Source organism: Cyprinus carpio, unplaced genomic scaffold (assembly GCF_018340385.1).
Source record: "Cyprinus carpio isolate SPL01 unplaced genomic scaffold, ASM1834038v1 S000006548, whole genome shotgun sequence".
NCBI lineage: Eukaryota > Metazoa > Chordata > Actinopteri > Cypriniformes > Cyprinidae > Cyprinus > Cyprinus carpio.
In genome coordinates this window covers 9,348-81,436 of record NW_024879211.1, presented here as the reverse complement: position 1 = coordinate 81,436, position 72,089 = coordinate 9,348, and the positions used below count along the sequence as shown (strand labels likewise).

At 34.1% G+C, this 72,089-nt stretch overlaps 3 protein-coding genes across 3 annotated transcripts; all 3 read left to right on the top strand.

Moving 5' to 3' along the window:
• Positions 1 to 45,530: 45,530 nt before the first annotated feature.
• On the top strand, positions 45,531 to 52,033 carry LOC109071643 (the record flags this gene model as incomplete). The annotated part of the gene is given in 19 exon segments (XM_042754576.1): positions 45,531 to 46,439; positions 46,441 to 46,462; positions 46,557 to 46,696; positions 46,795 to 46,999; positions 47,081 to 47,185; positions 47,279 to 47,469; positions 47,545 to 47,686; positions 48,163 to 48,807; positions 48,892 to 48,963; positions 49,053 to 49,475; positions 49,579 to 49,661; positions 50,330 to 50,390; positions 50,496 to 50,546; positions 50,753 to 50,797; positions 50,877 to 50,938; positions 51,308 to 51,360; positions 51,499 to 51,538; positions 51,647 to 51,800; positions 51,943 to 52,033. Coding segments are annotated over 10 exon segments (2,625 nt in total), but the record flags the coding sequence as incomplete, so codon positions are not given.
• On the top strand, positions 50,771 to 55,305 carry LOC122143971. The gene is made up of 6 exons (XM_042754575.1): positions 50,771 to 50,797; positions 51,644 to 51,800; positions 51,927 to 51,988; positions 54,210 to 54,450; positions 54,528 to 54,848; positions 54,938 to 55,305. The coding sequence occupies exons 1-6, from the start codon at positions 50,771 to 50,773 to the stop codon at positions 55,099 to 55,101; spliced, it is 972 nt and encodes a 323-aa protein (XP_042610509.1). The 3' UTR covers positions 55,102 to 55,305.
• A 92-nt stretch (positions 55,306 to 55,397) lies between these two features.
• LOC109058697 lies at positions 55,398 to 56,531 on the top strand. The gene is made up of 4 exons (XM_042754572.1): positions 55,398 to 55,407; positions 55,517 to 55,822; positions 55,982 to 56,290; positions 56,380 to 56,531. Exons 1-4 carry the CDS (start codon positions 55,398 to 55,400, stop codon positions 56,529 to 56,531), a joined length of 777 nt encoding a protein of 258 aa, XP_042610506.1.
• The last annotated feature ends 15,558 nt before the right edge of the window (positions 56,532 to 72,089 follow it).

Genomic DNA, 72,089 nt, shown 5'->3' with positions numbered 1-72,089 from the left:
AGTTTTTTTTAAAAACCAAAGTAATAACACACCAATACAAATAGCACATCACCAGAGGAAAAACTACATTTTAATTCACTACTGAAAATATCCATTTCTTTTTCTTTAGAGGCGTCATGTATTTTGTTGCCTACACACCTATTTTTAAACTTAGCAATCACTTTCGCTAATCCTTAAAAGTTTGTATTTGACTATCTTCCTTTCATAATACAACCATTCAAAGTTTGAACCTTTTTCCAACGATTCAATGTATTAGACTTCTCTGCGATCAAAGTCAAATGCTTACAAAATGCTTAAAGTACCATTATAAACATAAATATGGTTACAAAAACTGTAATGATTATTGAAAAGTCACCTCTGACATCACATTCATAACTAACTTACATTAGATTACTTACATTTTTAATAAACAACCTATTACAAAAGCCAATTTACATTCTAATATTTTTTGTACAATTACAGCTTATATTTAGATCAACTACATACAACATTGATGAGCATTACTTCCAACAAAAAAAAAGCATTTTTTTTCAAATCTAACCAACCTCAAATACCCAGTCTGTTCTGTTCTCCAGCTCCATTTAGGCGGCTTCATTCTGACTGGTTCAGATGGCGACACCAAACATGCAGTGTGTACCAATCATGGCCACCACCAGATGGAGCTATAGGATTACTTTTTTAAATAATTGTTGTAGAGAGAAAAGCGTGTATAAGAGCATTTTAAATCATTTTATAAAAATCTTTCAAAGAAAAATATGTATTTTAAAAGCTAATGAATTTTACTTGTAATATAGTTTTATATAATAATTTCACAAATGTTTATAGATCATTAAAGGATTTTTTAAAAATGGTAAATAAAAAAATTATTAGTAAATAATGTTCAGTCATCAGCTAGACCAACAGGAAGTCGGCTATTTTTGGTTTTAAATGTGGATTTTTGGAAAAATGTGGCTGTGAATTAATGCAGACTCCTCTCACAAAAATGAAAAATTTCACACCAAGCTTTGTGTACATGATGCCAAGATACTGAAGATGCTAAATTGTGAACAGATTGGATATGTTTAAGCGTGTGCCATTGCAATTTGTTAAAATAACATTAAATATATAACAGTAATTTCCTTAAATCTTTAAAGTTATTTATCCTAACACTTCAAACTAATTCAAATTATTTGCAATTCTATTTTATAATTCAAAATGTTGCAAAATAAAATTGTTTATAGTAATTTGATACTGACTTATGACATTCTGTGATATGACATTTGTCTCTGTATTTGGGTAGTTATTAAATAGGCAGTATAACATGTTGATTTTTGTAAAGACAAAAAATTTGAATAACAAATATTACATATTTATGAATTGTGAAGGCTGATCTCTGAGAGAAATATAAAAGGGGTCACTAAGGTGCATAAGAATGGTGTTAACACAGTAACATTGAAATTTAATAAATATTGACCTTTACACACAATACATTAAGGTATCAGAAGGTAGAAATAGGATAATCTCTTTCAACATGTTTATTTTCAATAACATTAATAAATGAAATTAAATTTAAATGATGGGAGGCAAAATAGAATATAAGAAACAAATACTAATAAATCAATTAATCAAAAAATAATACTAAGATATATAATACAATAAACTATTTTTTTTTTCTCCAGGAAGTAAAACATTTGTCTAAGCGATAGATTATACATCTATATAAAACAATAACAATACTTAAAAAAAGTAAATAAGGTCAAATATAATACTTAATATAACTACCAGATGGTGGTATGTGCCCTATGAATAAATCAGGTGTTCTGTAGTATCACTTGTTGCTGAGAAAAGTGACACAGGCCATTTACTATTAATTACACTGGTAGTAGATGTGCGTAAGGATGTATATTCCAATATTAAAGAAATGTGATAGATAAATACGCATTATTCTTTTCCATTTCACTTTAGCATTGAGTTATTTTGGTGGTCTTGGCCTCAATTACTTTAGTGTAAAAGTTTATGCTGTAGACAGAAATTAAATTTTAGTAGGAAAATAAATTTGGATGGAAAGTTTATTCAGAATTATAGCATGTATAGGCACATGACATTTCCTTGTTGCTTTGTGTAGTGAACATTTGCCAACAGTAAGTATACAAAATTAATTTTGACAATATTGTGTCCACTCAGTTTATAAGTTGCAGAAATATGCTTTGTTAATAACAAAGTATAAAAAAAATAAATATAAACTATATATATTCTGTGCTTCCTTCTTTTCATATGTCTTTCTTACTATCTCCACTTAGTGTGTTGTTCTATGCCCAAATGTGCTCTGCCCTGGTTTCTTTCATTGACTGGGCTGTTAGATACCCGCGTGGCTGCTTCAGGCAATGTGCCCATTCTTTACTTTGTTGGCCGTGTAACAAAAAAGTTAGATGTTGTTGATGCAGTGTTTCTGCAGCCAGCACAAATGGCATTTAATCCCTTCCCACTGGTTTTATGGTGATTTGTCCATTGCATTGTTGCCATGCTTTATTTAATGGACCTGCTTCCCCATTTGTTTGTTTGATGTTTGTATATCGCGTTGTTGTGCGTGTATTGGAGATGCCGTGCTCCACTGCTGGGCTTTGTTTGTGAATTTGTTTCTGGCTTTTGTTTGGGTGGGATTCTTGTAGTAATGTTTTCTCATACAGTAATATGGACATTTTAAAAATACAGCGAACAGTTCGATGCTGGCTTGCTGGGATCAGAGGTAAGAGATAAAGCTCTTTCATCATGGTCCTTTTTTCTTTCACCAAGCAACCAGAACTTCATTTAATCAAAGGAGAGAGGAGGGACATAAGAATGAAATGAGAAAGCCAATAATAATGTCTTTTTTAATAGCAGTAATGTGGACATTTATATTTTAATAGACAAAAACAAACACTGAATTTTTTTTTTTTTTTGAGTGGGATTCTTATATAGTAAAGTTCTCATACAGTGGTTGGACACTTAAAATACAATGAACGAGTTCTGACACTGGCTTATAAGGATCAGAAGATAAGAGAGATAGAAGCTCTTTCATCATAGTCCTTTTCTCGCAAGCAACCAGAACTTCATTCCGTCGATAAAGGGAGATACATAAGGTGAAATAACAACCCAATAATGTTCTCATGCGGTAATGTGAACATTTATAATACAATGGACAACACAAAACACTGATTTTTTTTTTTTTTTTTTGGAGTGGGATTCTTATACCAGTAATGTTATGCTCATACGGTATATGGTACTTAAAATACAATGAGCAGTTCTGATACTGGCTAAGGATCAGAAGATAAAGATAAGCTCTTTCATCATGGTCCTTTTTCTTTCACCAAACATAGGAACTTCATTAAATCGATAAAGGCACATAAGAATGAAAATAACAGCTTAATGTTCTCAATAGCAGGTAATGTGGACATTTATAATACAATGTAGAACAAAACACTTTTTTGAGTGGGATTCTTATACCAGTAATTTTTTTTTTTTTTTGAGTGGGATTCTTATACCAGTAATTTTCTCATACAGTAATATGGACACTTAAAATACAACAAAAAGTTCTGATATTGACTTACCAAGGATCCCGAAGATAAGAGATAAGCTCTTTCATCATGTTCCTTTTTACTTTCACCAAGCAACTAGAACTTCTTTTAATCAATAGAGGAGGACATAAGAATGAAATATGACAATAATGTGTTTTCATCGCGGTAATGTGGTTATATGTGTCAGACAAAACAAAACACTGATATTTTTTTTTTTTTTTTTTTTTTTGGAGTGGGATTTTATACTGGTAAAGTTCTCATACAGTAATTTGGACACTTAAAATACAATGAGCAGTTCTGACACTGGCTTGCAAGGATCGAAGATAAGAGATAAGCTCTTTCATCATGGTCACTTTTTCTTTCATAAGCAACCAGAACTTCATTTAGAGTGATAAAGAGGGAGCACATAGAATGGAAATATGGCAATAATGTTCTCATGTCGCATTAATGTGGACATTTATAATACAATAGACAAAACAAAACACTGATTTATTTATTTTTTATTTATTTGTTTGTTTTATTTATTTTTTTTTTTTTGAGGTGGGATTCTTATACGTGTGTTCTCATACAGTCATATGGACATTTAAAATACATCAAACAGTTCTGATACTGGCTTACCAAGGATCCAGAAGATAAGAGATAAGCTCTTTCATCATGGTTTTTCACCAAGCAACCAGAACTTCATTTAATCAATAAAGAGGAGGGACATAAAGAGTGAAATAGCAGCAATAATGTCGCTAGGTAATGTGGACATTTATATAATACAATGGACAAAACAAAACGCAGATTCGTTTTTTTTTTTTTTTTTTTTTTTTTTTGGAGTGGGATTCTTATACCAGTAATGTTCTCATACAGTAATATAGACACTTAAAATACAATGGTAGTTCTGATACTGGCTTGCAAGGATCCAGAGATGAGGAATAAAAGCTCTTTCATCATGGTCCTTTTCTTTCTAAGCAACCAGAACTTCATTTAACCCATAAAGAGGAGTACACAAGAATGAAATAGCAACCCAATAATGTTCTAATGTGGTAATGTGGACATTTATAATACAATGGGACAAAACAAAAACACTGAACTTATTTATTTTTGTATTTATTATTTTATTTTTTTGGTAGTGGGATTCTTTGTACTAGGTAATGTTCATCATACAGTAAATTTATGGAAACACTAAAATAAACAAAACAGTTCTGATACTGGCTTACCAAGGATCCAGAAGATAAGAGATCAGCTCCTTTCATCATGGTCTTGTTCTTTACCAAGTAACCAGAATTCATTTTAACAATAAAGAAGGTACATAAACAGTGAAATGGACAATCTAGTACTGTTCTCATGCAAGATGTAATATGGATATTTGTAATACAATGAACAAAAACACTATTTTTTTTTCTTAGTATACACTAGATCATCTGGATGCTTTAAGCTGGATACTGGCTTCAAAAGTATCCAGATAATAAGAGAAAAACTCTTTCATCAGGGAATTTGTTTTTTCATCAATATAAGCAGAACTGTATTTAGGTCAAATCACGACTTAATCAAAGTAATTAGATTAATGTCCTTTGTGGCTCACAGTGGGTAGCGCATTGCTCGTAGCAGCGCAAGGTTGTGGTTTGATTCCAGAGAAACATGATGACGTAAAACAATCATTGTGAGTAGGCCGGAATGCATTGTAAGTTGCATTTGATAAACAGCGCTGCTAAATGCATACATTAATTTAAAACACCAGGCTTAAATGTCACTTTAACTTTTGAAAGCTATCACATAAGCTTAATGTGTTATTATGTGCATGTCTTCATAAGGAACAAAAAAACAATTTGTGTGCTAAAGTAACAGGCACAACATTTGTATTAGCAGAAAAGTTTTCAATGTTTTTTTGCATTACACACTTGGTCAATTGGGTTCCTTTCTGGTTGTTTGGTTCTTTAACATGTTGGAATATATCCTGTGTCTGCCATGAAAGTGCAGAGGGATTGGGATAAATCATTGGTAAAATCACCTACGCAACTGTGCAAATTGTTGATACCAAATTAATCAGCTTGTCTACATTTTGTTTAAAAACAGACAAAGGGGTATGTTGAAGGTCTGTAAGATTTAACACCAACCAGATATGTTCGCCTTTTCGTGAGTGTGTTCCATGCATTCCAAATAAGATTTGGAAATGTTACAGTCAAGTATTTTGCTACACAGTATGCTATATATAACCCAACTGCACCATGTTGCTGTGCTTTCATATCACTACGATAAGGGGGACAATTGCTTGTGTACGCTGCACAACGAGAAAGCCCACAAATGTGTAGTTTTCCTAATTGCACATCTTCAGAACGATAGGATTCATGCAGCAGTTCAGTTTAAAGCACTACATGTCGGTATTAACTGGTTGACCAAACATTAGATTCGTGTTTATGACAGCGCAAAAATCTGTATTCAAACAAAAAACAGGATGGAAACAAGAGCTGTGTTGTGATGTCAAATATAAACCCATCTGGACCAAAAAACATGGCATTTCTTGTACAGATTCAAAAATTTCCATACCAATAAAATACTTTTCTCTCATTAAAGTCTTAACTAGTCCAAGCCAGACAACACTTCTTACTGACTCAGTGCACCATAAGATCCCTGGCCAAACGGGGGGGGTGTGCAAAAAACTTTTTTTAAACTAACACCGAGCCACAATTCAACAGTTAAACCCTGTACTTTATGAGGAGACTGTGCAAGGCCCAAGCCAATTTCAAAGGAAACTGTCGGCGGAAAAAACACCGTTCCTGGGGGGCCATGCCTTGTTCCCTATTGGGGCTACATCGTTAGAGGCGTTTGAGTTTTTAAACAATTTTGCTGGCTCAAGACCACAAAAACTTGTTTACGGGGTCTTTTAAAAGAGCCACAATGCCTATCATCAAACTGCGATGGTACACAGTTTCGGGTAAACTTATTTTTTATCGAGGTACGGCACAAGGTGGTGTACTGGTGCCACTAGAGCTCCATTAACTAAGCCCAGAGGGGTTCTTTACATCAATATTTTTTAACAATCAACCAATGACACGTGCATGTACGACTAAAGCAAACTTTGCTGGGCAACGAACGTAGTGAAAACGTTTTATGCATGATGACCATGTGCAATTAGACTCTACTTTGCAAAGCCATTCTTCTTACTAAGCGGCAAAATCTTCTGAAGCTCTATGGGGTTTTTCAACCCTCTGAGCAAGAATTAAATTAACTGCTATAGCGTGTGATTCATTGTACTGTCATCGTTGTGTAGTCAAAACTGGTTGTAAAGGAGTAAAAGCAAGCCTCACTCTTTGCCCCACATTTCCTTGACCATCTCCAAATCTGCTTTGCCTCAGGAGGTTGAGACTTTTTTACTTTTCTATTCCTTCTTAAAACGGTTTAATAATTCAAGTGCAAATTTGCTGTCCTTTTTGGGTTTGTGGGTTTTGCCTTGGGTCAACTACCTGTGTTATCACTCTAGTTCTACACAAACAGTATAAACCATTAGTTGTGTGTGCCACAGTCCAAGTCCCTGGTTCTTCCGTATATAATGGTTTACCCCTAACGGTGGCAGTTGGAAAAAATCCCCAACTGCTATAAAGACACAAACATTACCACAAACGAGAGAAAATCGGTCAGTTTGGTTTAATTTGACGTAATATTCCATGAATGTATGACAACCAGTTTATGATCTAACCATTGAGATCCTCATCTATAATTAAAATCTGAAGGCCATGATGGGGGACAATTTTGCTCGCAAAGAATTTAATTTCTTCTCTTCTCCCAAAGGTGTGTATGGCAACTTTACATCTGTGCCAATCGGAAAATGTATGATTATAGTAGAAGCCTTTAATTGGAAGCCGGCATTTCCAGTTGGAATCCGTTTACACAACAACACGTCATCTGGATACAAAAGAAAATTTGAACAATCGGAAATTTGAGACAATAATGCTGGGGGGTGTAGCTTCATATTGTATTGCTTTTTATTAAATGGGCTTTTGCCCAGTTTCCTGCTCTCACCAAGTAATGAAACACAATGAAAAGGTTTGGGGGGGGGGGTTTAGGGTTTTCACCTCTAATTTTACTTAAACACCCATGTCTAATTTAAAGAAAACAGATATATGGGTTTTGTTTAAAGAGCGAATTAAGCTCAAACCCATCTGAGCGACTCCAGACAATAGTCCTTTTTTCTCAATTTGAGACACTGGCCCATCATCAGTTGCTAAATCTGGTATACAACTTTCATATTCTTCACCTTCCTGGCCAGGTCTCACGTCTAAGGCTGTTTACATTTCCATATACGTTTTCTAATTGCTGTTCAGGACAAAAGTGAACACCATGCATCTTCTAAAATGCCCTCATTATCAAACAGCAGCGTTGGTGTGCATATCTTAAGACATCTGCATTGGCCTTTTCAAAAAGTTACTCCTATTTGTGTCCACTATATTTTTTTAAACACAAGTGGACACATACCCATCACTAAAACAAACATTCCCGGGGTCTTTGTAAAAATGTTCATAATTACAATACTGGTCTGGTTTTAACTGACTATCTATACGATAAGGGAAGAAACAACTGTTATACACTGAGATAAACTTTTTGTCAGGATTCTTTTGTTACTGAAAACGCGAGCAAAAGCACAACAGCAGGCTGATACGAGTTCTTTTTACTAGTAAAAAAACACAAAATTCTTTTCCAAAACCTAATTTTATTAGCGAAAGATTGGACCCTTGTATACAAACGCGATATTCAGACGCAAATGTGGCCAAACACATATTTTCAAAAATGCTCTGATTTGGCCTATTCTTATAGCGATCAACAAAACTTGTCATCCACATCTCTTCACTTTTTAGATTCTGAGGATTGCAACTTGTTTTGTATTATAGTCAGAGGCAAAACTCAATCCGTACAGTATCTTCACCAGTAGGAACGAATTGAACATGTCTCGAACACTCTTTTAAATGCATGTTTGTTAACCTATAAACTGCTTCTTGTGCACTAACTTCACGATTATGTAAGTACACACTACCTAGTTTCCTTAAAGCTTGTCTGTGCATCTAAATTACCCCTGTAGTTGCTGATTCTTCGCTGAGCATTAGCTACAATAAACCCATTTTCACGTTCTGACTTTGAAATATATGAAAGTATATAAACAATGCCAGCATAAGCATCTGTTACACATACTGAATGTCCATATTAGCATTCCAACACATTAAGGCTAATTTGTTATATGTGATTTACCCCCATACTTCATGCAATTGGTCGCTTTACAAGACAATGTGTGTGCTATTATTAATGCATTTTCTATGCCATTTCCCAAATAATTCCTGATTTATTCCAACACATCTGACACCAACGTTTCTAAAGAACTGAACTGCTCTTATCTGAAACAGGCTTCTTAACCTGCAGTCATTATGTTTCGAGCATATTCTTACCTGTGTGTTTATCATTTACCTTTGTACTTTTACTTTCTCACTTTTGACTGATCACCTTTTGTTGGACAAGTTTTTCTCCTCATCTTCTAATTTTCTAAGCGACAAAAAATTTAAAAAATAAATGTTTGCATAGATGGTGGTTTGGGAAAATTAAAACGACAAACTGTGTTTTCTTTTTACAATGTTTTTTGAATGACGTTTATACTGTGAGCACTGCACAGATGTAAACAACACTCTGCAGTTCATCGTCTTCACAGGAACACCTCGCATCGTAACATATTTATAGCTATAAAAATCTGACAAACTTCTTCATCAGAAATTTCTTATCTATTTGGGAGCATTTTTTTTATCCAGAACAAACAATGGACAGGGGAGAAACCACGTTGTTGAAATTCCACCCTATAAAAGTAGTCCACAATTTCCCCTATGGGGTGAACAGGAGACATACAGCACCTCTTTTTAAAAAACAATGCCACCTAAAATCAAACATTGCGAGCTGCAGTTACAGGATTATGAGGCACAAAGTTTCGCATTTTTTCATCCCATATCCACCATTGAGTTCTAATGATTTTTTTTTCTGCCTTCGTGTTGTTTAAAATACTTGGACATTAGATTTGTCCATCTCATATCAGCAGATGAGCAATGAGCAAAACCAGGTGGTAATGCCCAATTGTCTTGACCATGTGCAAACAATCTTTTTGCACACACCTTGCCAAAATGCTGGAGTGCCACGGATGATGGCTTCAAAAATCTATAAGCCTTACATCAAAATTAAGCACTTGCCTCAAGGACCCTCAGTATCTTTAAAAAAAACATTTCACATTGGGTATGGACTTACTACATCCATGGCCTGTTTCTTAAAGCAATAGATACATTAGACAGTACCTGTTGTATTTTCTGAATAGATCTGTGCATAAAAAATGTAGTCATATTTTGTGCACATCTACCATCCTGCCATGCAAATTCGATTATTAAGATATCGAGACAATGTTAATCTCTGTGCCCTTTTATCACAAATAAGTTGAGTACCATTTATGAACGCAAATATCAGGAATAACATTTTTAGCTGTCATTTGTCTCATGCAACAAGCATTTTCACTGGATTATTCCCCCTTCGGCAGGAGTCCAGGCTCAAGATACCAGCAAACATACTGAATCAAGTACTTCTTGCCCAATATCTACAATGGTTGCAGTACAGACAAGTATCCAAACACACATTGCTGTTGCCTATCGTGTAACGTCCTCATCAACATTTTATGTTTTCCAATTCAGTCTCCTCCATGTTGTTTGTATTGTCATCCTCAATCTTGTCTTATGAACTCATTTAACCAATCATCATTAAAAACAATATCTGTATAGTATTTGTTGATTTTTTTTAAGCAACACAGTGCCTGTTTAATATTTGTTGTGTCCACCCTACTGATCTTATAATGACCTTTAAATGTCAACTTCCGCTTTACCTTTACACAAATTAAAGACCCTTCATTTTTCTGTTCTAGGCAAAACATTTTGTTTGTGTGTTTAATATAGCTTGCCACACAAAACTAATGGGACCGTGCACTCCATTTTGCCCCACCTTTTTTGGTAAAGCTAACATTTTCATGAATGGATATGCAAAGCTATCAAATGTTGCTCTAAATTATTGTAACAACGAAGTAGTTCTTCAGGTAACTATGTTTTCAATTCTAATTGTTAACAGCACTTTCCAGCTGGCATTTCTCCTTTTTTACTTTTAGGAATGACAAGTGAAAGCAAATCCAAAGCTTGCCTTTACATGAATCTGGCCAGTTCACAGGGAATAACACAATTTTCACTACACTTATGCCAAAAATGTTTTGTAATACATTTTTTTAGCCATCATTGACACTGGCCTGAATTTGTATTATAGGTTTTCTGTTTTTAACATAGCATAATTACTTTGCTGTTAAATAACAGGGCCGGTGGCAAACACAACAAACAAATTTCTGGCCCCCGACAACTAACTTTATTCTAAACTTGCTTTTTGACAAAATCACAAACCTGTTTGATTTTGTTTTCATTGTTCTCTTTTCATCTTGGTTACGTTCTTTTTACATTTTCTTTATGTACACACTATTATGATATTTTAAGTTACTTACTTTGCGCATGCTTGACAGTGTTTCTATGCTGGGTACATGTGCCATGGTATTTCAAAACTACTGATGTCTTCACTCTGTTTTTAAATTCTTCTCATTGGCATGGTATTTCAACCTACTGGATGTCCTCATCACTCTGTTTTTTAAATTCGTCATTGCATGGTATTTCACCTTACTGAATGTTTTCCATCCACTCTGTTTTTAAATTCGTCAATCTTGACATGGGTATTTCCACGCTTACTAGAATGTTTTCACTCTGTTTTTTTAATTGAACATTGTTCTGGTATTTTATATTCTAACTTGACATTTCTTCACTCTCATTTTAGTATTGCTCATCTCATCAAAGTACTTCACCCTGTTTGTACTCATATTAATTTTATTCCTATTTTGCCATTTTTTTAAAAAAAAAAGAAAGAAATCTGTTTTATCGGCACTTCACATCGATTGTACTCATTGACTTTAACACTTATGTTGTTTGGTTTTTCAGCATATTTGATCTTACTTGCTTGTTTTAATGACTGTTTATATTAAACAGCATTGCTATGAATAATCTTTTCCTATTGAGATTTTTTCACCAGATGAATTCTGAAACTCCTGCATTGCAATGATACTTCTCCAAACAAGATTGGTTTGTTTGGTCTTTAATTTTTGTTCTTTACTCTTTTAATAAATAATACCTTTTCAAATATTTCCTCTTATTAAGCAGATACAAACATTCTTTATATCTCCAGCAAACAGGATCTTGCTCCTCATGATTCACAGAAATTTCACTTTGTACCTTTACTCGCTGTCTTGTACAAATACGTTTTCCAACACTGCATTCTTCATTCTGGCACAGCATATAACACATCTGGCTATTAGGTTGTTTCACACAAATAACAACACTTCATAATGATTCTCATTAACAAGTGCTGTAGATAATTACCTTGATTGCACGTTCTTTCATGCATACAACTGTACTTTAACCATTCTCCCTCTTATGGTATGTAAAAACATAATACCTACGTCCTACCATATTAGCCATCGCTTGGAATCTCCAATTCTGTGGCCCATGATCCTACAAACCACCTCATTTTGGATTTAGATAAATAATCTTCCATAGATACGTACTGACATCTTAAAAGATTCTTGTATTGCACACTGTGCAATTCCATATGTTTCACAATTGCAAGTCTGACTGCCCGATGAGGTTTTTGCGTAACCGCACCATATTGCTTTGTGCCACACTGCCCTAAAAAACAATTACCATCACCTAATAATACTAAACTGCTTTACAAGGATGGCCCATTTTTCTGCTGTTGTTGGAAAAACTACATTTTCGCTATTAAACTCTATATTAAGTTTACTACTTAATGTAGTGTTTTAAACTTTTTTTTTTTCTCAGTACACAGTGGGCTGAAATTAAAAATCCTATTTGTCTCATTGCCCACAAACAAAACTACATCTGAATTTGCATCAATTTTGGAAATTGTTTCAAAGTATTTTAGTGCTCTCCTTTAAAGATTGTCTTCGGGTTTCTTCTTATAAACCACAATTTCTTTCTCTTCTTTCACACTCACAATCTATACCAATTATGCATCGTTTTTTACCCCTGCCAGGTTGTTTTTTCACTTTCATCATTTATGTTTTCTGTGTGACTATCAGATTTTTCTTGGCTTTTAAGGTAGGACACAAACACCAGTTATTTCAAAAATGTTCAGGTTTTCTTCTAGTAAAATACAGACAAATTTTCAATGTGCCTATCAAAACACAACTCAGTGACTTATAATATACAAGCCACAACACTACCAGCCAGTACCATCAACCATCCAGCCTGGCTACGTGCATGAGAATCAACCACAGAAATTCACCCTTTTCCTGAATAAGGCACAAGTACTTCCATTTAAGCTAAAAAAGCCAGTTCATATTTTGCACACATTGTTTGCACCACATTCAGCCAAGGTCACACATGCACCAGATTCTAATAAAAGCTCCATTTCAACCACATCTACATATCCAAGAAAACAAAATAAGCATATTCAAATTTGAATGCCTTTGTACCCAACACATATTCATTAGGTAAGAATCTTGAATACCCAGCAAGTTTTTTCCCTGTTAGGCTCCCTGATTAAACCACTTTGACGCAAGCAGAATACAAGCTTATCAGCCAGTTTTTTAACAACATTAGCTAAGATCTTGTACTTTCCCCTGAGAACACACCTATGTACAACTGTGCATTGCTATAGCAGCCAAACTAATCGGCAACACACTGGTTCCCTGGCCCCTTGCGACTTATGGTCACCCTGAAAAATGAGTCCCGCGGATGATAACTAACACTTTCTCTTTGACTAAATGTAGACGGCCCGAGATTTCTTCAGTATAATTGCTGTACCTTCACTCTTTTCTTCCCCTTCAACAGTATTATGGTAAACAAATCGATGGCGTATCCTGAATGACATTAAGTGACACATTGATGGCCACATGATACTAAAGTTTTCTGCATTCAGGACTTGTCTTTACATTATCACTGTGCAAAAATAAGGTCTTGACAATTTGTGTTGAAACAACAACTGCTGTTCCAATGTCTATACCCCGAACCACATGCTTTTCTTGACATTACAGTCAACAAAATAAAAAAAAAGAACAAATAAAAATAATAGTCTCACAATAGCACCGGCTCTCCTTTTATGTTGACCAAACAAGATTCATGGACTACACCAAATTTCCTGTAATTTCTTCATACAAGTCTTTTTTTTCTCCATTCAGTGTCTGTTCTATGGTTACTACTTTTGGCATGGTTTTTACTGAAAATGTTGTCATCTTGGCCACCAAACCAATGAGAAAATCGACAGTATCCATAACTTCTCAGGTGTCTCTTTATCACTTTAGTCAGTTGTCATTAAATCAACAGTTTTACTGCCCTCCTTACGTTAGGTCGCTGAATGGCAGATTTTTACCAAGTACACACATTATTATCTTGTTTGCTTGAACAACTGAAAACGACACTTAACAAGGCTTACTCCTCCCCAAACTCCGCAGTCACCTCTGTCTGCAGACTTACAGTTTCTAACCTAATTCGGCTGATACAATTCCCAACCACAGTCCTGTCTGACAAAACACAGAATGAAGCAGAATTAGAAAAATCTGCATTACTTTTTGTTGTTGAATGGCTTACCCGCATTCTCAAATCTAGTTCAGCTTAGGCATCTCACTACACAGTTATACAATCATGCGTTCTTGTTTTACCACTTCAAGGTTGATTTTTTCACTCTTCCATCATTTATGTTTTTTCTGTGGGACTAGCAGATTTTTCTTGGCTTTTACGTAGCGACAGCAAACACCACTTATGTCAAAAATATTCAGGTTTCTTCTAGTAAAGTACAGGACAAATTTTCAATGTGCATGCAAACACAACTAAGAAAGTGGAATATAGGATACAGCCACACTAAAGACATTACATTCAACCATCCAGCACCTGCTAACGTTCATGAGAATAACCCACAGCAAACTTACCCATTTCCTTAATAATGGCACAAGTCTTAATCCAAATATTAAGGTAAAAAAGCATGGTGTCATATTTGGCATATAATTGGGTTGCAAACCCTCAGCTAAGTAAACACCTGCACCAGATCTAATAAAATCTCAATCAACCACATCTACATCTCAAGAAACAAATCAGCATATGCAAACTTGCATGTACATTTGTGCCCAACACATCTTCCTTAGGAAGATCTTGAATACTCAGCACGTTTTTTTCCCTGTTGGATCCACTGATTAGAACACTTTTGAACGCACCCACCTAGAATACAAGCGAATCGCCCATATTAACAACATGATCTCGATCTTTACTTTTTCCCATGAGAACAACACATTTACACTGTGCATCGTCTATAGCAGCCAAAACTAATCGCAAAACACTGATCCCTTCCCTGCCACTTGAACCTTACGGTCAACCGTGATGAAATGATCCACGAATGCCTTACACTTTCTCTTTGCTTTACTGTAGAAGCCGAGATTTCTTCACAGTGGTCAGTTGCTGTACATACACTCTTTTTACAACAGTATCATTGAAAACCAATTGTGGCGTGATCTGATGACGTGAAAAGTTTGACATTGATTCCACCTTACTAAAGTTTTCTTGCATTCAGCACTCGTCATTAAAATTATCAATGTGCAAAAAATAGATCTTGCCATTTTGTATTGAAGAACAACAAACAACGGCTGTTCACAAGGTCTGATCCCAAAACCACATGCATTTTCGAACAGTACAGTCAACAACAACATAAGAAATCATTATTTCTCACCATAGCACACGGTCCTCCTTTTATGTGACCCCAAACAAGGATTCATGAGCAAACAAAATCTCCGGTAATTTCTTCATACAAGTCATTTTTTTCATCTCCTTCAGTGGAGGTTCTATTGTTACTGTGCATGTTTTTAACTGAAAAGTCATTATGTCCACCAAACCATTGAGAAAATCGACAGTATCCATAACTCTCAGTTTTTTCTTTTAGCGCTAGTCATGTCATTAACCAGTTTACGTCCCTCATTACGTAGTATACTGAAGTCCATATTTTTGCGAGTAACCATATGTATCATCTGTGACTTAACAACTGAACCCTACACTACAAGCTACTCCCCCAAACTCCTCAGTCAACCTCTGCAGGACTTTCAGCCTAACATCATGGGCCTGCTACAATGCACCCACCACGTCTGGACCAAAAACCACAAGCATCAAAAGAATTTAGAAACCTCTGACATTACATTTTACTTGTTGAATGGATTCACGAGCCGCATCTAATCTCCTATTCAGCTTAGGCAGCTAAAGGGACACAAAAATAAAAACACTTTACGATCATCAAAACATAAACAATTTACAATAATATTAAACATTACACCATACATTACAATTTTTATTTCCATTGTAAAGGCCCAAAGTCTAGAACTTCACTTTTAACGCATCAGCAAGTGACAGCGTACAGTGTGCATGATTTGATTGTGTAATCAGAAACAATGTAAGCTTACTGTACATGCACCATTTATTTTTGTTAGTTCACACGTACTTGTCAAGTCTGAGAGAAAAGCTATGAAATAGCTCAGCTTTGGTTTATTAAAACTTCAGGAAGATCTATTGATCAGCCATAATTAACTGGACATGGATGAAGCTCTTCTAGAGTGCATGTGTTGAATGCCCGGTCTCACGTACAACATCAACATGGCGTATACTTGAAAAGGTTCCGCGTTACACCTGTATGCATTCGCTTAGCGTACCACAAAAAACACAAAAACGAAGGTATACGTTGGGCCTCTATAAATATAAAAACTTTCATAGACAAATTAGAAATAGGCAAACGTACCACCACAAAAGATAATTTTCAGTTGAACCTCATATAAACTGATTACTCCAAATAAATTATAACAAAAAAAGTGTAATATCAGTTATAGATAAGTCTGACTTTTCAAGTAGACTGAAATAAAAACTTAAGTTTTACACTCCAGATATAACTCCATTACGTTGTGTAAATATATTTAATATAAAAATCACAATGGAATTACAATGTGATCATATTTACACCATTATTTTTACTGTATTTCAGGTCAACTTACAAGCCCAGCAATTACTGAGCTTAAGAGATACTTGTAGAAACCTTTAAATCATTAAACACCAACCTTTGCATAGTTTCTGTATATTGAACACACCTTTCAGTTATCTAGCATTACCCAACATACCAGCTATAACAGGTAAATCATATAACTCCTGACAAAATAACAACAACACTCTGCTCTACACTTCAATGTTAACACACAAAACATTTAAACTGTACTGGTCAGTTAAACTTCATACTAACCAACTTTAAACAATTTTTTTCCATTTCCAACACATAAGACAGCATGTACTTAACCCATTTGTGAACTAGGAATTCTATGCACCAGTACATACAGGTAAGGCTCCTGCAACAAAATAGTTCAAATACTGTAAAGGTATTTAAGTATATTGGCCACTTTATTTATTTATTTGCTTGTAAACTGTGACCCGGCTTACAAACCTCACACTCTTTTATCAAACCAATAGTGAACCTTCCACAACCACAACCCCTTACATTACACCTGTTCAATTCATTCCACTAAAAAACAAAACTCTTCACATACCAAGCTATACTTCTTACCCTTTTAACAAGTGTTATATTCAAAACACATTTTGGCATAAACATAAAATATACAAACATATGTACCAAATAGAAAATATGATTAAGAACAAAAATCTTGTTTTTTTTTTTTTTTTTACAAAGTCATTAAAACACCCCCTCAATACCCCTACAAAAAATACATTTTACATATACTAAAACCTAGTTATTATTTTTAGTGCGACACATATTTTTTTTAAAACTAGCAATCCCGTTTTTCTATCCTTAAAGGGGTTTATTTGACTATTCCTTTATATTTATATACAACCCCATTCTAAATAGTTTGAACCTTTTCCAAGCTATTTTCATACTGTATTAGTATTCTCTGATACAAAAGTCAAATTGCTTAAAAAAATGCTAAGTAGTACCCTAGTTAAAACATAAATCTGGTTACAACAAACTGTAAGGATTATTGAAATTGAACCTCGGACATCACATTCATAACGTACATGAGATTACTTACATTTTTAATAAACAACTATACCAAAAGCCAATTTACATTCTAATATATATTTTTTTTAAAGTGCAGCTTACTATTTAGGGATCAATTACATATAAACTTGACTGAGCATATTCCAACACAAGAAAAAAAGAAACCCATTTTTTTTTCAAATCTAACCTGCCCATTGCAATGTATTCTCCAAAAAGTTGGGTTTGTTTGGTTTTTAATTTTTGTTCTTTACCTTTTTTAAAATTACTTTTCAAATATTTCCTCTTATTAACAGAGACATCATTGCTTTATATTCCAGCAACAGGCTCTTGCTCCTCATGCTTCACTAGAAATTCACTTTGTAACCTTACTCGCTGTCTTGTACAAATACGTTTTCCAACACTGCATTCTTCATTCTGGCACAGCATATAACACATCTGGGCTATTAGGTTGTTTCCAACACACAATAACAACTTGCATAATATTCTCATTACAGTGCTGTAGATATATAGCCTTGATTGCACGTTCTTTCATGCATACAACTGTACTTTAAAACCATTTCTCATTATGGTATGTTCTAAAATCCCATCTCCTAAATAATTATAGCCATCGCTTGGATCTCCAATTCTGTGGCCCATGATCCTACAAACCTCATTTTTGGATTTAGATAAATAATCTTCCATAGATACATACTGACATCTTAAAAAGATTCTTGTATTGCACACTGTGCAATTCCTATGTTTCACAATTGCAAAGTCTAACTGCCCTCGATGAAGTTTTTGGTGCGTACCAGCATATTGCTTGTGCCACTGCCCTAAAAAACAATTACCATCACCTAATATAGCTAATCCTGCTTCTACAATGATGGCCCTCATTTTTCTGCTGTTTGTTGAAACAACTACATTTTCGGCTATTAAACTCTATATTAACGTTTACTACTTAATGTATTTTTACTTCAGTACAACAGTGGCTGAATTAAAAATGCCTATTTTTCTCATTGAAGCCCAAACAAACTACATCTGAATTTGCATCAATTTTGGAAATTGTTTCAAGTATTTTAGTGCTCTCCTTTAAAAGATTGTCCTCGGTTTTCTTAGTAACCCACAATTTTCTTTCTCTTTCTTTCACACCTCCTCACATTATGACAATTATGCATTCTTTGTTTTGACCCCTGCAGGTTTGTTTTTTCACTTTCATCATTTATGTTTTTTTCTGTGTGACTAGCAGATTTTTTCTTGGCTTTTAAGTAGGACACAACACCATTTATTTCAAAAATGTTCAGGTTTCTTCTACGTAAATACAGACAAGTTTTTCAATGTGCTTCAAAACACAACTACGGTGAATTCCATAATATACAGCCACACTAAACCCCCACCATTACCATCAACCATCCCAGCACTGCTACGTGCATGAGAATCAAACCACAAAGCAAACTTACCATTGTTCCTTAATAATGGCACAAGACTGATGTACTTCCATTTTAAGGGTAAAAAAGCATGTGTCCCCCCCCCCCCCCCCCCCCATATTTTGCAAACATTGCTTTGCAAACCATCCACCAATGTCACATACATGCACCAGATCTAATAAAATCTATCCATCAAACCACATCTACATATCCAGAAACAAAATCAGCATATTCAAATTTGAATGCATTGTACCCAACACACATATTCATTAGGGAAATCTGGAATACACAGCAAGTTTTTCCCTGTAGGATCACTGATGAACCACTTTGAACGCAAACTAGAATACAAGGCTATCGCAGCCAGTTTTTAACAACTTATCTAGATCTTTACTTTCCCATGAGAACACACTATGTACACTGTCATTGCTATAGCAGCCAAACTATCCGCAACACACTGTTTCCCCCTGGCCACGTTGAACTTATGTTCACCCTGAGGAAATGATCCCGAATGCTACTAACAACTTCTCTCTTTGCTTAAATGTAGAAGCCGAGATTCTTCAGTCTCATTTGCTGTACATTCACTCTTTTCCTCCAACAGATTATTGTAAACCAATCTCGTGCGTATCTGATGACATTAAGTTGACATTGATGCCACATATACTAAAGTTTTCTTTCCTGCATTCAGCACTTGTCATTAAATTATCAATGTGCAAAAATAGGTCTTGCCAATTTGTGGTTGAAAACAACAACTGCTGTTCCAATGTCCTGATCCCAAACCACATGCATTTCGGACATTAACAGTCAACAACACCATAAAAATCATTATGTCTCACAATAGCACACGTGTCCTCCTTTACTGTTGACCAAACAAGATTCATGATCTAACACAAAATTTCCTGTAATTTTCTCATACAAGTCATTTTTTTTCTCCTTTTCCAGATGATTGTTCTATTGTTACTATTGCATGTTTTTAACTGAAAATGTCATATTGGCCACCAAACAATTGAGAAAAATCGACAGTCTCCATAACTCTCAGTTTTTCTTTTATAGCTAGTCATGTCCATTAACCAGTTTACTTCCCTCATTACGTATGTCCCTGAATGTCCGATCTCTTTTGCCAAGTACACACATTAATGTACTTGTGCTTAACAACTGCGAAACTATACACTACAAGCTACTACCCACAAACTCCTCAGTCACCTCTGCAGACTTTCAGTCTAACCTCATTGTGCTGCTACAATGCCCCACCAACGTCTGGGCAAACACAAGCATCAGAATTAGAAACATATGCCCTTACTTTTGTTGTTGAATGGCTCACGCCGCATTCTAAATCTCTTCAGCTTAGGCATCTCACTCACATTTATACAATCATGCGTTCTTTTTTTACCCCTGCAGGTTGTTTTTTTCACTCTTTCATCCTTATATGTTTTCTGTGTGACTAGCAGATTTTTCTTGGCTTTTAAGTAGTACACAAACGCCACTTATTTTCAAATAAATCTTCAGGTTTCCTTCTAGTAAATACAGACAAATTTTCATGCTGCTTGTCAAAACACAACTTAAGTGAATTATAATATACAGCAACACTAAAGCCATTACCATCACCATCCCAGCACTGCTCTACGTGCATGAGAATCACCCACACCAAACTTACCATTTTCCTTAATAATGGCACAAGTACTTCCTTATAAGGTAAAAAAAGCAATGTGTCATATTTTGCAAACATTGTTTGCAAACCATCAGCTAATGTCAACACCTGCACCAGTCTAATAAAATCCTCCATCAACCACATCTCCATAATCCAGAAACAAAATCAGCATATTCAAACTTGAATGCATTTGTGCCCCAACACATATTCTTTAGGAAGATCTTGAAATACTCAGCAAGTTTTTTTTTCCCTGTTGGATCCTGATTAAAACCACAGTTGACGCAAACTAGAATACAAGCTATCGCCAGTATTTACAACATTATCTTAGATCTTTACTTTCCCATGAGAACACACTATGTACACCTGTGCATCGCGCTATAGCAGCCAAACTAATCGCAACACACTGATTCCCTGGCCACTTGACTTACGGTCACCCTGATGAAATGATCCACGAATGCTCCTAACACACTTTCTCTTTTGCTTTAATGTAGAGCCCGATTTCTATTCTTCAGTGTGGTCATTTTGCTGTACATACACTCGTCTTGTCTCCAACAGTATCATTGAAAACAAATTGTGGCGTATCTGATGACTGAAGTTGACATTGATGCCACATATACTAAAGTTTTTCTCTGCATTCAGACTCGTCATTAAATTATCAATGTGCCAAAAATAGATCTTGCCAATTTGTATTGAAAACAACTAACTGCTGTTTCCAATGTCTGATCCCCAAACCACATGCATTTCGAACATTACAGTCAACAACAACATAGAAATCATTTATGTCTCTCACATAGCACACACGTGGTCCTCCTTTTATGTTGACCAAACAAGATTCATGACAAAACAAAATCTCCTGTAATTTTCTCATACAAGTCATTTTTTGCTCCATTCAGTGATTGTTCTATTGTTACTTTTTTTTTTTTCTCATTCAGGTTATTGTTGCTGTTTTTGCATGTTTTTACTGAAAATGTCATATTGGCCACCAAACCATTGAGAAAACAGTCGACAGTCTCCATAACTCCTCAGTTTTTCTTTTATAGCTAGTCATGTCATTAACAGTTTTTTACTTCTTCCCCATTAACGTATGTACTGAATGTCAGATTTTTGCCAAGTACACACACATTAATGTATCTTGTGCTTAACAACTGAAAACTACACTACAAGCTACTCCCACAAACTCCTCATCACCTCTGCAGACTTCATCCTCTCTAAACCTCATTTGGCTGCTACAATGCCCACCACGTCGTCTGGACAAACACAAGCATCAGAATTAGAAACATCTGCCTTACTTTTGTTGTTGAATGGGCTCACGCCGCATTCTAAATCTCTTTCAGCTTAGGCAAATCTAAAGACAAAAAATAAAATTCCTACTCATTACTATCAACAAAACATCAACAACTTACAATAATATTAAACATTACACATGCATTAGAATTTTTATACATTGTAAAGGCCAAAGTATACTTCACCTTTTAACGCATAAGCAAGTGACAGCGTACAGTGTGCATGATGTGATTTGTGTAATCAGAACAATGTAAGCGTACTGTATACATGCACCATCTTATTTTTGTTACCACACGTATACTTGTCAGTCTGAGCGAAAAGCTATGAAATAGCTCAGCTTTGGTTTTATAAAACACTTCAGAATATTGATCAGCCATAACTAACTGGACATGGATGAAGCTCTCTAGAGTGCATGTGTGTTGAATGCCCATGGTTCACATTACAACATCAATGGAGTATACTTTGAAGGTTCCGCGTTCAACTGTATTCATTCGCTAGCGTACACAAAAAAAACAAAAACGAAGTATACTTTGGCCTTAAATATAAAAATTTTCATGCACATAGAGAATAGCAAACTTACAACAAAATATAATTTTTAGTTGAACTCAATAAACTTGCTTAATTCAATAAATTATAACAAAAAATGTTGTAACTTATCAGTATATATAAGTCTTAATTTTCAAGTAGAATGAAATAAAACTTATGTTTTACACTTGCAGATATAATTGCATTACATTGTAAAATATATTATAATATAAAAAGCAAAATGGAAAGTAACAATTGTGATCATATTACACAATTTTATTACTGTATCTAAGGTAAAATTAAAGCAGCATTACTGAGCTTAAGAGATTACTTGCAGAAACCTTTTATCATTTTACCAAACACAAACCTTTGCATAATTCTGTATATTGAAAAACCTTTCAGTATCTAGCATTATACATACAGTATAACATGTGTACTCATAAACTCACTGACAAAATAACAACAAACTCTGCTCTACACTTCAATGTTAACCACAAAACATTTAAACTGTACTGTCAGTTTAACTTTCATACTAACCAACTTTAAAACAATTTTTTTCCATTTAAAACACATAAGACAGCATGTACTAACCATTGTGAACTAGAAACTATGCACCAGTAACATACAGTTAAGGATATGCAACAAAAATAGTCCACATACTGTAAATGTATTTAAGTATATTGACCATTTATTTATTTATTTGCTGTAACTGTGACCTGCTTACAAACTCACCTCACCTCTTTTATCAAACAATAGTGATCATTCAACAACCACACCCCTTCATTAAACCTGTTTTCAATTCATCCACTAAACAACTACTTCCCAACCTACAAAGCTATAATTCTTCTACCCTTTTAACAAGTGTTATATTCAAAACACATTTTGGGCATAAACATAAATATACACTATGTACCAAATAGAAAATATATAGTAGAACAAAAATCTTTTTTTTTTTTTTTTTTTTAAAAAGAAATAAAAAATCAATACCATACAAAAAATACATTTTACATATACTAAAACCTATGTATATTTTTATCGTGCTACAAACATATTTTTTTAAAACTAGCAATCACTTTCCTATCCTTAAAAGGTTTTATTTTGAATATTCCTTTATATTATATACAACCATTCAAATGTTTGAAGAAAAGTTTGAAACCTTTGGCCAAACTATTTCTTTTCCAAGCTATTTTTCAAATGTATAGTACTTCTCTGCTACAAAGTCAAATGCTTAAAAATGCTTAAAGTACCATTATAAACATAAATATGGTTACAAAAACTGTAATGATTATTGAAAATTCACCTCCTGACATCACATTTATAACTTACAATAGATTACTTACATTTTTAATAAACAACCTATTACAAAAGCCAATTTACATTCTACTATAATTTTTTTTTTTTGTTTAAATTGCAGCTTATATTAGATCAATTACATATACCTTGATGAGCATTACTTCCACTATGTACAACACCAAAAAATACCAAAAAAAAAAAAAACAAAAGAAACATTTTTTTTTCAAATCTAACCAACCTCAACACTTTTAAATGGTAGCATACATAAGATAAACTTTCAGTTTGCTTGGATTGCACACATGTACAATAGCACAGGGTTAAACTATTTCTTAGAGCCTGGCAACAGTTACTCTGTTCTTCCTTACTCTGTTCTTCTTATAAACCACGCACGCACTGCACCACTGCACCACAAAAAAAAATGTATATAAAAACGCACTCCCTAATTAATCTCTCTTTTTAAATGGCACGTAACTTAAGATCTCAACACCCACAAGTTTTTCCTCCTCCTCCCGATTCAAAACACATAAAAATAACACTTAACTTAAAGATTACTGCCCACAGCATACTACCCACAAAAAATAACAATCTACATTAGGTTCAAAGATAATAATACAACAATAATTATTGTAATCCCTACAAACAAATTCAAGATTAATTAAATTGTATTGGGACTACATGACATCAAAAAACAATTAGATTTATTTATTTGTTACAATAGTATTTACCAAAGTATCACTACAAATCAACTATCAGCCAACAAATACATTTTAGCCAGGCTCAGATATTTTAATGTCCCATTTTAACCTATCATCGTATCCATTTAACATATCTGCTTTACCATCTCTTTTCCACATCACAACTTTAATCAATACAATATGTATTTTACAAAAATACAGATATCATTCATTAATTTCATTCAAAATCCTACTTCCATCAAAATAAGTCTTTCTAAATTAAATATCTACACAATTATGCTAAAACAGTGCAAATACAAGTCTACCACTGTACCACCGTCATAACAAAATTTTACATATCATATATCCTACATAAAAATAATAACATATAGCCTCATAATTTATATGCTACATTCAATGGCATAAACACATAGAGAACACATTGACTATAACCTCTGCTTTTACTGCAAGTAACATAATTTGACATTCTTCCCTTTTTACATACAGCCATCAATATTAAAACCAATAGACTGCTGTTTCAATAACCACATCTCCACAGCTTTACCTCACTGAAACACCACATTAAACTATGATATAAACCTGTTCAAAACTTCCTCCAACATAAAATTGTATTCACTATCTTAAAAACAACATTAAACCTTCAACAAAAATCCATATAGAACCCATCGACTTTACAATAACACAACTTACATTGCAAAATATATTAGAATCAATACATTCAAAATATAAAAATGTGCATGCACATAGAAATAGAAAACTTACAAACAAAATACATTTTTTAAAATAATTAACAATAATGATCTTCTTCTAGACAACTCAATAATAATTTATTACCTTTAAAAACATTGTATAATATTCTCAGTATATATTTAACTCTCAATTAGCAAGAAAAATGAAATAAAAGTTTAGTTGTGCACTAGCAGATATGACTGCATTATATAGTAATATATTGATAATTAAAAGAAGCAAAATGGGAAATTACAATTTTTAACCATATTACACAATATTAATTCTGTACTGTATTTCAGGCCAAATAAATGCAGAATTACTGACTTAGAGATTTCTTTTAGAAACATTTTATGCACATTACCAAACACAAATCTTTGCATAGTTCTGTATATGGAAAAATATTCAGTAGTTAGCATTAAACACAATATAAACTGTATCCTTCATTCTTGAACTCACTGACAACATAACAACAAACTCTGATCTGCATTTCAGTGTTAACCACAAAATATTTAAACTGTACTGTTCATCTACTTCATACTAACCAACTTCAACAATGTTTTTCCATTTTAAAACACATAAGACAGCATCTACTGACTATTACAAAGTAGAAACTATGCATCCAATACTTACAGTTTTGACGATCATGACAACAAAAATAGTCATAACTATCATAATAATACAGTGTATTAACCACAAAATATTCAACAATGTGTTTCCTATGACACATGCTTATTGTCTTAAAACAACTAAATGTCAAATATTCTCAAACACCCTGACATGGTTTATTTATTTATTTTTTTTTTAAAATTTTTTTTTGGCTGTAACTCTGACATACTTGTAACTCACCAAACTTATCCAACAACAATAATCATTCAACACTACTACAAAATCCCTTCATCATACTATTTAAATCCATCCACTGAACAACTATTTCAGTCCAACATGTTTTCATTCTTTAAAGGTGCTGCCTGAAAAAAAGTTTGCAGTTATTCCCTTATATACAACCATTCAAAAGGTTGAACCCTTTCCAAGCTAGTTTAAATATATTAGTACTTTTCCACAACAAAAACACATAAAATGCTTAAAGTACCAAATTAAAAACATTTACATAGTTGAAAAAACACTGTAGTGAAACCTGAAAATTTAACCTTTGACATCACATTAATAACTTACATTAAAATATTTATAAATAACCTTACTACAATAGGCAATTTACCTTTACAATTTTTGGTAATATTACAGTTGTTTGGATCATATATATATATACACCAACCACAAATCTTTAAAATAGTAATTTTACCTTAAATACACTTTTAGTTACTTGGATTAAGTCAAACATTGACAATAGCACACCTATTTCTTAGTGCATGGGACAGTTATTGTATTCATATTATAACCGCTCACTACATGAACACTCTACTCTGCACCACAAAATAAATAAATAAAAATATCATACACAACTAATTCTCTTAAATGCTACATACATTTAAATTCAACACCCACAAGTTTTTTCTGACTCAAAACACGTAAAATAATACTTAAACTTAAAATTATAGCCCACATCATACCCACTACCGACAAGTAAAATTAACTTACATTAAATTCAAAAACAATAAACAAAAACAGCAAGTCATCTACATTATTTTACAAATTCAAGCATAATTCACGCTTAATTTATTTTTTACAATAGTATTACCAATTTTGAAAAACTACAAATCATTATAAGTCAACAAATATACTCTACCTTATTTTGTAACATAGCTCAGATATATTAATTACCTTATTTTTTTAGCATATCACCATTTAACCTATCTGCCTTTTAAACCATCTCTTTTCCATCACAACTTTAATTAATACATATGTATTTTTCACAATATTAATTACATTCAACATCTTACTTCCATCAAAAATCAATCTTTCTAAATATCTACACAGCTATGGAAAACACAGTGCAAATACAAGTCTACAACTGTAACACCTTCATAACCAAATTTTCCATACCATATATCCTACTTTCAATGATAACATATAGCATCATAATATATTGCCTATGTTCAAATGGTAAAACAATATTAAAAAAAAAACATCAGCTCTTACCCTCTGCAATTGCTGCAAGTAACAAGAATTTACAATGACTTCTGACCAATACACTGTAGTTTCAATAACCACACTTCCACTGCATTTACCTCACTAAATACAATCATACCCTAAACCCTGCCCATTGATTCTCACAGCAAATCAAATACAGAATTTCAAAAAATGCTTACATTGGGAAACACCCCTATTTCTTTAGCATACACCCCCTCCAGAAACCACATTTACTCAAACCAACAAAAATATAACATATAAATGTAATATTCTCATTATAACATTACACCAAAAATTACTGCAACTAATCTAAATAAGTACACCTAAATATATATATATATAAACACTCAACACCTATTTAAACCTACAGGTAAAGCTTATTCACCTTTTCCTCCAACACAAAACTTTATTCACTGTTGAACAACATTGAAACCTTCAATAAAAATCAATATAGAACACATTAACCTCTACTAACTGCCTCTACTGAGTAGTAAACTATATTAACACCAATACAATAATATGCACTGCAACCATATCACCACCCTATATTTTTTTACACAAAAAATAGGTTATTACTTTAACCTTATTTAAAACACTAAACACTCCCCAAGCCCCAGGACCCCCCCCCCCCCCAAACCCTACACACACACACTTCCCCGGTTCCCCTCTCCTCACGGAGACAGAATGTCTGCCAACCCAATCAACATTCTTTTGTTTACTTCTGTCTGTGTCAGACCAATGATGTCACATGATTTCACACAATGCTTTGAATATATAACTTTGTCATTTTCCTTTTCTCTTCATTTTATTTTATAACTTTAAAACAACTTTATCAAAACCTATATTTAAAAACATGAATTTATTTATATCTTACAATATATCAATGATTTTTGAGAATCAAAAAAATTTAAAAACAAAACACTTCATACTGTTAATCATGCACTAACTTTTCACTAACCTAATAAAACAAATAAAATAGAGAAATCAAAACAATAAAAAAAAACAACACAATTCACAACATACTTCCTGCTGCCAGTTAAAAACACTATAACTTTAACTCCTAATAGTCAATCCTATGCAATCAACACCATACAATAAACATACTACTAAAGTTGTATCAAAATCAGACAATGTATATGAATGTTATACAACATTTCCTGTTTTTAATTTCTCACCATAACTTTATCACCTCACAATTACTTTGCAATCTGTGAAATTTTTAATCAAATATATGCAAAGCTGTGTATGTTGTGTATAAATATACTCCACTAAAATAATATTTTTATGTTCTTTATATAAAACTAGACAACTGCTATTTGGTTAGTAAAAACTGTAAACAATATACTTTTCTATTAATTTACAACAAAAAAAAAAAAATCTATAAAAAACAGTACCTTTAATATCACATACAACCTATTACCTTTTTTTTTTTTATCATCAAATCATAGACAAAAATCTCATATTTTCTACCCTTTCTATAATCACATTTTTCAATTTCTACACATATACACACAAAAAAATCATTAGATAGATTAACATATTCTACATACCAGTAAAAAAAAAAAAAAAAAAAACACACATACAAAAAAAAAATAACAAATTTATATATATTTTTTTGTTGTTGTTTACTTTCCACACTACTATTTACATTCCAACAACTTCTGCATTAAACAACAAACTATACACAGAAAATCAGCTGAATTCTCATTTATCCATCAAAAATCAACACTCCCACAATACACAATATCCAAGCCATCAATTTCACTCCCATCTTGTCTGCCATCTTCCAAAATATCTGTGGATTAAAACAAAATATTACAAACATTCAAAAAAACCTAAAATCAACATAAACACACTATCAAAAAACAAACCAACAAAAAAACTCAAAAACAACACAAATCATCATTAAAACATTTTTTTTTCAATCTTTGTACACACCATCTCCCTGAAAATCCAGGGAGGCCCTTGCCACTTCCAGCTCCTTTTCTGTATTCTTCATCCTGCAGACTGTGTCTGCCAACTCCTTACGCAGATATTTTCTTTCTGCATCCATTGCAGATACTTTCCTCATGACCTTCACTCCTAGCTCTGTCCCTTCTGCAAATCCCCACTTTTGCAGACTGTCTCATCCAACACCGCATACTACACAAAACACAAAAAACAATAAATACACGTCCACTGCACATCACATAACATTACAAACATACCTAATACTTACTGCTAATAAACAGAACTTCTCTCTGATTCTCAAAAATTCTTCTCCCTCCACACGTGGTATTTTAGTAGGGCTACTGAAAGCCATTATTTCTACAAAAACACCACAAAAAATAAGTCAATTAAAAATGCCTCACAACAAAACATACACAACCACATAAGAACTACAACTACACAGAAGACATGAAAATAACTTACCTTACAAAGTAGTGTGCTACAAAACTAACAGCAAAACACAGCTTAATCCAGACCTATTGACAGACAACTATGAGCCACTATACATACATATCATTCAACTATACATACCTGTAAAACCCACTCACAAAGACACTCCCCCCTTTCATTTAACACACACAAAACAAACCAAAACAAAACAAATTAACAAAAATACAACCTACTAAACACATTATTTATGTATAACACTATGACTTTAAATTTAAACCACGAACACAATTATTCTCATAAAACTGATAAAATATTTTGTCTAAACTTAGAATACAACGCCTTCAACTTTCTTTCTGCCCTTCACATTTTGCCTTCATCACATAAAAACCTTACACCTGTTCATCTGTTCAAAAGTCCTTAAAATAATTATATTTTTCCTTGTCACAAAATCTCTTCACAAAAATACACTAATAGCTTGTTACTTCTTTTATGTTTCTTTTATTCAAATAAAATTATACATAATACAAATTATATTCATAATTTTTTAATATGTTTTGCACTTAACAATAAACCTTAAAAATGCTATATTCTTCATGCTAATAAAAAAAAAAAAAAAAAAATAAAACAAAAATAAATATTCTTCATGCTAATTAATATAAATAAAAACAACTATATCAAATATATAACAACAATAATATTGACATTTTCAGTTTTTCCACTAGCAACAACTTTTTTTTAAAATTATTTCTGCAAAATCATCAAAAAATGTCTTACAAATTCTTATGTTAACATGTTAACTTAAAACTATTTATATGTTATATGTCAATATGTTTGCTGCTCTAAAATCCTTTAATAACCAAAATACATTTACAAGTTAACATGTAGATTTTTACTATTCAGTATATATATAATCTTGTAAATTTTTACTCCCATTATTACACTTCTTTATTCATTACATGTTACCACAAAAAAAAAAAAAAAACATGCAAACGAAAATTCATTTATAGATACATTCTATAAACGATACATTCTATAAATGTTTTATATATATTTAAAACATTTATGGAATCATACTTATACAAAGCTTAGTAAAAAACAAATCTTTAAAACTAAAAATGTATTGTTGATTTAAAAAATCCATTGTTTTTGCCTATGCATGTTCATTCATGTCTCCACCACTTCTCATCATCTTAAAAAAATAAATAAGATGCCAACCGAGGACATAGCACATTTTAACATACAATTTTTTTTACTTTTTGTTTTTTACATTATTTATATTGCTCTAAACAAGTGTAAAGACATGGAAAAAACTATTTTTTTTTTCCTCAATTTTTTTTTCTCAGGCCTTAACAGGTTAGAAGCTAGTCTTATCCGAACAATTCACACTTGCTATACCCCCACTCTCCAAGTCAAGATGTCTCTACCCACCAATCAACATTCTTTTGTTTAGCTAAATGTGTCAGACCTTTGATGAGTCATAAGCCAACATCAAAGTTTCATGTATGTCATGCACCTACCTTTTATCTAACTTTTCAACCCACAACATCATCTTGTTCACTTGAGACTTCAAAATTGTTACAAAGCCAAACCCCTGCCCATTCTGACAACCATTAGCTAAAACTCTCCTGCTCATAATTAACTAATAATCCCCACTACATCTATATGTAGAAAGCTACACTCCTCACCACTGAACCATTAGCTAAAACTCTCCTGCTCATACTTCATTTCCAACCAAATTGCATCTATGGATCTACAAGGTAATGGCAAATATCAATTCCACATTTAATAACCTCTGTTACATTATATACTGTTTCCAAAAAATTTAACACTCTATTTTTGTCTCTATAGGACATACATCCAACACAAATCTCACAACTACTATCTCCAAAAGATCATTTATCATACCCCAAGGTAAGTAACAAATACATGTTTTAAAGTTTAATAGCATACCATGAAACCATACTTTCTATTTTGAATTCTTTCCTACTTGAATTACACTCAAATTATAATTCTACTTATTCATCCTTTTCTTTTACAGGACTGCACGTCTGCTTCCTCACAGACTCAATATGTCGAGATATTAAAGACTACATACCAAATGCACAATCCTGGGTGCACCCAGGGACAACCCTTATAAGATCTGCTATGCAACACATCAACCACTTTAAGACAGTACACAGCAACAGCATTGTGATACTTCACATCGGAACAAATGACATTGCAAGTGGAGCACCTGCATCAGTAGTCGTCCAACGCATGAAAACTCTCATAACAAGAATCTCCCTGACTAATCCTCACATTCTTTACTTTGGAATCAGTGCTATTTTACCACGTCTGACAGATAACTCTACAACTAAGAACACTGTCAAAGAGTTCAACAGCTTGCTTCGCTACTGGACTGAACAAACAACAAACATAATTTTCCTGAACACAACAAAACCATTCCTAAAAAGTGGAAAAATACTCCATCACCTATACAAGCAAGATGGGCTACACCTCACTATACAAGGAAAAAAAAGACTTTTTGCCTACTTCCAGCGTTTCCTCTGGCATTTTTTGCCGTTTTCAAACTCCCACAAAAAATGTTTAACTAACTAACATGAAAAAGTTTCACATCTTTCTTGTGCAACATGTTACCTCCTTTTCATCGATTTTCATTTTGCCTCTTAAGTAATTCACAATACATCTGCCTTTTCATAGATTTTCATTTTGCCTCTTAAGTAATCACTACATCCCTACAACTCCATCAAATACAAGCTAAAACATACACAACTTCACTTTCTTTTTGTTTAAATGTAGATTGTTAGTGCATTCAAGCTGTGCATAAATGTAAAAGAAGTTCGCACCAAACTTTAACATAATGCCAACATACTGAAAATGCTATCAACATTATTAAGTAATTTTTAGAGTAAAAACCTAAAAGTACCTATGAAATTCACCATTATCTACAGTAACACATTTTTAGTGAACATTATATTACTTCCAAAACAAAACCTTAAATTTAATGTATGCTACACCATAAAACATTACATCACACTAAAACACAGAAATGATAGTTATTCAGATATTTCTATACAAAACAAAAAAAGTCAAATCCACAAAACTCAGTCTCTTGACAATCACTATATTACTGAAATTTTTAAACAAAACAAAATAAGTTCCAACAACAAAACTCAGTCTCTTAGGCAAACATTGTTACTGAAACTATTCTATCCCCCAGCTGCATGTGCAACACATCTAATTATAATTGGTATTCAAACTATATTCATTAAGATTTTGTTTTAACCACAATACATAGCTTTTATGTTTAAAACATAATTTTGCTTCTATTTACTTTCTGCATCATTCTCTTAGAATCTCCTACCTTCTAGTGAACCCAGTTAATTTTCTATCTATCATACAAGGCCATTTAATTAATAGTGCAAGCACCACAAACTCTTATTTAAATATTTAACATTCTTCTTAAAAAACGTTGTCCACTAGAATGACATCTTTTCCAAATCAAAAACAAAAAAAACAACAAACTAAAAAACATACCATAACACCATAAATCATTCAGCCTAACCGGTGTCATTACCAGTTTGCAATACACATTTGCACAATTTCCATGACTATTTTTAATAAAAAATAAAAATAAAAATAAAAAACACATAATTTGGAGGTATCACATGAAAAATAACAAAACTTAACACTTTTTGTCATAATATACTTGACAAAGGACTTTAGTAACACATTCATGAATAATTGACCATGTAACCATAATATACTTGACAAAGGACTTTAGTAACACATTCATGAATAATTCCTTCAACTAATTAAAGTTTTCTCTGAATAAATATTTTATATAATGAAAACATATTTTATTTATCTTTCTCTTATTTTGTTTAAATACAAAATCTAACATTAATAAATGGAAATAAGATAGACAAAAACTTACATTAATAAATGCTATACAATTACTAGTAATGTTAATAAATATAGTTAATATTAATACCTGAAACCTTATTGAACATGTTACCAAACTTTAATGTATTGTAATGCATGTGTCTCTTGATTATTTAGATTAACCCTTATAGTGCTGTATTCCTTAAATCCAAACTGCTAATCCTAACTAAAATAAACTAAAATAAACAAAATATTTTTACAGCATTTATTAAAATGTTCTCAGAAGTGTCATTTTCAAAATGCTTTGAATTTTTTACTCAATTTTACTTCAACTTCGTCAGAATAATGTAAAAACATTGCCAATACAAAACTATTGAGGGGATATTAATATCTATAATATTGTTGCCATAGCAACGTGTCAAACTTGAACATTCTTTTCTGATGATTTTGACAAAGATAGCATGCTCAGAATTTCATGAAACTCAGAAAACATATCAGTATTAATGATAGGTAAACCATGGATGGCAAAAGCTTGTAAAAGGGCGTGAAGGAGACACTCTATAGCACGTAAAGTGGGGGGTTAGTTTTAGCTACAGACACCAAACTCGGTATATAAATTGTTCTTATCAAGCCGGGCAACTTTCTAATTTACAGTCATCAGCTATGACCAACAGGAAGTCGGCTATTTTGATTTTTAATGTGACCAATATACAAATCAGCCTGTATATTAATGCATACTCCTCCAAGAAAAAACAAGTAGTTCACACCAAACTTTGTCAACATGATGCCAATATACTTAAGATATTAAATTGCAAATGGTTTTAGGATACTTTGAACAGTGTGGCCATAGCGATTTATTAAAGTAAAAAAAAAAAAAAAAACAACAGTTATTTTTCCTATATCTTTCCAATTCTTTATTCTATCTCTTCATAATTTTTTAAATATGTAGTAGAAATCATTCTTAGGAAACACAGTAAGTTTGATAACTTAATCATACTCAGGGACCAAAAGAAATTTAAAACTATAAACATAACCATCACCAAACGTGCAGTGTGTAATACCAATTATGGCCACCAGATGGAGCTATATGATTACTGATCTTACCTCTTTAGATAATTCTCTGGTCGATTGAAATGCACTGTACTATACTAAACAATTACTGTAGAAATGCGGTATATAGAGCATTTAAATCATTTATAAAAAAATCTTTCAAAGAAAAAATAATATGTATTTTAAAAAGTTAATGAATTTTAATGATAATATAGTTTTATATAATCATCTCACAAATGTTTATAGATCATTAAAAGGATTTTAAAAAAATGGTTATAGATCATGAAAAGTGTTGGCTACAATTTTATAATAAGCTCTCTTTTGGTTTACATTAGTTAATGCAATAACTAACATGAACTAACAATGAGCAATCTATTTTTCTCAGATTATTTATTAATCTTTTTTTTTAATGTTAATCATATCATTTAAAATATTCATGTTTATGTTATTTCACAGTACATAAACTAATCTTAAAACAAAACTTTAAATAAAAAAAAATCATAAATAATGTATTAAACATTTTTAACTAAGCTTTAATTAACATTAATATATATATTTATATATATATATATATATATATATATATATATATATATATAATTTTGTTCATGTCAACTAATATAGTTAAATAATATAGTCGTTAACATTAACACAAGTATGACACAACATATTTTTCACTGCATTTTTTTTGTTAGATGTACATTAACTATAAATATTCATGGTACAGTAACTGATGTACATTAACTATAAATTTTAACTAATAATGTAGTCATCCATTTTGAACATAATATTAAGATTCATAAATGCTATATAAATGATGTTCATGTTAACTTATATAATGTTAAAAAATTAAACCATATTGAATAGTGTTACAAGAATTTTATATATATTGTTTCTTTGTTTCTGTGTGTGTGTGAGTGTGTGTGTGTGTGTGTGTGTGTGTGTGTTTGAGAAAGACAGATAGAAAGAGACTCACATTAATAAATGGCATACAATTGTTTGTTCATGTAAATGAATATAATAATAACTGAAAACTTATTGAAAGTGTTACCAAAGTTTTATAAATTGTGTTGTGTGTGTGTGTGTTTTTTGATGATTCAGATTAACCCTTTCATTGCTGCCAGCAGTACCGCCGCTCCCTATACGCAGAGTACGCAGTTTGCATAGGGCACCATCCCAGTTGCTCAAAAACAACAAACAAACAAACAAAAAAACACGCGCTTGCAACCCGCTCGCACCTCATGTTTGCAACTAAATGTTCATGATTGATGGATAGACATCTATGACTGGTTAAAAAACATCAGTAATCTGAAATCATAAAAACAGCTGTAATGTGTTCATTTAGGTGTCAGCTACAATGCACACCTTAAACATTTTTAATATATATTAAAATAAATTATAAAACATTTAGGTGAAAATGAGGCCCGTTTATCACTTTCAGGCACCCTTTTTCACCTACACCATGCATCTAATATTCTTTCTGACTTTTCAGGTTCCCTTACTAAAATTAGCCATTGTTTTTAAACAAGAATAACACCAAAATCATCATTCTTGTATCCATGGTAACTTTAAATTAACCATGGTTTTGTTACTTCAGATAATAATTTACAAAGAAGTATTAATGTACTGTAATATTTTTGTTGTTGTTGTTATAAAAACTAAAAACTTAAAATGAATTATATAAAAAAAAATGAGGCAATAATGATTGGTTTTATGAACACTGTTAAAAATACATAATGAAGGCTAATTCTAAATAAACAATTTATGTACATAACATGTTATTACAAATAAAAAGGCCTGGTAATTGCTGCTGCTACACTTACAGGACAATCAAATCCTTCTTTAGGCTTTTGGCCAAACATTTAATTCAAATATTCACTAAATCTTTCATTTTTTGACACCCTTTTGTTATAGATGACACAGCCTCTAATTTCTATATACAACAACAACAACAAAAAAAACATGTGGACATCACAACCCTAACAAAAATAAACCATAGTTTTATCATAGTAAAACTACTTAATTTTCTTTTGAATGATTTCTGAAGGCTTGAGACTATAAAATAAATTAGAGTCATAATAAAGTTATAGCCATAGGTAAATGTCGAGAGCTACAATTGTCCTGAAGAATTTAATTAGTTGCTTCAGGTGTGTTTGATTAGGGTTGGAGCTAAACTTTGCAGGACAGTCGATCGCCTTTAACAGGGTTGGACACCCCTGTGCTAGAGGGTGACTGTGTATGTACCGGCTGGGCACAGTTTTCCTAATGCCACCGGGGTGGCGTTTGCGCTGACGGCTCGGGCCCGCCATCGCTGCTCTAAACTATAATTACCCCACCACCAACGATGTTACGACCACCCTCTATCAACTTCTTTTATTATTATTATTATTATTACTTTATTATTAGGGCCCGAGCACCGATGGTGCGAGGTCCCTCTTGGAATTGCTCTGTTTATTATTATTATTATTATTATTCTTCTTCTCCAAAGTGAATCGCATTTTTGAGGGCCTAAACATACTCGAAAAGTCATGAAACTTTGCACACACCTCAGAACTGGCGAAAATATACGTCTGATATGGGTTTCAGAAGTGGGTGTGGCAAAATGGCTCAACAGCGCCACCTATACACATTCAACGGTGTGCGCCTCGAGCTATGTTTTCACGTACATGTATGAAAATCGGCGCACACATGTAACTCACCAATACCTACAAAAAAGTCTCTTGGAGCAAAATCCGAAACCCAACAGGAAGTCGGATATTTTTAATTTTATTAGCAAAATTTGTGTAATTTTTGCCATTTCCATGCGTCGTATTTTAACGAACTCCTCCTAGAGATTTATTCAGATCAACCCCATATTTGGTATGCCTAATCTAAAGGCCTTTGCGATGTTAAATTGCGAAGATCTTGAGTTTTCGTCGAAGGGCATGTCCGTGGCGGGCTGACGAATTTCGATGATTTCGCCATGAAAAAGGAAGTTGCTATAACTCAGACATACAATGTCCAATCTGCCACAAACTTCACATGTTTGATAAGACTCCTGACCTGAAAAGATTGACATGCCCATATTCACTTATAGTCACAGCGCCACCTATTGGCAACAGGAAGTGACATATTTTACGCTGTGACGAACTAATCCTAGAAATTTTATGACATCAATGTCTTTTTTGTGGTCAGTCTAATCTAAAGGCCTGTGCAATGTTAAATTTTGAAGATCTTGAGTTTTCGTTAAAAGGCGTGTCCATGGCGCCGTGACAAAGTTCGATGTCTCGCCATGGGAATAAAAGATGTTATAACTCAGGCATAAAACATCCGATCTTCCCAAAACTTCACATGTTTGATAAGAATCCTGGCCTGAACACATCTGAAGGCCAATATTCCATCGGGTGTGGCAAAATGCCTCGATAGCGCCACCTATACATGTTTAACGGAGTGCGCCTCGAGCTACGTTTCACGTACATGTACAAAAATTGGTACTCACATGTAACACACCAATACCTACATAAAAGTCTCTTGGTACGAAATTCGAATCCCAACAGGAAGTCAGTTATTTTGAATTTTCTCTGCAAAATATGTGTCGTTTGTGCCATTTTCAGGGGTTGTACTTCAACGAACTCCTCCTAGAGATTTATTCAGATCAACACCAAACTTTGTCAGTGTAATCTAAAGGCCTATGCGATGTTAAATTGCGAAGATCTTGAGGTTTCGTTTAAGGGCGTGTCTGTGGCGGCCCTACAAATTTCGATGTTTCGCCATGAGAAAGGAAGTTGTTATAACTCAGACATACAATGTCCAATATGCCCAAAACTTCACATGTTTGAGAAGACTCCTGACCTGAATATATCTACATGCCAATATTCAGATATCGCTATAGCGCCACCTGCTGGCAACAGGAAGTGACATATTTTACGCTGTAACGAACTACTCCTAGAAATTTCATGACACTTTATAATTTTTTTGGTCATTCTAATCTAAAGGCCTTTGCAATGTTAAATTGTGAACATCTTGGGTTTCCATTAAAGGGTGTGGCCATGGCGCCATGAGAAACATTGATGTCTCGCCATGGGAATAGAAGTTGTTGTAACTCAGGTATAAGATGTCCGATCTTCCCCAAACTTCACATGTTCGAAAAGAGTCTTGGCCTGAACACATCTGAAGGTCAATATTCCACTATAATCACAGCGCCACCTGCTGGCAACAGGAAATGGCTTGTTTAACACTAACTTAAACATGCAATGTCCAATCTGCACCAAACTTCAAATATTTGGAAAGAGTCATGGCCTGAAGATATCTAAAGGCCAGTATTCAGTTATAATCATAGCGCCACCTGTTGGCAATAGGACACCTCATGCTTTATACTAACTCAAACATTCCATGTTCAATCTGCACTAAATTTCATATGCTTGATACAAGTGCTGGACTGAAGAAATGTACATGCCAAAATCTAGTTACAGTCATAGCGCCACCAGCTGGCAGCAGGAAGACTGGCACATATAAATGACTTTGACATATTTCTCTTATATTTACCACATTAAACACAAATATCTCGCCGTTCGCTGTTTTACTAAAGCCACCCGCTGGCGGTGAGCCCGGGTGCGAGGGCCCGTTCATCGCTGCTTGCAGCTTTAATTATTTTATTCTTCTTCTCCAAAATGATCGCTTCTCCAAAATTTTTGAGGGCCTAAACATGCTCGAAAAGTCATGAAAATTTGCACACACCTCAGAACTGGCGAAAATTTACGTCTGATATGGGGTTTCAGAAGTGGGTGGGGCAAAATGGCTCGACAGCGCCACCTATACACATTCAACGGTGTGCGCCTTGAGCTACGTTTCACGTACATGTATGAAAATCGGTACACACATGTAACTCCCCCAATACCTACAAAAAAGACTCTTGGAGCAAAATCCGAAACCCAACAGGAAGTCGGTTATTTTTAATTTTATGACAAAATTTTGTGTATTCTTTGCCATTTCCATGCGTTGTACTTTAACGAACTCCTCCTAGAGATTTATTCAAATCAACCCCAAACTTGGTATGCCTAATCTAACGGCCTTTGCGATGTTAAATTGCGAAGATCTTGAGTTTCCGTTGAAGGGCGTGTCCGTGGCAGCCTGACGAATTTAGATGATTCTTCATGAAAAAGGAAGTTGCTATAACTCAGACATACAATGTCCAATCTGCCCCAAACTTCACATGATGGATAAGACTCCAGACCTGAACAGATCTACATGCCCATATTCAGTCATTGTCATAGCGCCACCTACTGGCAACAGGAAGTGACATATTTTACGCTGTGACGAACTACACCAAGAAATTGAATGACAACAAATAGTTTTTTTACAGTCAGTCTAATCTAAAGGCCTTTGCGGTGTTAAATTGTGAAGATCTTGGGTTTTCGTTAAAGGGTGTGTCCGTGGCGGCCTGACAAATTTTGATCTTTCGTCATGAGAAAGGAAGTTGCTATAACTCAGACATACAATGTCCAATATGCCCCAAACTTCACGTGTTGGATAAGACTCCTGACCTGAACAGATTGATATGCCCATATTCAGTTATAGTCATAGCGCCACCTGCTGGCAACAGGAAGTGTCATGTTATACGCTGTAACGAACTACTCCTAGAAATTTAATGACATCAACATTTTATTTCGGTCAATCTAATCTAAAGGCCTTTGAGATGGTAAATTGCGATTGATCTTGAGTTTTCGTTAAAGGGCGTGTCCATGGCGCGGTCACAAAGTTCGATGTCTCGCCATATGAATAAAAGTTGTTGTAACTCAGTGATAAAATCTCTGATCTTCCTTAAACTTCATATGTTTAATAAGAGTCCTGGCCTGAACACAGCCGAAGGCCAATATTCCATTGGTTGTGGGAAAATGGCTCGACAGCGCCACCTATACACTTTCAACGGAGTGCGTTTCGAGCTACATTTCATGTACATGCACGAAAATTGGTACACATATGTAAAGCATCAGTACCTACAAAAAAGACTCTTGGAGCAATATCCGAAACCCAACAGGAAGTCGGTTATTTTTAATTTTATGAGCAAATTTTGCATAATTTTTGTCATTTGCATGCCTTGTATTTTAACGAACTCCTCCTAGAGATTAATTGAGATCAACACCAAATTTGGTATGCCGTAATCTAAAGGCCTTTGCGATGTTAATTTGCGAAGATCTTGAGTTTTCGTTGAAGGGCGTGTCCGTGGCGGCCTGACGAATTTCGATGTTTCACCATGAAAAAGGAAGTTGCTATAACTCAGACATATAATGTCCAAACTGCCCCAAACTTAACATGTTTGATAAGACTTCTACTCTGAACAGATCTACATGCCCATATTCAGTTATAGTCATAGTGCCACCTGCTGGCAACAGGAAGTGTCATGTTTTACGCTGTTACGAACTACTCCAAGAAATTTAATGACATCAACATTTTATTTTGGTCAGTCTAATCTACAGGCCTTTGCAATGTTAAATTGTGGAGATTGTTGAGTTTTTGTTAAAGGGCGTGTCCATAGCGTGGTGACAAAATTTGATGTCTTGCCATAGGAAGAGAAGTTGTTGTAACTCAGGCGTAAAATGTTCGATCTTCCCCAAACTTCACATGTTCGATAAGAATCCTGGCCTGAACACATCTGAAGGCCAATATTCCATTATAATGATAGCGCCACCTGCTGGCAACAGGAAGATTGCCACATATAAATGACTTTGACATATTCCACTTATATTTACAACTTTAATTAAATGCATATTTCTCGCCGTTCGCCTTTTTTACTAAAGCCATTCGCTGGCGGTGAGTCCGGGTGCGAGGGCCCGTTCATTGCTGCTTGCAGCTTTAATTATTATTATTATTCTTCTTCTCCAAAATGAATCACAATTTTGAGGGCCTAAACATGCTCGAAAAGTCATGAAACTTTGCACACGCATCGGAACTGGCGAAAATTTACATCTGATATGGTTTTCAGAAGTGGGTGTGGCAAAATGGATCGATAGCGCCACCTATACACTTTCAAGGGAGTGCGTCTCGAGCTGTGTTTCACGTACATGTACGAAAATCAGTACACACATGTAACACACCAATACCTACAAAAAAGTCTCTTGGTGCAAAATCCAAAATCCAACAGGAAGTCGGTTATTTTGAATTTTCTCGACAAAATTACTGTCGTTTTTGCCATTTTCACGCGTTGTACTTTAACGAACTCCTCCTAGAGATTTAATCAGATCAACACCAAATTTTGTATGCCTAATCTTAAGGCCTTTGCGATGTTAAATTGCGAAGATCTTGAGTTTTTCGTTGAAGGGCGTGTCCGTGGCGGCCTGACGAATTTCGATGATTCGCCATGAAAAAGGAAGTTGCTATAACTCAGACATACAATTGTGCCAAAATTTACTCCCCCAAATTTCACATGTTTAATAAGACTCCTGACCTGAACAGATTGACATGCCCATATTCAGTTATAGTCATAGCGCCACCTATTGGCAACAGGAAGTGACATATTTTACGCTGTGACGAACTACTCCTAGAAATTTTATGACATCAATGTCTTTTTTGTGGTCAGTCTAATCTAAAGGCCTGTGCAATGTTAAATTGTGAAGATCTTGAGTTTTCTTTAAAAGGCGTGTCCATGGCGCCATGACAAAGTTCGATCTCTCGCCATGGGAATAAAAGATGTTATAACTCAGGCATAAAATGTCCGATCTTCCCCAAACTTCACTTGTTTGATAAGATTCCTGGCCTGAACACATCTGAAGGCCAATATTCCATCAGGTGTGGCAAAATGGCTCAATAGCGCCACCTATACAGTTTCAACGGAGTGCGCCTCGAGCTATGTTTCACGTACATGTACGAAAATCGGTACACACATGTAACACACCAATACCTACGAAAAAGTCTCTTGGTATGAAATCCAAATCCCAACAGGAAGTCGGTTATTGTGAATTTTCCCTGCAAAATTGATGTTGTTTTTGCCATTTTCAGGGGTTGTACTTTAACGAACTCCTCCTAGAGATTTATTCAGATCAACACCAAACTTTGTCAGTGTAATCTAAAGCCCTTTGCGATGTTAAATTGCGAAGATCTTGAGGTTTTGTTAAACGGCATGTCCATGTGACAAATTTCGATGTTTCGCCATGAAAAAGGAAGTTGCTGTAACTCAGACATACAATATCCAATCTGCCCCAGACTTCACATGTTAGATAAGACTCCTGACCTGAACAGATCTACATGCCCATATTCAGTTATAGTCATAGCGCCATCTGCTGGCAATAGGAAGTGTCATGTTTTATGCTGTAACTAACTACTCCAAGAAATTTAATGACATCAACATTTTATTTTTTTCTGGTCAGTCTAGTCTAAAGGCCTTTGCAATAGTGAATTGTGGAGATCTTGAGTTTTTGTTAAGGGCCTGTCCATGGCGCTGTGACACAATTTTATGTCTCACCAAATGAAGAGAAGTTGGTGTAACTCAGGCATAAAATGTTCGATCTTCCCCAAACGTCACATGTTCGATAAGAGTCCTGGCCGAACACATCTGAAGGCCAATATTCCATTATAATGATAGCGCCACCTGCTGGCAACAGGAAAATTGGCACATATAAATGACTTTGACATATTCCACTTATATTTACGACTTTAAATGCATATTTCTCACCGTTCACCTTTTTACTAAACCCACACAATGGCGGTGAGCCCGGATGCGAGGGCCCGTTCATTGCTGCTTGCAGCTTTAATTCTTCTTCTTCTTCTTCTTCTTCTTCTTCTTCTTCTTCTTCTCCAAAATGAATCGCATTTTTGAGGGCCTAAACATGCTTGAAAAGTCCTGAATCTTTGCACACGCGTCAGACCTGGTGAAAATTTACGTCTGATATAGGTTTTTCAGAAGAGGGTGTGGCAAAATGGCTCGACAGCGCCACCTATCGTAAAAAATCAACAGCCCTCGAGCTGTGTTTTCACGTACATGCACGAAAATTGGCACACATATGTAAAGCATCAGTACCTACAAAAAAGACTCTTGGAGCCATATCCGAAACCCAACAGGAAGTCGGTTATTTTTAATTTTATGAGCAAATTTTGCATCATTTTTGTCATTTGCATGCCTTGTATTTTAACGAACTCCTCCTAGAGATTTTTTCAGATCAACACCAAATTTGGTATGCCTAATCTAAAGGCCTTTGCGATGTTAAATTGCGAAGATCTTGAGGTTTTCGTTGAAGGGCGTGTCCGTGGCGGCCTGACGAATTTCGATGATTCGCCATGAAAAATGAAGTGGCTATAACTCAGACATACAATGTCCAATCTGCCCCAAACTTCACTTTGTTTGAGAAGACTCCTGACCTGAACTATATCTACATGCCAATATTCAGATATCGCTATAGCGCCACCTGCTGGCAACAGGATTAGTGACATTTTTTACGCCGTAACACAACTACTCCTAGAAATGTTTTGACTTTTATAATTTTTTTTGGTCAGTCAGTCTAATCTCAAGGCCTTTGCGATGTTAAATTAGTGAACATCTTGAGGTTTCATTAAAGGGTGTGGCCATGGCGCCGTGACAAAGTTCGATGTCTCGCCATGGGAATAGAAGTTGTAGTAACTCAGGCATAAGATGGAGACTGTCCTCTGCTGCAGCCTGTAGCACGATGACGTAGCTGGATCAGATCCAATACGTACTGGACGTTGTTACGAGCATGCGCGGTGGTGTGTTTCGGTGACATCATAGACGCATGCGCTGTAGAGAGTTGGTAAACGATCGCACGTGCTTTGGTCTTCTGAGAAGAGTCTACAGAAAACGGCGGATTAATTAACAGTGATTGTTTATCGGTAGGTAATTAATCTTTCTAATCTTCATTTAATGTTTTGTTGTTTCAAACATGTATAGTCTTGTGAAATGTTATGTATCCGAAGCGTTGTAAACGTGTTTAGCTGACATGACTTGCATAATGCTCACAGCGATTCTTATTTTAATCTTATACTTCAGTACTATATGGATAGACTGCAGGGCTAATGTAAAATTAACCTGATTTTGCTCGGCTAATGAATACTTATTTGTTATTGCATTGTTCTAGATGAATGTCTTTAAAAAGGGCAGTACCACAGCAATTTCAATGAGAACAAGGTGCTGTAACCAGTACCACTGCCCTTTTTGTGAGACGTACAAAACCACATCACAACTATCCATTGATAACCATGTAGAGAATCATCTAAAATTGGCAGTAAATCATGATGGTGAGTATAATTTCACCTCTACTAATTTTATTTTGCTTTATAAAATTTGATCAGAGTAATGTCATATGTCTGTCCCCCCCCCCCCCCCCCCCCCCCCCCCCCCCCCCCCCCGATTTTTGTGATTGTTAAGTGCAATTCACACTGTAGAGAAAATGCACATTTTCATTGCTGTTACTGTCCTGCTACAGTAATAAGAAAAGTGCAGTTAATTACTCATCTTAAAAAATGTAAACAAAAGTTGGCTATTCCTGGGCAGGAAGCTCAATCTCCATTCCTGCATAGCCCAGCAGCCACTGCTCCACTTTCTACTATTTCAGCACAGACTTCTCATGTCATTACACAGGCGCCTCCCCTGTCTTGCCCCATGGCTATCCAAACATCTTCATCTCCAGTTACATCAGTGTTTCAGTCTCCAGCAATGACACAGTCTTGGACAAGTCCCTTATGTCAACCTTTGCAACCTGTGACAACGTGCCCCCTTTCTGAAGCTCCATTCCCTCTTTCTGCATCCACTCAAGTACTTCCGTCTCTGACTATTTCCTCTGTCCTTGTTCCACCAGAGCAACCAACAGCAAAGCGTCCTCAACCAAAGAAGAACAGAATCAGATGTGATCATTGTGATATGGAATTGAATAAAAAGAGAACTTGCGAGTTCACATTTAGAAGAAAGCACACCACAGTTAAAGAGGCCATCACATTACAACGACATTTATTTTGTCAGGTCATTGACAGTAAGCATGGAATTTTTGCAGTAGCAAAATCTTTCAGTGCACCGTCAATACCCATCCATGTTCAAAAAAAGATCTGGGGTGTGAATGACAAAGTTATGTGTGAACTAGACCAATGTAATGCTAGTGCGGATTTTGCACAAAGGAGTGGCCTGAAACCATTTGAGTGCTGCCATCTCATGTCCTTAGCTTTCTGTCCCAAAGATGATGGCAATGCTGTTAATCTCAAAGAGGAAACCCTAAATGAGATGGTGAAAGAAAAATGGTTTGGAGAAAGTAGGAGAGATGCATGCATCGAAAGGCAGTGCTTGGCAAACAAAGATGATGTGCCACTTTCTGTAGCGATCACATTTGCTGGGCCCTCAACAAAAAAATACATATCAGTGTATGAGCCAAAAATGTCTTATTACTGCAGACTTGGAAGAGTGACTGTTGTATATGACAGTAAGAAGATCACATGGGCCTGTCCATGTAATAAAACAAAACAGTCATGTATTCACAAAGCAATAGCTAAATGGCATTTGTTTCAAAGTCAGAGAGCTCTCTTCCAGAAGGTGAAGACCACCGAAAGGATTGATTCCATGCAGATACCTCAGCAGCAGTCTGAGAATGTGGGTGACTGTAGTGATCATCAGTACCCACCTAATGATGATGGAATAGAGAGGATAGTGCGCTATTTGATGAAAAATAAATCTCTGCCTGTGGACCTTCCTCAAAATTTGGTTAGTGGTCTACAACATGGAAGTGAATTTAGACACCAACTAATTCCTGAAGAAACATTCTGCTCTGAATGTGAGGGTAATCATGTTCTAAGCGAGCCAATTATTATAACCTCACGAGCAAAGATTCTGGACCTTTACTGGGGTAGTTGAAGGTAAATATTGTTAAATGGAACATTCAAATTGTTTAAAGAGTGTTATTTTACTGTTACTGTTATTTTGTATTTAACTTTTCTGCTCTCTGTTAAGGAATTTCAACTTACTACAAAGTATGTAGCAACTGCAGCATGATGTACAGGTACCAGGAATTCACTGATGGTATCCATAACTTCAATGACCACCTTCTGCTTTCTCTTCACTTGTGTGTAATTCTTCGCAATGCTCTTCAGGTAATATGTGTAACTATTGATGTTGATATGGTTTTGTGTAATAAGTATTATGCCGTGTAACATAATCTTTCTTCTTTATACTCTGTGAATATGCCTAGAATCACACTGCTGTCAGCAGAGTAATGAGCATACTTGAAGCCACTGCTAAAGCAAAATTCCCCAGCAAAGACACAGTGCTCCATGCTTACCTCCACTTTGAAGCCTTGAGCAGCCATGTTTATTCTTACACCTGCATCAATTGTGGATATTACCCCAGAGTGGTGATTATGGATCTCCACAAGAAAGGTGTCTTCAGTATTCCTTGTAAGTATGTGTTGTGTACATTGTATTATAAATGCTTTCTAAAAACGGCATGTTCCTGATTTGTGAATTTGTGTTTTGCAGTCAGTGAAATAGCCACATCACCATCAGATTTCAAGGGTGATACAAACATTGTCTCTTTTTGGGAATCCGTAACGATGGAGATGATTGGTCGGGGATTTCTTTCAAGTAAGTTATTTAATGTGTAATATTATTTAGGTCTGTGTAACTAAAGAAACTAATTTTCTTTAATGTACTTATACACTCTGTATTTCTCTTAAGGTGGCAGGAAAAATCCCTTTGTAGTTTGCCCAAGTTATGATTGTTGGGCTCCTTGGATTGGACCTAACACCCGAAAGTCAGACATTGTTCTAAACACTGAGCATGCAAAACTACAAAAAACAAAGTCCTGTGATGTTCCAGATCTTGACGTCACAGAGGAAAGGTTAGGTGATGAGCTCTTTAATCTTAAGGTAAGAACACATGCACTACATCTAATTATGTTTTGCAACAATTATGGTTTTAACCAAAGCCTGTCATATGTTTAGGTTGATGCAGTGAGGAAGCTGTGCAAAGAATGTGGATTGGACACAAAGGGATCAAGGATGGATCTTGTGTTACGTTTGCGAACAGAGATGCAAAACCGTTCTGCGTACGACAAAATCTTCCAGCAGATTTGGGGTGCTTCTGGTAAATTGTCATCTCTTAAATGTCTATATAATAATAATAATAATAATAATAATAATAATTCATTTAATAATGCATAAATATGTAGCTTTGATTGGAAAAAAAAATAATAATGTCCCTGGAGTTTAAAAATGTATCCTGATGGACATTTAATTTTCAGCAAAGCATTCATTGGAAGATGCAATATTTCATTTGCTATAAGAACCTACTTGCAATTTATACATGGGTTAATTAACACTGAGGAAACTAGTCTCTGAGTCCACCCACTGACAAATTGTTGGTAAAAGTAGGTAGATTCACAGGTATGAAGAAATTATGAAAACCTAATGAAAAAAATAAACTAAATAAAAATAAATAAATAAGTTAGTTGAAGTGTTATTTGTATTTTTATTTTATTTTTTTTGTAATTGTAATGATTTTTACATATATTTCTTTACATTGTACTTTCTTTAAATTGTGCTTTTGTACATTTCTCTTAGGTGGCTGGGCAGTCATTACATGTCCATGTGGAATAGTGTATTCCATCAAATTCAACATAAGAGCAGAGTCTCCCAGAGACTTTGCAGACTTGCTGCTGAGTTGGAAGCACTTTCCTAATGTGGTAATATACGACTTTGCTAGAGGACTTGCAGCACACGTTAATCTACGGGAAGCAGATTCTCTACCTTTCAGTCCCCATGAAGGGAGACTTGCTGAACCAACTACAGCAAATATCCAGCTAGCAAAGGAAGCCAAGCTCAAAGTTAATCTACCATGGTTGAAAAATAAGGAGGAGGAGGATATCAACTGCCATCCTTTGACAGGATCATCAGAGCATTATGCTCTGTATGACAGATTTCATGAATTTAACACCAAAGACCCAAGAGATGCTCTTAGGAGAATCCAAGTAGTCCCAGAACTCTGTGGATGGGTAAATACTCAAACCGCAGAGCAACTTTTTGGTTCAATGCGCAAGAACAATTATTTCTTGAACATGCTCACGCCATCTGGACACACATTTTTGATGCGCAGCATCATTCACCATTATAACACAGCACAGAATAAGAACATGGAGGACAGCCTAAGAAAAATTGTATCACCAAGTGATCAGTTAACCTTCAATGGTTATGGTCAGATAGTACTTGGTAACTTTTTTTTTTTTTAAACTTACAATGACCATTCATTTTTTCATGTATTGTAAAAATCACTTTGTCTTGTACTTTATGTAGGTACACCTCCACAGTCCCTAAATGATAGTGAAAGACGCACCTGTGATATTACACAAATAGACCAAGTACACTGTAAGTAATGTCATTATAAACACCGCACTTGCAAAATCTCACTTCACTTAATAAATACAGTTGGATCATAATATTTTCTCTCTTTTCAGGCCCCAGCCAAGGTTCAGTGATTGACATGACAGCCCTACGAAATGTGCAGCCAAACAGGGCATGCTGGATGCATCCACAAAGCAGTGACCAAATAAAGATGGTATGTTCAATTTTTTGCATTTTTTATGCAAAGTGTATAATCATACTTACACTTTTTTTTTTCGTTTTTCTACGTAAAAAATGCTTTAAATGAAAAGGAATCACGACAACAATTTTTGGCTCAAGTAGGAGCAACAATTCTGAACAGATCAGATTTTTTTACCTTGGGACATCCAAATGATGTTGAAGGGACTGTGAGTATTATCACATGCAATATCATGCTTTTGTTTTGTGATAAGTGAATATTAAATTTGGTTTCTCTCAAATTATTACAAATTTTAAATGCCTGCCTTTCAATGATCAGAGATATTGCTGATTTAAAGGTAATATTTTATATCATCTGTGTAGAACTGTTTTTTTTGGAGTGAGAAAGTGTGCACAAGTGATCCTTTATTAACTGTATTAATTTTAAATGGTATCTAACAGAACATAAAGGTCCATTGTTTTGCTCGTATGTGACAGTGACATGGTTGCCACCATTGTGTGCAGACCCTTCAGCTAACTTACCTGTAAGTATGACTGAAATTTTTAATAGAAGTTAACTGGGGTCATTTTAAGGTGCCATTTAAAAATGTTTGTTATCTGTATAAGACCATATAGCAGAATGTGACTTCATCTTACTCCCTTCCTGGGCATCAAACCATTGGATGATATGTGTAAGTCTATTGTGTTTAAATTATCAGTTCTCCTTAATGCAAGTAACACTGAGATATTTTGACATAACTAACAGTTGTATCTTCCAAGAATCATTTAATAGAACTAGTTTTACAGATCATGAAACCAAAAAGCAGAGAGATGTATTTGCTTTGATTCACTGCACGGCACTGACTTCAGCGATTGTCGTTACATTGATCCCTACAGGTTTTTTTTCAGAAAAAATATTAAGAGTTCAAAAGAAGTTCAGGATTATGGTAGTTCTGTTTTGTGCCATACATCCTTTTGCATGCATTTTGTTTTTTGTTTTATGGCTCATTTTTCATTGATGCTTAAACTATTTAAATCTACCTTATCACTGGAATTATATTTTATAGTTCAAAGAAAAAATTGTTTAAACGATGATAAATGAGCCAATAATTTGTTTGGGGATTTGTTCCACCCCAGTTTGTTTATTAGTATTTTATTATTATTTTTATTCAGTTTTTGTTTTAGTTGTTGTTGTTGTTTCAATGCTTTGTAGAGTACTTGCACAGCAACTACATCCTGGGCTGTGGAAAGAGTATGGACGTGATGATCTCAACGTAAGCAGTTTTCTTGTTGCCATCACTAAATTCCATTTTAGATATTCAAACACATTGTTAGTTTTTGAATAATTACAACATGTTTATTTCAATTTAACTCAACAGGGTGCTCCAAGGCAGAATTGGTCAAATAATTGTGGAGTGTTTGTGTTGATGGTAGGAAGAATTGTTTAACAATAAGTAATGTTTATTTTCCTTGATAGCTTTGTCAGATTGCTGTCTTTAATTGTTAATTTATTTTTTAGTTTGAGCAAAATCAATATCCAACAAACTTAAGATATTGATACAGTCAAACAAAACCATTTAAAGTTGATTACTATTGTTTATGTCTGTTTTGATGTAACTTACTATTAATGTTACAGTACACACTCTATGTTGTAATGGGAGGCGTCTTTGATTTTTCTGAGGTGAGCTATCAAAATTAATAATTTGGCAAAAAGTTTATTCTCAAAGGGTGATTGATTTACATTATGCATATTTTCCCAGTCTGACATGGCTGCAGTAAGGAGATGGTGGTGCTTGCTCCTGCTAACAAATTATCCTGTGAAGTAAGCCTATTTCCAAGTTCTTCCAATAAATAGAACATATTTATTAGTAGTAGTGGGTGATGGGAGGAGTAGAAGTAGCAGTTTTTTATCCTCTCTTTAATAATATTAATTTGCACAGTATTTGATATTTTGATATTTATATATCATTGCTCTTTTGTTGTTGTTTTTGATTGCTTCCATTGTCCTCATTTGTAAGTCGCTTTGGATAAAAGCGTCTGCTAAATGACTAAATGTAAATGTAATGTATTTGGTGTTTTATGGTGATTTTTTTTTTTTTTTTTTTTTTTTTTTTTCTCCTGTGTGGAGTAAATACTTTCTAGGGAAACTAGTTCACTTGTTTGTTTGTTTTTTTTTTATGTGTAATTTAAGACCAGATGCTGAAAGAAAGCTACTCAGAAAAAGGCGCAAAGAAATGAAAACAGGTATAACTTTAACTAAAAAGGTTTGTAACAACTAATCTGACAACTGAAGATAAAAAGTTCCTTTTTCCATAAATATTTCATGATTGATGTATTGGTGTGAACTTTCTTTCTCTTCTTTTCTTTTCGTTCTTTCTTAAGGAGAATTGGAAAAGGAAGCAGAAGCTGATTACTAAGTAAGGTGGGAGTTTTTCCTATTCCAAATGTTATTTTTAACATTTTAAATGTATGCTATTATTCGACTAGTATTTTATATTGAATAATATTAACCAATTTTTTTTTTCAGCAGATGCCACCTGAGATCCTGAGACATATCCTCTTGAATGTGGTCAAAGAAGATGGAGATGTGGCCTTCTTCAGACTGTCTCTGACGTGCTGGCTTTTCCATGATGTTGTTTGTGACGCATCATTCAGAAAAGACGCTCATTTAGCCTGGCTTGACAGTAAGTTTATTTTATTTTTTTATTTATACCAGTAGATAGTTCCACACACATAAAGTTTAAGCTGCAAATGCATTTTAAACTTTGCTCAGAACTTTTTATTGTTTTAAAATCTCTTTCTTACAATAGGTGTTGTCGGACTTAGTGCATACTCCAGTGACTACAAGGAGATGTACAGAGTGCCATATAAAGTGACCAGTTGCCTTTGCTGTGGGGACTTATTTAAAGACTTCCCCGCCAGGCTATATTGGAGATGGAAGGAAAGGAATCCTTCGTGCAATTTTACTCGACCAAAGAGTTTGAAGGTTACTGCTCAGCAGACTGCTTCATTTGTGACGGCAATCACTATAGCCCCAAGGACAACAATTTATAAAGTTAAATAGGAATTGTCACTTAGGTGACAATTGCTTGATCTGACTGCTGTGTTTGTATATTGAACTTAAATTCAGGGTTTGTTTTCTTTTATTATTATTTTTTTAATAAATGTACTTGCATGTCTTGCAGACACTTAACAGCAAATTAAGAGGAATCTTATGTACAGATCACGGTTGAAAACCAGACAAAACATAAAATTTTTTATTTTTTATATATATATATATATATATATATATAGCACGTTTGTTTATTTTGACATCTGACAAGTTTTTATTTTTTTCTTGTTGCTGTTAATATTTTTGCGTTTTCCCCATGAGTGTGTACTGGTATTTTAAGTCGTATACAGCCTTTATTGTATTGTTACTTTTAGGATTAAAAAATTACAGAGACAATTACTTGATTCATTTTTCCTTCCACTCAACAGCAATTATGACCTGAATAAAATAAAATGGCTTTATTTTAAAATGTTCTATATACACACATTTAAAAAAAAAAATACTTGTGGTGACATTATGCTATTATTCCATCAAATTTAGGTTTAAAAACTTTAAAATCATGTGATTTAAAATGTTGTCCGGACAACTATTTTGCATGTGTGTAGATAAACTAAATAATACAGATCTTTAAATATATGTAAATAATTACTTATTACTATTCATCTATACTACTACTATAGAGGTAAGAACATCATCTTAATACAATATTGAGCATGCGTGTCACTCAAGACCAGCGCATGTGCATTATAATCATAAATCGGTAGTGCGCATGCGTCCTATGACGTCACCAAAACACACACCACCGCGCATGCGCGTTACAACGTCCAGCACGTATTGGATCTGATCCAGCTACGTCATCGTGCTACAGGCTGCAGTGAAGACTTCTTGTTATCCGTGCGCGTCTCCGCTGCGGCCTGTAGGCTACTCTACTGATCGATCGAGTCATGGTTATGAGATTGACAATCATACAGCACAGCAATATGCAGAAACTATTATTGCTCTTTTCCCTCGCATTATTTTTGGACCGTAAGTACTGTAGGCTCGGTTCTTCATACTTTCAGTTTCACAGTTATCCCATGCATGAGCGGAAGAAAGGTATTTCGGTCTCAATCACTAACATTGGCGTGCTATAGGTGTGTTCATAAGCGTAGGCGATGTCCTTTCACAAAATCTCGCATTTTCAACAGACATTTACAAAATCAGTGTTTTTCTGTGTTATAACTTGGGGTGCGGCTTGAAGGCAGACTCTAGGCTATGTTACGTAACTAGCGTGTGCTTTTGACGTCCTTTCAATTTCACGTTACGTAATTTCGTCATCAGACGTGCAGCCAAATCAGCCATTACAGAAATCTTATTAGAGACTTTTGATAAACTTTTGATAAACTCATTTTGAAAACTTCAAAGACATTCACGAGAATATTTATAAAAAAAAAAAAAAAAAAAAAAAAAACCCAGTTCCGAAAAAACAAGTACACGAGAAATAGGATATTTTAAAAAATACTACTAAAATGGTAACGTTTTGTTATGCTTATAGATTAAATAGCCAATTGAATAAACAAGCGTGGACAAAAGCCACAAATGACAACAATATGATTACCTTTAATTCTTTAGCCCAGTATTCTATACCCTTACTAATATTAACCATGCTTTTACTACATATAGGAATAATAATAATAATAATAATAATCATGGTTAAAACCATAATGTAGGCAAAATTTAACCATGTTTTTATAGTAAAACTGTGGTTATACAAATGTAAACAATATGCCAAAATCCAATGGTGGCTGAGTCATTACTTACTGGTGCCTGGACATGTGTTCAGACATAGTAATATTTAGTGGGCTGTGTTATTAACATAATGTACATAATCCTTACGATTTTATATATCAACTTCAGCGCTAATGTTTTGTTTGTAGTTTTCTAATATTTGAAAATCTTCAGCTACTGTTCCTGTTTTTCAGGTGTGTACAGCAAGACAGAAAAAGTATCAGTGAAGGAGGGAGATTCTCTCACTCTACACACTGATGTCACTGAAATACAGAAAATATTTTTCTTGATGTGGATGTACGGATCTCAAAACATTATCATCGCTAAAATCGATGGGAAAACTCAGGCAGTCTCATTATATGATGTTGATGATGGGAGGTTTGAAGACAGACTGCAGCTGGACAATAAGACTGGATCTCTGAGCATCAGTGACATCAGAACCAAACACTCTGGAGATTATCATCTAAAGATCATCAACGAGACCTTCCTCAAGACATTCAGTGTTACTGTCCATGGTGAGAAGCTCAGATATTTGTACACTATTTGCATTAATGTTTCTTTTCAAGAAAGAAGGAGATTCTTTGTTTTCCAGATGTGATTTTTGCAGGGTTAGAAAACAAGAAAGAAGGAGATTCTGTTACTCTACACACTGGTGTTACTGATTCACAGAAACATGATCTAATACAATGGACATTTGGACCTACAAATCCAGACAGTCTTGTAGCTGAAATGAACATTAAGATTCATGAGATCACACTGAATTCAGATGATATATACAGAGGGAGACTACATCTGGAAAATCAGACGGGATCTCTCACCATCAGAGACATCAGAACCTCAGACGCTGGAGTTTATCAACTACAGATCTCCAACAGTAAAGAGACACTATATAAGAGATTCAATGTTTTTGTCGGTACGTAATTCATGTCAAATCACATTAAAAAGAGTGTAATTTTGATGTTCCCTCATAATGAAATCGTTCGTGTGTTTGTCTCTCTTCAGCTGTTCCAGATCCGGGTCTGTCCACTGGTTATATTGTGCTCATTTGTCTTTGTGTCCCGCTGTTAGTGGCTGTAGCTTTGGGTGTGATGTGCTACATAAAATACTTGAAAAAAAGCAAAAAGGTGAGTGTTATCTACAGTAAATATAGGAGTAGAATTGTTTAAAAGAGTAATTAGTTACCATGTTTTTCTACAAGACTGAACCACAATTTGTTTAATTCAAAGCCTAGGATTGTTAAAGAAGCCAACAATTTAGCAGAAGAAAATCTACTTTTTGTGTGACAAACAGTTTTGGAATTCTTCTTGTTCTTAGTGAAGAAAGATTAAAGGAAGTTGTAACACCCTAGAAATGCATTTAAAAAGTGACTTAAAAACCAATCAGATCACTGTTCAGTAAATTTAATCAAACAAAATTGTTTATGAATCAAACTGAAAGTTTTGGAGCAGATCTACTGTTTCTAATGGGACTCAGTTTACGGTAGTTTATTAATTCACCAAAAAATGTATTTTTGAATAGTTGAACAACGTAATATCTTTTGAAATATTTTATATCTTCTCCATTCACTTGATGTTGAGACAGAAAAGAAGACCGTGTCAGTGAAGGAGGGAAATTCTGTTACACTAAAAACCGGTGCAGTCGAGACCCAGAGAGACGATGAAGTGCTCTGGATATTTGGACCTCAAGAAACAGTCATCGCTCAAATCTACAAAAATGACCGTAACATCTCATACACCGATGATGAGCGATTCAGAGACAAGCTACAGCTGGACCATCAGACTGGAGATCTGACCATCAGCGACATCAGGATCCCAATCTCTGGAGATTATCAGATGAAGATCACTGGCAGCAAAGCAAAAAATAAGAGATTCAAAGTTATTGTACGAGGTGCACAACTCAAGCACTTCAAAATGTCCTACAGTATTGTCTGTCAATATGTTACTTTATTTGTTTTTGACCTTCATTGGGCTCCTTAGTGGGTTTTGTTGGGTTTTTTCCACATTGTGTTCAACATGTTTTATGTGTTTCTGTTACTTTATGAAATAGAGGACACACGGAAATTCACAGAAGGAGAATCTGTCCATCTGCAGACCGGTGTTACTGAAATACAGAAAGATGATCTGATACTGTGGAAGTTTGAACCTAAAAATGCCCTTATCGCCAAAATTGATGGACAGAGCAATGAGAGCAATGTCTACGATGATGATGACGGATTCAGAGACAGATTGGAGCTGGACAATCAAACTGGAGATCTCACCATCACAAACACCAAAAGCACAGACTCTGGAGTTTACGAACTGCAGATCAAGAGCAGAAATAAAGTCTTGTACAAAAAATTCAACGTTCTTGTTTGGCGTGAGTAGCTCAAAATAATCAAAATATCGATAACTGTATTCATGTTCACACTCACAAATTTCTTCTACATGTTTCTCTTGCTTTGGCAGTGAATAATCTGAAATATACAGTTGGAGATTCTGTCACTCTACAAACTGGTGTTACTGCACTGAATGAAGATGACCGGATACTGTGGAAGTTTAGCGATAAAGATATTTTTATAGCTGAACTCAAACGAGCCACCAATCAGACCAAATTATAAAAACATCATAATTCAATAATAAGATAATACACTTCATTAAACCAGCAAACTGGAGATCTGACCATCAGGAACATCAGCAGAGTTCATTCAGATGTTTATACACTTCAAATTACCAGCGGCAAAAAGAGCACATGCAAGAGATTCATGGTTATTGCTCATGGTGAGTAACTCAATCGTATTTATGACTGTTTTAATGATTTAGAGCTATAATTAAAAGATAAAGATGCAAACAACTCGAGAAGACAGAAACAAAATTATGTTAGTCAAATTTTCATTGGTGCCCAGAAATTAGGGGCATTTTAAAATGTGTACAGCTCCAACACAGCTTTTTCTTATGTGCAAAACAAAAATCCACCATCTTGCCCTCTAATTAATCAGATGGGAGTTAATTTTGTTATAACATTCATGTTTTTACTCTTCTGTGTGGTGATGGGATAAAATTAAAGAGAAGGACTGAGTCTGGGATGGAGGGAGATTCAGTCAGGCTACAGAACGAAACTGAAATACAAAAAGATGATCTGCTGCTGTGGATGTTTGGACCTGAAGATAGTCCTCATCGCTAGAGGAGAAATAAATAAAGCACTTTTCTGTACATATGATGGCACTGAAGGGAAATTCAGAGACAGACTGAACCTGGATCATCAGACTGGATCTCTGACAATCACAAACAGCACAACTGAACACTCTGGAGTTTATAAACTATTGATCATCAGCAGCCGAGAGACCAAATACAAGACATTCAAAGTTTCAATCCGTGGTGAGTTACATGGTGATCTTATTTAGTGTGTCTTTATTTAGAAATCACATTATTCTGCTTTAATAAAAATAATTACATTTTAAAATATTCAATTGGGATTTAATTTCTAATTCCAGAATAATTTTATTTTTTAAATGTGATTTATCTTTTCACATAAATATCAACTTTTTAAACTTTTGCGTTTTCTTGTTTTTCTTTCAGGGAGTGAAAGAAGTCCAGATGGGGGGGGCCTGAGCAGGAGGGGATGCCCTTAATGCAAATATAAAAAATATGACAGTAATAGTAACTGTGAATGCAGACAGTATTGCACATTTTTTATATAATATTACATACCCAATGAGAGTGATTGTTTTCTTAACTATTTAACTTTGGTGCTTGTGGAAAAAAAAAATGGTGACATATAACAGTATTTGGTTCAACAAATTTACTTTACTACATCAGTTTGTTAGAAAATTAACTTTTACACCGCTGTATACGGAAGTACTGTGTTGTTATTTGTTACTGTCTGTCCTTTTATAAGAGAACACTATATTTATTATTGGCTGAATGAGCCCTGACTGACTGTTCTCTTTAAATCATATTGGTTTTTGTATTCCACTACTTTTATATTGTAATTGTGCCTTGGTAGAATTGTGTTTGATTGTTGTATTCTCATCTGTAAGTCATTTTGATAAAATTGTCTGCTCAATAAAATAAATGGTCACATACAGATAACCTGCTGCTGGTATTAGTATCTGATCATGTCTGTCCTCTAGTGGACAAACACTGATTTTACTCAAAAGCTGTTCGCAAGTAATGCATAACAGATTTTAATGTACTGTCATGATCACCACGGCACTACATTTCCCACAATCCCTCCTGACTCTTATCTGCACGCACTCCATTATAATGTTATAAAAATCAAACTAATAGCCATATGGAATATAAACTGAAAAACAGACTAATTTTCACATTTATTTTTATGACCAAGAGCATGATTGTGCTATTCAATTATGTAATGTTTTATAAATTAATCTACTAGTTTAGAAATTATAATATTCTAGGCTATATAATATACAGGAATGCATAAATACACACATTCCATTTTTTTATGATTTGTCCAAAGTTGGCCTCATTTTACACATATTTTACATTCTCGTTAATAAAACACAAACACATCATATAATTAACTCTAGTGTCAAACACATCCAAACTCCACCTGATTTTCAAAAACAGACTCATAAAAACAACTTCCTAAGAAATTAATATAAAATACAACTTCAGTTTTTGCAGAACTGAGTCTGAAAGACAACTTCCTAAGGGAGTTAGAGAAAGTGTTTTGTCAGAAAGACCAAATATTTATTTTTGTACTATATACTACTGTTATGAAATTTGTTGAATTTATTTTTATATGTAATTAACAGTATCCTGTATTATATTAGATTCCTATTTGATATTTAGTTATTTTGTTTTTTGAACTTCTCTTGTAGGTTCATCTACTGTAAAATCACTTATTGTAATGAAAATGTATTTCATACAGCTTATTGTTGTATTTTATTTTTTTCTGCATTTCCATTTATGTTGTATACTAAGACATTGAGCTACCAAATAATTCCTGAATCCCAATAAGAGGTTTTGGTTACAGTGTTCTGAACTGATCTCACTAGTGTTCACTTGGCAGGGATGTTGTCTGTGTGTTTGTACTATAGGTTTTGTCATCTGAGGCCAAAGTTTGATATTGATAGATGTAAGGGTTTTTGACAGGAGTATTTGATTTTGACATGGAAGTTTGTACAAGTTTGCTTGTAACGAGAATGTGTTTATAGTTGTGAGAAAGTGGTGAATTGTTTCAGAAATTGTGTGTTAGTAATCAAGAAAAACTAATACAGCATTTAGGAGAATTGAAACAATTGGGAAATCTTTGGGATAAGCAATGTACACTGATTATATAAAACTATACTGTCAGTACAGCATTAAATGAAATTGTTATATACATTAATTTCAGTTCAAAAGTGTGGAAATTGATTTTTAAAAATACGTTTTTAAATAGGCCTTTTACTTATCCTGTGGCTCTCTTTGGTGGAATATCACAGCTTTTAGCCTCAGGTTATGTTATCACATAGGCTTTGATAATAAAAAATAAACTGAGTTTTTTTGTTTGTTTGTTTGAGCATTATAATTAACTTTTCAAGCTATATCACCTAAAAATCAATTGAAAATCATGTAAGTCTATTCAGTGACTAACATGGAGCATCCAAATATAGCTAATATTAATCTGAACTTACTGGTAATAGTTAATCAACACATATCTAAAGAAGAAAAAAAATCACGAACTTACTGGTAATAGTTAATCAACACATATCTAAAGAAGAAAAAAAATCACTATACAGTAGACCTCATTTCTGAAAACTAGATATTTGTATGATCAGCACATGTCTTATTTCAGAGTTTTTTTTTTTTTTTTAATGCCATACAGCTGCTTATAACAAAAGCAGTCTCTTGTATGCTATTCTACATGTTCATATTAATACAGTATATTGATAAATAATTCATAAATGTTTATACATAGGCCTATTTGAAAATGTTTTGAAACTGGTCTACCCAGTTTGACACATTTTCTTTTTTTCAAATGTTATGTCTATTAAAATAAGTCTGTAACTATATAGTAACCTACTGTTCATGTGTTGATATCTTATGAAGCCTTATAATCGTTGGTTGGTATAATGATACCAATAATATAATGGTTTATTAGGATAGGACAATATTTGGCTGAGATATAACTATTTGAAAATCTGGAATCTGAGGGTGCAAAGTTGTCCAAATTAAGTTCTTAGCAATGCATATTACTTATCAAAAATTAATTGTTGATAAATTTACGGTAGGAAATTTACAAAATATTTTCATGGGACATGTTCTTTATTTAATATCCGTTATGATTTTTTTTTCTAATAATTTTGACCCATACAATGTACTTTTTGTCTATTGCTACAAATATATCGGTGCCACTTATGACTGGTCTTGTGGTCCAGGTTCACATTTATACTCTGGAAAAGTGCAAACACTGTAAAAATTAAGCCTAAGACAATGAGATGAACACCAGCACCCCATGAGTCATGACAAAAAACAAACATTTTACAGATATATTTGATATATTTCAGAATTGAAGTTTTAAAACCTTTCTTTTTACACTCAACACAACTGTCAGCATTTAAAATGGCAATAAAGCCATATATTTACTGAGTTGTGAATTGTCTCTTTCCCAAACATCTGAGTCACATGGACTTTTTGACTTAGTCAAAAATGTAAAACTTCCCTTTTGCTGTCTTACAAACAACAGTATTTCCTTAACTTGCCTTGTTGTCCTGCTTTTTTCTGTTTCCTGTAAATACAGGTCATCATAATAGTAACCATGATGCAACTACACCATTTAAATGAATACTCTTGAGACATCTCCATCACATTGTTTAGCACAATGCTAAAAAAATACAGAGCTCCCTTACATTTACTAAAGAATATCTTATGGTAAAAAAATACATACCTCCCTTACGTCTTCAGGAGAATATCCTAAAAAGTCTACACTGACTTGCCAAGTTGTACAAACATGACGAAGCAAACTACAAGCAGTGGGGGTCAGATAGTTATAGTTAGCCCTGCATTCTCTGACAGAGATCAGAGCTGAGAGTTTGTGAGCGTGAGATCCATGACCTGACTCACATGAGACTCTGTGTGACATCAAATCAATAATGAATGAATATAGTTCAATAATTAATAGAAATCAATGAATATCCAAATTAAACCAACTAAACTGATAAATATATCGGTCTACATTTTGTAATAATTTAAAATTGTAGTCAGATTAAGCACAGTGCTAGAATCAAATTGAAACAAAATTCTAAAAAAATAAAACGTAAGTAAAACACTTACACAGTGAACCTTCACACATCCCAGTTAATTCCATACTTGGGGCCAATGGGTGGTCTTTACACACAACAGCCCCTTATTCATTTTACCTATGTGGGTTAGTTAGCTAGCTAGTAATACCTTACAGTCAGATTTCTTAAAAATGAATTTATTAAAATAAAAAATCATATTGTGCATTACAGAAAAAACATACCTGAATTTGGCTGACAGAGTTGAGTGATGTCCAGATTTTGAGTCTGGTTGCTGATGTGATTGTTGATCACACAGCTGTAGGTGTTTTTATCCTGATATTCCACCTCCAGAGGCAGAGAGAGACTGATGCTGAGATCAGACACACTGATGCTGGACAATAAACTGTTTCCTTTGTACCAGGAGAGAGTCACATGACCCACATTCACCACTGACGGATGATGATGATGGGGATGATAAAAAATGCCTATTATAATGTTTCAGTTTATAACCCCACACAAAGTTGGAATTTTACAAAATGCCTATATAAAAGAGAAAAATAAAGTCAGACAATTAAGTAAACGAGCCACTTTGTTATAATGTGTCAGTTTATAAACCCACAATTCTCATAAAGTCACAATTTTAAAAACTGAAGTCAGAAATAAAGTTGCAATTTTGCAAAGGGCCCATAAAGTTCCAAAATCAGCTTATGTAGAGTGCAATGCTGAAAAAAAACTCTTAACCACTTTTTGCCTGAGGTGTGAATTTTTTTCAACAAAAGGATTTTTTGTTTTTCTGACATTGTGGTTTAATTCTAGCTATTTAAATACCACAGTTTGCTTTGCCGATTGTGAAATGTGATTGGTAAACAGTTTGCCAGAATATACCTGACCATAAATCTCTATTTACCATTTGTTGTTCATATAGGAATTTATAACAGGTTTTAGAGGAATGAATGAATAAATGAATGAATGATGCATTTTATATAGCATTTTTTTTTTTATTGTGTATTGTTGTACACCCAAAGCGCTTTATAATCATGTGGGGGGTCTTTCCTCAACCACCACCAGTGTGCAGCAGCTACAGGTGGAGAGGAGAGAGAGTCAGAGCCAATCAAGTGGATGGAGATTAGATCCAGAAATCCTATAACGTGTGCTTGCTTGTGTTGATCAGTAGGCCTGACCCTAAACATCTATACAAAGTAGACACTTGTGTAACTTTCACCTGTATTATTTTTATTTTTTAAACATGACCATGAATTTTATAGTGCAAATGAAGACATTTTATTGGTCGATACCCGACCACTGAACAACGCCAGTCATTGCGATTTGCGAAGAAAGAAATTTTGTGTTTTATGCATATGTATCAGTTATTTGTAAAAACACTGCAAACTATTTTCACTGAATATCCTTAGCTTTTACAGGATTTTAAGACACTAGATTCATCTTGTCATTCAGGTATTATCCAGTAGACAAATAATGCAACAATATTTAAATGTCAATGTGAAAATGAGTCATGTGACTCTCTCCTGGGTACAAAGGAAACAGTTTATTGTCCAGCATCAGTGTGTCTGATCTCAGCATCAGTCTCTCTCTACCTCTGGAGGTTGGAATATCAGGATAAAAACACCTACAGCTGTGTGATCAACAATCACATCAGCAAGCAGACCACACATCTGGACATCAGAAAACTGGTTATGTTTTTTCTCTACTTCACAAAGTAAAAACTTATTTTAGTAAATTCATTTTTTAAGAAATCTGACTGTAAGGTATTACTAGCTAGCTAACTAACCCACATAGGTAAAATGAATAAGGGGCTGTTGTGTGTAAAGACCACCCATTGGCCCAAGTACGGAATTAATTGGGATGGCCGAAGGTTCACTGTGTAGGTCTTTTACTTGTGCTTCTGTTAAGTTCACTTTATTTATTCAAATTTTGTTTCAATTTGATTCTAGCACTGTGCATAATCTAAATACAATTTCAGATTATTAGAAAATGTAGACCAAAATATTGTGGAGAAATCTAGAATATCTATATTGATAGATTAATTTTGTATACAAAGTTAGGCCACCAAGTATATATCATTTTTCTCTGTAATGTCTATTCAATAGTTATTAATTGTTTTATTTATGTTAAAATATTCAGTACATGTATAAATGCATATTCTGCATACTCATGGCTAGGCGATGGGTGTCCAGTGGGTGGAGGTAGCCAGATGGAAACCCCCAGAATAGACCTGAAAGAGAAAAGAGAAGAGTTAGTAGTTCACTGTTGTGTTGCGCTGTGGCAAAATCTGAAAAACTGGCTGAATAAAAGAAAGAACCCAAAATACAAAACCTGATCAGAAGTGACTTCTGCGTTTGTTGCTCGTTGTTCCTGCCTCATCTGCTGAAGCAGAGAGAAGCTTCAGTGCCTTGAGACGCCTGAAGACCTGGCTGCACTCTTCAATGTCACAAACCCGACTCAACAGTGTGGCTGTTTGTCATGTTCACAGAGAGAGAATGTATAACTTGGACAAGAAGAAAACTGTGTCAAGAATTTGTTCAAGTTACTGATCGGCGCATGCATGTTTTTTGGGTCATTTAGAATCAGTAATAGTTTCTTTTGTTTAAGTTACTTTTTTGGACAATGTACATCGTTTCTTTCTAAATCTAAACTGCATTGCATGTTTTATTTTGTGCAAATAAACCTTTAACATTTCTTGGTTCGCTTGATTTTTTAGAACATTTTAACCAAATGCTTTCAAAAAGTGGTGGGGACAAAATCAGCCATTTGACATACATCTTCCAGAACAGTCACATCTTGATCAGAGAGGGTGATAAGGTCTTTTTTGGAGTAGCTATATTTAAAGATGGGAACTTTTACTCTTACTTAAGTAAATTTTTGGTGGGAAAATCTGTACTTTTACTTCGTTACTGTGGGCGATGCTCCTTCGTTACTTTATCTTAATTAAATAAAAATTATAAATGCTTCAGTTTATTCCAAACGCGCCGTCTACTTTTCCCTTAGCAATGAGCGATGCCCATTCGCGAATGATTCATTCTTTTGAGTCAATTCTCTTCAAAGGCTTGATCAAACCAGTTGTCTAACAATGTGAATTGATTCGTGAATCAGTTTGAATGATTCGTCCAGTTCCCTGCCGCGCGCGCTGAGCATCTGAAGCGGTTCACTCAGAGATGTAACAGAAAGTTTTTCACGTCTTTTTCTGCACGTCCCTGGACGTCTAAATGCGTCGTCTTCTGGATGTTTAAGTGTGTTTCTGCATAGTTTAAATGTGTATATATAAGCCTGCATATAAAATAATCACACACCCATTGTGTAACATCGTGAAAGTTAGCCTAATCAATTATGTCGAGGTTAAACACATCTTGACAAAGATTCAAAATCGGTCCAGTCAGACCTGAATGTCCATAAAACGTTTTAATTTTTTTGTTTTAACACATTATTTGTGGACATAAGCAAAAAGAAGCATATTTTGCTAACAATATTACGTAACTGTTACGTAACTGCAACGTAATCTGGTGACCAAAGTTTCGTCGTCCGTTCAACTTTCATTTTGGAACTATTTTTCAACCATGACATGACATGTCGGAGGGACATCTTTTCAACGGTCATTAAACGTCCAAATATGTGCTGGGTTATGTGATTGCCATTCTACACATTTGTAACTATTAATTTACAACTTCCAATTCAAAACCCGGGTGTTTTTGATCATTGTCTGTGTGTGCAAATTGAAAGATTCAGCTTTTCACATCAGAGTTGTGAGTAAATTTCATAATGTAACGAATGTTAAGCGGTTTCAGGACCGCAGTTCTAAAACCTAAACCCTAACAACCTAATGCGAGAAGGGTATTCCTGCACAACCGGAGGCTGCGAGTTTCAGGACCGCAGTTCTAGCACCGCAATCCTAGGACCCTAGTTTTTTTGTGACAGCGCCACCTACCGTACTGGATCAACACTAATTAAAGATGGACGACGTGGACAGCAATCAGACGGTGAGTACCGATATTTAATTAAAGTTATATTTTATAACGTTTAAACGGTGCGAAGTTTACATAGTGAGAACTGCTAACTATGAATTAATAATTAATTCCCACCAAATTAAGAATTCGTGAGCTAGTTTTATTAATTACTACGACGTTAATTCGTGGCCATGATTTCACAAATCCTTGTTGAGTTTTAATGACGAAGTATTATAAGTGAATATAGACAGAACATTAATTAAACTTATCAGATGACAAGAGCATGGTTGATGTAAGGTTTGTAAGATTTACCTGCAGCTTAATGTATTAGTGTGAATACTGGCTTAATACTCGTTGTTTTAACCATATTTAAGTATAAAATATCTTTCATAATTAAACTGCACTGACTGCCTAGTTGCACTATGTGTTAGCCTGTTGGTTTTGGCATTGTTTTGCAATGATGAATGAGGCGTACTTATGTACTTACACATTTGAAGTTTGTAATTAGATGTCAGTAACATGAATATTCTGTTTGGCTCTCTCTCTAAAACTCCAACAGTGCATAAGTGTTAAATCAGATATATATATATTTCAGTTGATATATATATATATATATATATATATATATATATATATATATCTCAGTTAAATATGTTAAACAAATGTTTCTTATTTATCCTCTCAGAAAGTAAGAAAGTAAGAGTTGAAGCCTACAGCCATTCTAGCCATGCAGCAACTGATGGAAAAGGGGTTCACTTTGGTGCTGTTGTGATTTTGTCACAAAACCTAAAAAAATATACACAAACATACAAAAATATATAATCAGTGAGACTTGTAATGTTTTTTAAACTACCGTTCAAAAGTTTGGGATCAGTAAGGCTTGTAATGTTTTTTAAAGAAGTCTCTTATACCCATCAAGGCTGCATTAATTTGAACAAAAATGCAGAAAAAAAATGTAATCTTGCAAAATGTTATTACAATATAAAATAATGGTTTCTATTTTAATATCCTTTAAAATATCATTTATTTCTGTGATGCAAAGCTGAATTTCCAACATCATGACTCCAGTATAAAGTGTCACATGATCTTCAGAAATCATTCTAATATGCTGATTTATTATTAGAATTATCAACAGTTGTGCTGCCAAAATTCTTTTTTTGGACGCTGTGATACTTTTTTCAGGATTCTTTGATGAATAAAAAGTTAAAAGGAACATTTATTCAAAATATGAATCTTTTCTAACAATATCTTTGCTATCACTTCTTAACAATTTAACACATCCTTGCTGAATAAAAGGTTTAATTTCTTTCAAAAAAAGAAAAATGGAAATTTACCGACCCCAAACATTTGAACAGTAGTGTATATTGTTAAAAAAGATTTTTATTTTAAATAAATGCTCTTCTTTTTAACTTTTTATTCATCAAAGAATCCTGAAAAAAACCGTATCACAGCTTCCAAAAAAATATTTGGCTGTTGCCAACATTGATAATTCTAATAATAAATCAGCATATTATAATGTTTTCTGAAGGATCATGTGACACTTTATACTGGAGTCATGGCTGATAGAAATTCAGCTTTACATCACAGAAATAAATTATATTTTAAAGGATATTTAAATAGAAACCATTATTTTACATTCTAATAACATTTTGCAAGATTACAGGTTTTTTTTCTGTATTTTTGATCAAATAAATGCAGCCTTGATGAGCAGAAGTCTTTCAAAAACATTACAAATCTTACTGATCCCAAACTTTTGATGAACGTATATATATATATATATATATATATATATATATATATATATATATATATATATATATATATATATATATAATTTATATATATAATTTATATATAAATAAAACATTCTTGAATCATTCTTGTGTCTTGTCTCTCAACAATCTTTAAAATATCGGCTGTAATTTAGTGACTGCATACGCTGATTCCAACTTTAACTTGCCTGATAATGAGCTAATTCACATTAAGGAGGTTAATCAGTATACTGTATAATTCAAGAGACTAAGACTTTTGAGGTTCTCCATTTTTTTACAATTGTTTTAAAAATTGATATACAGTTTTCATTTATATTTTGTGTAAATTCATGTTTAAAGTTAAAATTGTGACTCAAAGCACAGTTAGTAGTTAACCTCTGATGCATTTTGAATCAAAAATCACATTTAAAAACAAATACTACTGAGATTAATATATTGATGCTATATACAAACATGACTACAGACTAAACCAACAGGACTGCGGTCCTGAAACTGCAGCCATCGCTATATCATCCAGTACGGTAGGTGGCGCTGTCACGAAAAACTAGGGTCCTAGAACTGCGGTCCTAGATCTGCGGTCCTGAAACTGCAGCCTCCGGTTGTGCAGGACTCCAGTGGAAGTTTTTGCTACTGTAGTACCTTCATATTTACTGACTTACAAAATCATTAATATCAACATGACGATAAATGTGTATGTGTGTTGAAAGCAGACAATTTCTATGAATTTAAAAAAATATTCAAGACTTGTTCAGGGTTTGTCTGTCTAGAAATGGACCTGCATGGGTGTCACACATTAAGACACTTTTCGCCACCTACGGGTGTAAATAATTGGCAATAAATCTACACATGGACTGTGTACTGAACAGAATGTGTTTCCATATTCAGTCACAAGAGGGAGCTAAAGCAGCAGCATCTGCATCAGGAGAGTCATATGTTGCTGTAAAACATCAACAAAAAAGCATCCAAATAAAGAAACAACATATATTACAAAAATAAACATTTTCGATTCTTATGTTGCTTGCAAATACATTCATTTCACCAGAATACACAAATACTTTTGAGTGGCCTTCGTTCAGATGAGGAAGTTGCCTCCTTTCCCCAGAGTGTAGTTACAACATCTACCAGCAGGGGTGAACAGGCCACACTAACCAGAAGAGAAGAGAGAAAACAATACACAACATGAGCCACTGAAAATACATATACAAGAAAAATGCTCAAAATTGCAAGTATTATGAATGTCCATTTATTTTTGATAAATAAGCTTTCCATTCATGTATGGTTTTCTAGGAGAGGACAATATTTGGCTGAGATACAACTATTTGAAAACCTGGAATATGAAAAAATCTAAATATCTAGAAAATTGCCTTTAAAGTTGTCCAAATGAAGTTCTTAGTCTTAGCAATGCATATTACTAATCAGAAAAATGTACAGTAGGAAATGTATAAAGTATCTTCATGGAACATGATCTTTACTTAATATCCTAATGATTTTTGGCATAAAAGAAAAATCTATAATTTTGACCTAGGCTATACAGTTTATTTTTGGCTATTGCTACAAATATACCTGTGCAACATATGACTTGTTTTGTGGTCCAGGGTCACATTTGATAAAACCATCTCTGGAAACAAGTATGAATTAAATCCCCATCACTATGATAGACGCTGAAGACATTTATTAAGAGTTCAGTGAGGAAACAGAGCTGCCAGATAATAAAGTCTGTTAATAACACACAAATCAATGAACAATATATTGAATGTTTTTTCACAGGAGCTTATAGTGAATCGATGATCAGATCAAATTTGAGTTAAAAACAGGATCAAACTGTGGTTTTATACGTAATTTAGAAAAAAAATATATTTTTATCACATGTACATTAAGTTAATATAAAGTCATTATTTACAAAGTTTTAAGTTTTAAGGCCTTGTTTTTTCATGTTCAGTCACTGGTTGGCGCTCCAGCAGGGTCTTTAGGAGACATGTGTTCTACATCATTAAGTTAAAACAGTGGTTCTTAATCCTGGTCCTGGGGACCCACTGCTCTGCACATTTTGTGTGTCTCTCTTATCTAAAACACTCAGTTCAGTTCATGGATCTCTCTCCTGAAGAGCTGATGATCAGGTGTATCAAATAAGGGACACATCTAAAATGTGCAGAACAGGGTTCCCAGGACCAGGATAAGAACCACTAGTTAAAATGCCTCTGAATCTGAAGATTAACAAAGTAGAAAACTAAATCTATCTGTTCTATAATCTCCAAATTGAATATCATTGTTCAGTATTAAAAGCAAACTTTCCGATGTACTGGTCAATTTCTGCTCTGTTTTTCATCACTTATCTTTCTCACACTCGTTCCCCCTTGCGTACACAAAAAAGCAGAAGTAACTGCAGCTTTTTTAACACTTTTGGACTCTTATCAGCATTTCTTCAGCAGAATCAGCAGCCGTTTACGGTTGTTAAAAGTACGTGTCTCACAGTGTCTAAAAGTGTTTTTCCTTCTCATCGGGAACTACAATAGATCACTTGTTTTTGTTTGCACAGAAATACATGTTTTGTTATATAAAAATTAAAATACCTCAGAAAAACCCTTCAGATTGTTGTTTTGAACTCAACTTTGGTTGTTTTGCTTGTTTTTTTGTTGTTGTTTTTTTCTAAGTATAAAATGCTGTATTATGCATGCCAGACCAGCAGTTGACGATGTCACTTTGCAAAGACACTCACACATTCCTATAAACTGAACACGTAATACGCATGTGCATGATGTCACCATTTTCAATAAGTTTTTGTAGTTTACCACTCAGAGGACGACAACAGTATAATTTTCAAACAAGTTGAGTGTGTTTTTGGGGACTGACTGTTGTCGTGTAAATGAATGACCAATAGCTTAAAATGACCTCTGAGTTGAGTGTGTTTTTGGGGACTGAAAGTTTTCTGTTTTTTTTTTATTTAAAACAGTATATGTAAAACAGCCCCTTGAGTTAGAAATAGTGTGGTTTTTGGGGACTGATCTGAACCAAAGTCCTTTTAAGGCAAGCCATTTCACTCAGCAGCCATCTGAAACGCGTTTCATGAAAGAGAAGCTCATCTCCCTTCTCAATGAACAATCAAAAAATTAAACCAAAGCTGTTCACCATGCTTAGGATTAAATATCATATTTGAAACCAGCAATTAAATCTGACAACAGTTGCTTCATAAAGATACATTTTTTTACTCTTATGCTAAAAATAGCATTAAAAAAATCTTATTTTATAGGCTAGACCATACTAGGTGTTCCTCAGGGATCAGTTCTTGGGCCCCTATTTTTCTCTGTACACTACATCACTGGGACCCATCATTCAGGCACATGGTTTCCTCTATTTCTCCACTTTTTCTATTCTCTTATTATCTTTTATACCTTCCTGTCCTCATTTTTACTATTTTGCTATTTTGAGTGATGACTTGTATAATGGGTGAAGTGCTTGTTGTGTTCCTCAACTGTAAGTTGCTTTGGATAAAAGCATCTGCAAAATAAATAAATGTAAATGCAAATATCTATAAATCAGTGTTTAAAGGCCAAAAACGTTAGTAAAAGCAGTTAATGATATGTGTTTAAATGTAATGTGTTTGCATATTCAGTCACAAGAGGGAAATGCAGCAGCAGCATCTGCATTCACATGTTGCTGTAAAACATCTTCCTGAAGCATCCAGAAAGAATCAGTCACTGGTTAAATATAAAATACTGAAATATTTTCAGTTGTATATGTTGCTACAAAATACTTTTATTTTGTCAGACACACATATATGTTTGTTCTTAGATAAGAATAACTACATAATCCACCACCATAGATAAATACAATAACAAAAAACACCAACAATGATCAACTGAAAAAGAGTAAAAAAAACAAACAAAAAGCAAATAAAAACGCATAAATAATGAAAATGTTGAAAAATGCAAGCATTATGAATGTCCATGTATTTTAAAAGTACAGTGTTATTATTAGAAGACCATTTCATGAATCAATCAAATCAGATTAATGAATTACCAGATTGTTCATGTGCATTTCCAAAAGACTTAAGTATCCACATCAGGCCTTGATTTTCCATCTTCAGACACAAGTTGGCGCTCCAGCAGCATCCTTAGAAGAGATGTACTGTTTGTTACATTAATCTTATAGCGTTAAAATGACTGAATCTGAATAAATAAATAAATAAATAAAATAAATAAACAATAAAACCCCATAATGATCAGCTCTGTGTGTGTAATGTTTGACCTTTTAACCTTAAGTCCCCCCCAGACACCCAGGTTCGAACACACTTAGACAGCAAGCAGTTTCGGCCCCCACCCCCACCCCCCAAACCCCCGAACCGGCCCACATCTGGCCCGCATGAAATCCATGCGGGCGGGATCTGGGCCGAAACTGCTTGCTGTCTAGGTAATGTTTGACCTTTTAACCTTAAATCCAAATTATTCACACAGTGACTTTCAGGAACAATAAACTGTCAAAAAATAGTTGTAAATGGTTCAGAATTTACATTAAAATGTTCAAAACAGTAATACTGCAGAAGTCAGTCATACACTATTAAAAATAAAGGTGCTTAAAAGGTTTTTCACAGTGATGCCATAGAAGAACCATTTTTGGATCCACAAAGAACCATTCAGTCAAAGGTTCTTTAAAGAGCCTTCTCTTTCTTACCTTTTTACAATCTGAAGAACCTTCTTTTTGCCACAAAGAACCTTTTGTCAAACAGAAAGGTTCTTCTTTATGGAACCATTTAGACAAAAAGGTTCTTCTTTGGCATCATGAAGCACCAGTCAATACAGATGTGTGAATCCTGTACAAGGTTTTATTATCTGTGTACTGTTCTGTAAATTCTTTTTTATTTTTATGTGATATATCGACATGATTTGATTGTTATATAAAGCAGATCTGAATGCTATTGTTTTGTATTAAAAACATTTCCAGTGCACTGGTCATATTTTAAAAAACATCTCCAACTCACTACTCACACATTACACTCTATCTCTCTCTCACACGTTCACATCATCAAATAAAACTCACAAAGATCTTAATGGTCAAATTAGAACACAACACTTTCCGTTCTTCTCTCTCATCTACTCATCTCAACTGATCAATTGCTAATATTTTCACATAAAATACATGTTTTGTTGATGTGAATCATTCAGTTTGTTGTACTGAACTCATCTCCTGCAGAAATCTTTTAAAATAGTCGTGATGAGAGATTA

What these genes read in the sequence shown, in the direction of transcription:
- LOC109058697 (XM_042754572.1), top strand. An exon ending in ATTCAAAGTTATTGTACGAG is followed by an intron (nt 55,823 to 55,981) that starts GTGCACAACTCA and finishes TTTATGAAATAG; the next exon opens with AGGACACACGGAAATTCACA. An exon ending in ATTCAACGTTCTTGTTTGGC is followed by an intron (nt 56,291 to 56,379) that starts GTGAGTAGCTCA and finishes TTGCTTTGGCAG; the next exon opens with TGAATAATCTGAAATATACA.
- LOC122143971 (XM_042754575.1), top strand. Translation starts at nt 50,771, where the DNA reads ATGGGAGGCGTCTTTGATTTTTCTGAG. An exon ending in GCGTCTTTGATTTTTCTGAG is followed by an intron (nt 50,798 to 51,643) that starts GTGAGCTATCAA and finishes TTTTTTTTTCAG; the next exon opens with CAGATGCCACCTGAGATCCT. An exon ending in TCATTTAGCCTGGCTTGACA is followed by an intron (nt 51,801 to 51,926) that starts GTAAGTTTATTT and finishes TTCTTACAATAG; the next exon opens with GTGTTGTCGGACTTAGTGCA.